The sequence below is a fragment of the Nuphar pumila genome, chromosome 13 (genome assembly GCF_984573655.1).
Source record: "Nuphar pumila chromosome 13, dmNupPumi1.hap1.1, whole genome shotgun sequence".
In the NCBI taxonomy this organism is placed as follows: Eukaryota; Viridiplantae; Streptophyta; class Magnoliopsida; order Nymphaeales; family Nymphaeaceae; genus Nuphar; species Nuphar pumila.
This window is the reverse complement of record NC_143261.1, coordinates 100,405,750-100,458,946: the sequence shown is the minus strand read 5'-3', so window position 1 is coordinate 100,458,946 and position 53,197 is coordinate 100,405,750. Positions and strand designations below refer to the sequence as shown.

At 40.0% G+C, this 53,197-nt stretch overlaps 1 protein-coding gene and 2 pseudogenes across 1 annotated transcript; all 3 read left to right on the top strand.

The window, feature by feature from the left end:
- Positions 1-5,421: 5,421 nt before the first annotated feature.
- LOC149819456 (acidic endochitinase-like) lies at positions 5,422-6,452 on the top strand (annotated as a pseudogene).
- Positions 6,453-12,941: 6,489 nt separating this feature from the next.
- Positions 12,942-23,024, top strand: LOC149819455 (acidic endochitinase-like). The gene is made up of 4 exons (XM_089986409.1): positions 12,942-13,113; positions 17,282-17,316; positions 18,587-18,603; positions 22,553-23,024. The coding sequence occupies exons 1-4, from the start codon at positions 12,942-12,944 to the stop codon at positions 23,022-23,024; spliced, it is 696 nt and encodes a 231-aa protein (XP_089842535.1).
- A 22,523-nt stretch (positions 23,025-45,547) lies between these two features.
- LOC149819454 (uncharacterized) lies at positions 45,548-45,939 on the top strand (annotated as a pseudogene).
- The last annotated feature ends 7,258 nt before the right edge of the window (positions 45,940-53,197 follow it).

Genomic DNA, 53,197 nt, shown 5'->3' with positions numbered 1-53,197 from the left:
CCCTAAAAGAAAGGGGATTTAGGAGCTTCAAAAAGAGATTTTCAAATCAAGGACTCACACATTTTTATGTATGGAGAGGTCAAGGAATAAAAAAAAATGGTCAACAACAATGAGAAAGACAAATAAAATAAAGAAAGACATAACAAAGAAAGTAATCAAGGAGATTACTTGGGGGTGAGAAATCTTACTGGAATGAAAAGGGGGTGACTCCCCACTATTTTGATTTATTTCTTGAGTGGTCCTCAAAGGAAAGACCCACTCAACTTAATTACCTTAAATATGAGTGTAGGACTTTAGAAAGTCCAATTAGGAAAAAAATCAAAAGAAAACATGTATCTCTCTCTCACTTTTTAGAGAAGAGAGAGGAAAGTCTTCATTTAGTGATTTTTTTTTCACCTTAAGGTTTTGAAAATTTTCAACCTTCTTCTTTTCTCTCCAAAAAAGACGCCCTTACCTTCGACTCCTTTAGGATTCACGTGAAGAAGAAAAAAAAACATATCTCTCATCTCTTACTATCTCTCTCTCTCCTTCCTATCTCCATCATTTTTCGCACACATTGGAGATGCCCCATTGATAGTCGTGCAGAAGGAGGAAGATCTTACAACACTGAAAATCACCAACCAAAGTCAAAGAAAACACCGAGCAGGACGATATCACGAAACCAGCTTTATTGATCTCATTCAGAGTTTTGGTTCGTTAACAGAAGCAATAGGTGTAGTGTCTCTATGCATGTGCAGGGTGCTATGGTGTATGTGTACACCATCTAAATATATGTATGAAAATACATATATTCAGCCATGGTCTCAACCATGACTGATGTAAGGTCATCAATCTCCGTAAGTGAATAATGGCCAACATACATGACTATGTTGGGATGCATCTCATTATGAACATCGATCCATCTTAAATGGCGAGATCGATAGTAGGTTCACACTAATATGTCACTACAAGAAACCTGTGGATTAGCGATGACCTAAATCCGTCGCTAAACAGTTTAGCGACGGCTTAGCGACGGATTAGCGATGGATAGAGGCCATCGCGAATTTTTGCTCGCTAATTGGAGAAAAAACTTATTTGTCGTTAATTCCGTCACAAATTTGCGACAGATTAGCGACAGACATTATCCGTCGCTAATCTGTCGCTAAATTTTTAAAAAAAAAATAAAAAAAAATTGATCCCTGTCGGGCGGTATTCCGGCAGCAATAAGCCGGACTTATACCGCACCCGACAAGGATTTCACAGACTTGTATCGTCCTCCGTGAACCGGTGCTCTCCGGCATCGCCGTCCTCCGTGAACCGACGTCGCCTTCCTCCAACAATCGCTCAGCCTCGTCGCCATCCACCGTGAAACAGCGTCCTCCGAACTTGTCGCCGTCCTCCGTCGTCACCGTTGCCGTCCTCCGACATCGTCACTATCGCCGTCCTCCGACGTCGTCACCGTCGCCGTCCTCCGACGTCGTCACCGTCCTCTGGTGTCTCCGTCCTCCGTGAAACGGCGTCCTTCGAAGTCATCGCCGTCCTCCGGCGTCGCCGTCCTCCATGAAACTGTGTCCTTCGAAGTCGGCGCCGTCCTCCATCGTCGCTGTCCTTCGTCGTCGTCGTCGTCGACCGGCGTTGCCGTCCTCCGTCGTCGCTGTCCTCCGTCGTCGTCGTCCGCCGGCGTCGCCGTCCGCCGGCATCGCCGTCCTCCAACAATCTGCCTCATCGCCGTCATGCTCTCTAGCGCGCTCTTCGATGGGGAGAGAGCGGTTTAAATCGCGCGGTCGATTTAAATTTCGAACGAGGAGAGAGGGAAAATTTCGCGCTCGGTTTAAATCGAAAATTAGCGAGGGAATTTTTCCGTCTCTAATCCGTCGCTAATTAGCGACGGATTAGCGACGGAAAAATTCTCTCTCTAAATCCCTCGCTAAAATGGTTTTCTTGTATTGAGAATTAGCGACGAAAAATTGTTGTCGTTAATCTATCGCTAATTAGCGATGGATTAGCGATGAAACAACCTTCATCGCTAATCCGTCGCTAATTAGCGACGGATTCATGAAAAAAGTTTTCTCTAGCTAATTTGTCGCTAATTTGCGATAGAAAAAATCCGTCGCTAATTAACAATTTTGTTGTAGTGTGTGTGTCATACTAAATAAATGAAAAGAAAGAAATAAGATATATATGGATCTCAGTTTACCATATACACCTTGATGCTTTCAAACATGTCCATTCATGAAATCATTGTGTGCTTAGTTAAAGTAGATTTCAAAAAAAAATGTATATTCAACATATATTAGATATTTCAGTAATGATTCGTAATATATCTTTGTTACCATATACACCCTATGCATCTGATCATTGTGTGCATAGTTAAATTAGATTAAAAAAAATGAGTCTATCATATAGCGGGCATGTCTATATTTTGTTCCATGGACTAATCGTGTATCAGCATGCATTAGTTTGTTTAGTTTTTTTCCTTGCAATTAGATTCTGAAAATTTAATATTGAATGACGTTAGATCTGAGTGATTTTCTGCCATGAATTAGAATCTGATTAAGCGCAGTTTGTACATTCATTGAATCATGCGTGATATTACTAGTGTTCTTTGGTATTTAGAATTTGGGAAACTTTATCTATACAATTTGTTACATGAAGTGCATTTCCTTGGTTTATGTTAGATTATCAAAAAAAATATAAAGTGACTGCCATGTGATCAGCATTTAGTTTGATATTCTGTTATGAGTCCAAGAAAAAAGAGAGGTTATGCCTATGATATGCATGGGTGAGTATGGAAATGGGCAGGGGATTGTTTGACCCCAGCCCACCTTTAATTACGGTTGAAGTGTGGTATGTCAGGCCAAACCTGTTTGGTCGGCTTGACTTGATCCAACAAGGGTCTGTCGACCCCTATATGGGTTGGGTGCGACAATCCGCTAATGCACAATCACTAATATGATTATGCTTTAATTATATAATTCATAGTTCTAATCGATGTTTTCATTTAGTATATGATAATTTGTTTGCATTGGGTGAATTTCATTTGACTCAAGTGAGTTTTGTTATTTTGTACATCAATATACAAATATTTTGCACATATACTTGTACAATTGACACTCTGAACACTCAGGTTAATATTATGTTTCTTACTCAAGTTGGTTGTAGTCTTACCTTTTTAATTTTTTTTTTCAGGTAGTGAATAAAAAACTATGGAGCGTGAAGCCATGAGATTATAATTCTTAGAATGTCCTATGAAACTCTCTCTGATGAGATTTTGTTTCTATTTTTATTTATGACTCTCATGTAATTAATAATGATAAGACAATGAATCTTTATTTTATTTAATGGAATGAAATTTATTATCATCGCCTGTAACTCACTCAATCGATTTAACCAAAGTTTTAAATAGTAATACCATTGTGATTAAAAAAAATCACAAATTTTTTAGTTAAATATTTTGGGGCATTACAGTATTAATTATACCCTCTTTTAATACCATCGCCACTCCCATTTCCTAAAGACCAGATCAGGTGATCTCAAAGTGATTTGGCATTCTCACCGTCAACAAATTGCATAAAGACCGTGAATGCTATGGACGGAGAAGATGTCAAATCACTTTCGAATCACCTGATGTGCCCTCCATTTTCCTCCCATCTTTGGTTCCCGATTTTGATCCAGAAACCGACCCACGTAATAATAAATTCCATTTAGAATTATATATCAAAAAATCTAGATAGGAGCATAGAGCTAAGGGGATTTCTCTCGTTCATTCGTGCTTAAAGGATCAATGTTGTCATTATCGGTATCGATCTTGAATAGTTGGGTCACCGATTCAGCCTTATCAGCCCCGATATAGATACTCAAGTGAATCGTTTTGTATTGGCAAAAAAATAGTAAAAAATATTACGTATCAATCATAATGTGACGTGTTAAAACCATTAAAATAGTAAACAAATTAATTTTTTACACATTTTGTATTAATTAAAGGCAACATGGGGTTAGGTGGACCCCTACCAGAACAACAGCAGTTCCATGTGGCAGAGGGATTTGAACAAAATGTGATTGAGTTCTGGAATCTGAAATTAAGCGTGAAAGGACACTTTAGTTATGCAGGCTTGATTCAAGCAAAGTACGAGCGGATTTTCATTACATTCTCCTCGACCTCGCACAGATCCGCTGCATCGACCGTCCCATTTTCAGTTTGTTGGATAAGATCCAAGAAAGATGTGCAGTTTTTTATTCTTTTACCAAAAGAAGTAAATCTTTTTAACAGAGTACGAAATTGAGTTTTCCTTCTGCAAGCAAGTTGTGGAAAAGTTGAGAGGTCAGAATCTTCAATCGACACATGGGTTGGAAATGTATATCGGGTGACAGCCAAGTGGATACGAGAAGCGTTGCATGAAGTGGAAGCAGGGTATGAAGCTAGAAGCAGGATACGGTTGTGAAGTGATTAAGCAGGCGAATGAAAAAAAAAAAAGATGGACTAAAATCAATATGAAGTGTGGGAGGAAGCAAATAAGAAATGACATGAACACAAGTATAAACCGATATAAAATTCAAATGCAAGCCTGATAAAAAAATTTATTAACTTTTAATATAAAAAAAAAAACATAGGAAGTGAAAGTGAGAAGAAGCAAGAGGGAAACAAGGAGGAAGCCAATTTGGAATCAAGTTTTCCATATTCTGGAAGTGGGTTTCCCAAGGCTTCTCATCTTTTACCAGGATTGAAGAGGTTCTCGTTTCCAAAGCTAGATTCTGGTAACTATGGTGTCAACCAGGCGAATGTATTCTGCTGCTCCTAATATATTTACTTAAGAGTTAGGCGTCACATTATCAATGGAGTAAGATCCCATCATTTTGATATAGGATGGGTTCTATTGTACATTCAATCCTAACCATTCAATGTGGACTGATCCTAACCGTGAAGATGCATCAGATGGACAGTTAGGACCAACTTAGGATACAAAAGCATCCTAGCTTTTATAACGAAATCACGCAGAAACCTTTTTTTTTTTTTTTGGTTACACGTGATAATCATGACAAAGGATCGTATTGGATGCTGTAGGATCCTCTTTTCATCTCAGCCATCCAACTAATGCACCTCCTAACCATTGGTTGGATGGATATCGGAAATCAATAAAGAGGACAAGACAAAACACATGTCCTGCCAAAAATCGCGAACATGGGCGTGCTTGTGTGGCAGTCAAGAGTACACGCGCCCACAAATGAAAGCGTGCGCATGTTGCACACTAATAACGTGATGCTGCACATGGCCACCGTAACCAAATTGTGGGCGTGCAGCCTTCGTGAAGCTCGTGCTTAGTAACAAACTTTGCAAAGGACAAAGATTACTTCGCCTATTTTAGGAGTTTGGATAAACCTTTATAATCACTCATCCCAAACCCTCTCTCTCTCTCTGTCTCTCACTATAATTTATTTACAAAGATGGTGTCTTCTTCATCTCCATTCATGGGTTTGCTTCTTCTCATTTGCATGATCTTGAGCACCTCCATTGGTTTCTCTAATGGATCAGGAGACATTGCCATCTACTGGGGTCAGAATGGTGTGGGTGGCCCATACCCAAACCTACAGGAAGATTCCCTGAAAGAAACCTGTGCAACCGGGAACTTCAAGTATGTCATTATAGCTTTCCTTGTTGTCTTCGGCAATGGCCAAACCCCACAGCTCAACTTGGCTAACCATTGCAACCCCTATGTCGTAGGCGATTGCACCAAGTTTGGGCCAGAGATCAAGTACTGTCAGGAGCGAGGGGTGAGCGTGCTGTTCTCCCTTGGAGGTGGGGCAGGGAGCTACCGGCTGACCTCGGCCGAGGACGCCAAGTAGGTAGCAGACTATCTGTGGAACAACTACCTCGGTGGGACATCTTCCTCTCGTCCCTTTGGGGATGCCGTGCTCGACGGTATCGACCTCGACATAGAGGGAGGATCTCCCTCTCACTACGATGACCTACTCAAGTATTTAGTCGAGTACCGCTCAACCGGGCAGAAGATCCTCCTCACGGGAGCACCTCAGTGCCCCTACCCTGATGCATATATGGGACCAGCAATCGCCACCGGCTTGTTTGACATCTTGTGGCCTCAGTTCTACAACAATTATTGCCAGTATACCCAAGGTAACACTGAGTGGTTGCGGAGCTCATGGAACGCTTGGACTACACAGGTTCCTAATACCCCAAAGTTCCTTCTGGGGCTCCCCACAGCACCAGGGGCAGCAGGAAGCGGCTACGTCGCTCCTGATGATCTTGTCGCATACGTGCTCCCCATAGTGAAGCAATCGCCAAAGTATGAAGGTGTCATGCTGTGGTCCAGGTACTGGGACCTGCAAAATGGCAACTACAGCACAAAGATCAAGCCTTACATTGTTGCAGTAAATGTTCACGTATTTTCCTCTTAAGATGTGCTCTCTCTCTCTCTCTCTCTCTCTCTCTCTCTCTCTCTCTCTCTCTCTGTAGCTTCGAAACGGTTTATGCCTAGTAGCATTACCTATACTATAGGTAAATAAACGAAGCTTTTCCAGTTTTTGCTTGCTAGAGCTGATTCTATACATACACGGAGTGCATAGTTTGGCCTACATACTGTAAGCGTTGATTTTCCAATTTTTCTCATTGATTGGGACTCTAGAAACCAGTTCACTAAGCACCACAACAAAGAACGTCATATATATATATATATATATATATATATATATATATATATATATATATATATATATATATATATATATATATATATATATAGAGAGAGAGAGAGAGAGAGAGAGAGAGAGAGAGAGAGAGAGAGAGATGAATGTTCTAGCCTGGCCTTATTTTCGTTAGGTCCCATCAAAAAACGTGATTGCAGGTAATTTTTGTTTGATCTAAACCAATAGATGTGGTTATCATAGTTTATTTTAATTAGGTATTTTTCATTCACATATATGTTTTTTATAGGGATGAAAAGGCAACTGCTCATATTGTACTAAAATTTAATGATAAAAGATTCTAACTTTTTTGGTAAATTAATTCGATTCAAAACATGAAACATGTTTTTTGGTAAATAAACAATTATAAACATCAACTGGCTCAAATTCAACAAAAAAAACGCTTACAACCACGTCTTGTGCTTGGACCTAACTTGTGACCTAATAAAAACTGAGATGTATATAATGTGTTAGTTGTATTAACAACTTTCACTCCAATGACTGACACAAGTTTAATTAATGAACTTAGTTTGACCTGAAATATGCCAGTACTAAAAGAGTAGAGCCCCGTTTGGATTACGCAAGGCAAAACTAAGTTTCTTTAAAACCCGGTTTGCTTTCAAACCTGGTTATTGACAAAGTTGGTTTTATCAAAAATCAGGTTTTGTTGGTGTTTGATGCAAGGTTGTTAAATGTGTTGAGGCGAAGCGAGGCGTTGAGCTTGTTATGAAGCGAGGTGTAAGCCTCGAGGCGTTGATGCATAAGCTTCATGATCAAAATAAAAAAATGTAATATTAATAAAATAATAAAAATTTTAAATAAAAAACTAATAATAAAAGATAGTATAAAATAAATAGTATTTTCCTATAATTAACCTGTCATTGTCGTCGGGTTGCTGCTCTTCCTCACCGCCATGTGGCTCACCATTGTCTCCAAGAGCTCCCTCTGCTCGTCCTCTATTGCGATGGAAACAAAGTGAGAGGACGGTGCCCGGTTTCTCCGCGAGAGGCCCAGGATTAACTTCTTGGCATAGCACACCAACGACCCCTCGATGCTCTCGGGGCACAACCATTCTTATGTAATACAAACCAGAATGGTGAGCTCATCGTACCACCAAGCGGACCTCACCAGTCCTCAGTGTCGGAGGTTGGATTCGATCCCATTCCATGGGACATCGATACCTACACTCGCACCATGGATAGATGTGCCTTCGCCAGAAATTTCGTGGCGGTTCCACTGAACTTTTTTGTTAAGCCACAGATTGAGATAGCTATTCTCAATGGACGCTTCTTTCGACAAGAAATAGTGTACAAACAGAAGATACAATTTTGTTCTCAATGTGGGTCGATGAACCACTCGGCGATGACCTGTCCTGCTTAGAAATCTGATTCATATGAGACTCCTCAATCAGCCTCCCAGGATGAGTGGACCCAGGTGAAGATGCATCAAAAACCGAAAAATGTTCAAGCAAAGGATCCCAGAGAGAATCAAACCAACTGTTTTTCGGTCCTAAATGATTTTGAGAAGAACGATAAAACTCCTCAAGATTCCAAATCTACAGAGGGAGATGGCTCTACTGTAGTTGCTTCGGTTGCTGCGATGGATATTTAAACACAGGTCACACCACAGTCTAACGCCCCCAGTGCTAGTGGAGTCCGTGAACCGCAGGCCAACAGAGGGGAATCGATAACAGTTCAAGAGCCTTCATCTCCTAAGAAAATCGAGAAGCAGAAGGATACCTTATCAAGTAATACCTTCTCTGGAACTTCTTAGATCGTCGTTTCCAAAACCCCTGCCTCATTGGAAAATTTTCCGGTGCCGGCGACCGGTTTCAACAGAGCAGGTTTATATTACATAAGAATGAGGTAACCACCAAGCGGACCTCACCGGTCCTCGTTGCCGGAGGTCAGATCCCATTCCAGGGGACATTGTCGTTGGGGCTCGCCATATCGTCGGATGCCCCCTCCGCCACCGGCCATCCGAAGAGGGACAGGTTGGTGGCGACCTTAATCGCTATGGCTTCGATGCACCGTCTGGTGATGCCGAGCTCCTCGGCCTCTGGCAGGAGCCGCTCGAGCGAGCTCAGGGTCTTCACAGCGCCTAGCTCAGGAACGCCTCCATCTTGGCGACGAGATTGCCGTGGTTGTGCTCCTCCATCATCTTGCCACCGCGCATCGAAGAGGGAAGAGTAACATGATGCATACGCCTTAGATGCAATACGTGCTTCGATGCGAGGTGTACACTTCACCCATGTAAAGCGTATGCTTCAAAACTCAAACGCCTCGATACTTTTTGCTTACGCTTCGCCTCTGAGGCGTACGCCTCTCACAACACTGGTTTGATGCATAATAACCAGGAAGAGATCGCCCACAAATGTCCAAATTTTGTTTTGTGCCCACAAATGTCCAAATTTTCTAAAATAAAAAAAATAAAAAAAATTAGTTGGGCCATTTTTTGGCCAGCCCCCTGCTAGAGAAGGGTGGGGCCTATTTCTCCTGACTTGGGTGATACCAACCTGGCCATTCTTCGACAGTGTTGGCCAGAAAATGGTGGGAAATTAAAAAAAAAAATCAAAGAAAAATACTTAGGCAATTTTCTGGCCAAACCTGGTTGAAGCCCCTAGTTGGAGAATGGCTGGGGTCTGGTTGAAGTCACTGGCGCTTATTAAATGGATAGATATGATGCATAAACTATGAATGCAGAAAAATCTAAGAAAACAAGGTCTTCCTAGTGTAGAAGCATTCCAAATTAAGAGAGGGCAGATCAGGTGTAAATGTACTGCAAACTTTTAGTTTGCCGCAGTGCTGAAGGGCTATAATATCTCACAAGTGGCTGAAAATATCCGATGGCAAACCTGTAATGGGACAAGAATATAATAGGACAACGAACGTGACAAATTAAGAAAAGGATCCATTATTGGATGTTGTAGAATCCTATTTTGACCTCAGCCATCGAAATAATGCACCTGGATGGTTAGGATGAGACAACTTCGGGTAAAGAATGTGTACTAATCCTGACCGTTGGTTTGATGAAGAAAGAGAAGACAATACAAAGCACGTCTCGCCAACAAAAACGTGAAACATGAACGTATTTGTCTGCCAGTCGAGGGTACAGTACACTCTTCACGTTGGCGCCTGCACACAAATGAAAGAATAATAACGTGCTGCTGTACATGAAAAATGGTCCCTGCCTTTTCATGGTTTTGCAAATTAATCCTGCCTTATGCGATTTTGGCAATCTCCCCTTCACCATTAATGTGAAATGGTCCTTCCATTACGATGGTGTCAAAATCTACGAGGGCTCATCTCATCTGGTAGGGCTCACATGTGAATGCCACCAAGTTGATCGGACATCACAAGTTCAAAACCCATGGGTGGCGTCCCTTGCCACAAGGTCAAAGCTGAATGTAGTCTTCGGTGGTTAGGAGCGATCTTAAGGGTTTTATCAATCGCCAAAACGTGAGAAATGAGCAGTTGTTATGTGAAAGAATAAAACCCCCTCTTGAGTGATCGTGTGAGCAAGAAGAAGACGCCCCCACTCATCTTCCTTGGTGGCCATTGAAACACGAGTGTTGCTAGGATATCTAGCGTCGGACAGCGACCCTCATTTGGTCGATTTTTGTGTTGTGAAGCAAGGATTGAAGGAGACATTTCCTTGGCCACTGAACCCATCGCCGAAGATAAAATAACTACTTTTCCCCTTCTCCCTTGATTGATACTCTCATGATGTGAATTTGTTGATTAATGATTGCTTAACTAAGTTGCTGTCAACATAAACTATGTATCGGGTTTGAACCATGACCCGACTCGACCTAGACCCAGTACCAGGGTTTCGGGTGGATTGGGTCTATGCCCGACCTCGTTGAGACCCAGAGCCAGTATCGGGTGGACCGGGTGCCAGATCTCGGTCAGACTTGGACATGTCTCAAGGGTTTTGGGTGGACCTAGTCTGAGCCCGACTTGGTAGGATCTAATCAAGGACCCAAAACCTGTATAGGGTTTTCGAGTGGATCGAATCTGTGTTCGAGCTGGTCAGACCAGGTCCTGTTTTGAGGTTTCGGTTGGATCAGACCCATTAGCATTTTTTCGAGTGGATCGGGTCTGAACCACAACCCAGCTGGACTTAGACACGGTACCAGGGTTTTTGGTGAATTGGGTTTGCGGCCGACCTTATTGAGACCCGAACCCAGTACCGGGTTCTTCGAGTGGACTGGGTACCTGATTGTGGTTGGACTCAGATCCGTTTCAAGCGTTCCAGGTGGACCAAGTCTGAGCCCGACCTGTTAGGATCTAGTTCAAGAACCGAAACCTATACAGGGTTTTCGAGTGGACCGAATTTATGTTCAAGTTGGTCAAATCCAGACCTGTTTTGAGGTTTCGGTTGGACTGAGTGTAACCCTGACAGGGTAGGACCCGGACCCATTTTGCTGGTTTCAGGTGGACCAGGTTTGTCCTTGACTCAGTCGAACTTGGTCTTAGACCTGGGCCCGCTTTTAAGGGTTTTGGGTGGACCGAGTATTTCCCATGATGCGACGGACCCGATCCAGGACCTAGATGGTTTTCGGGTAGACCGGGTCTATTTCTTACCTGATCCTTGACCCAGGACCCGATTTCTAATTGAATCGGGTCTTGCTAGAACCTAGTCTTGCCTAAACCGGTCCAAGAATTTTTAGGACTAGTTCAGAGCCTTCTGGATCGGTTCAGGGTCTTTCTGAATCGGTTCAAGTTCTTTCAGAACAAGTTCAAGGGTTTATATGACCGATTCAAGGTTTTTAGAACCCATTAGGGGTTTTTGAGATGGGTTCTTGGTTTTCATGATGGTTCAAGGGTTTTTAGTGATTGGTTCAGGGTCTTTAAGGATTTGTTCAGGCCATTTTCAGACCTAATCTTAGGTATTGCTTGGAATAGTATGCTTTTATCATTTCTCTCATACTTTTATATAGTATTTTTATCATGGATGTGTGTCTTTAGCAAGATATTATGTGTATTTCATATTGTTTTTAGTTTCATGTAATATTAAGTATGGGATTATTATTGAATTCATAATATATATATTTTTCTTTCAGTATGTGCCTCTTTTAAAAAAACCTTTCTTACATAAGTGTGTATTGTGACATGCTTTGAAATATGAATATACTTATGGTGAAAGATTTTGATCAACTCACACTTGCAATCGTCAAAGTCAATTGAGTTATGTTGATTGAGGATTCTTTAGACCGTGTTAAGATTTGGTATTGCAATTGTGTATGACTTTATGAAGCAATCATTTTACTCAAAGGCATGTCATTGTGTTCGAAATTCATACAGGGTGTAATGATAGGTAAGTATACTAGTCGATGAACCGTGTTCGTACTCAACAATATAATGTAGGTTTTTTTCTGGTTACATGTTCTACTAGTATCACTAATGAAGTGTCAATTCATTGAGAATTGAGGAGGAAGAGCAAATCTGAGTATTATTATTTTCAGCAAAATATAATAATAATGACCCTATTATGCTTTCTTTAGAAAATATGAATAATAAAGGGTCTCACATTTATCTTTTCGATATGAATCTTGTATGAGCATTTATTTGATCTTTTATTTTATTCTTGTAATATCAGGTTTTATGATCAATGATGATTGTAGCAATATTTTTATTTTAAACGAATCAATTTTATTTTATTAGAAAAAAAGAAATTGTGTTGTTCACTTTAAGTTACATGAACTTAAGTTTAAGAACTAACAAATCGCTTGCTCTTAAAAAGTAAATTTAAAAAGTAAAGCACAATCAATAAAAAGGTTGTTTTACAATAAGTGAGAGTGTTCAAATAAACTTAGCTAATTGCTATTTCAATCACAATTGATTAAAAACATCCGACCATGTGTAATGGGACAAGAATATAACAGCGTGAGAAATTAAGAAAAGGGTTGTGGAATCCTATTTCCATCTCAACCATCGAAATAATGCACCTGGATGGTTAGGATGAGACAACATTCGGGTAAAGAATGTGTACTAATCCTAACCATTGGTTTGATGGATATAGGAAATGAAGAAAGAGAAGACACGACAAAGCACGTCTCGCCAACAAAAACGTGAAACGTGGATGTGTTTGTCTGCTAGTCGAGGGTACAGTACACTATTCACATGGGCGCCTGCACACACAAATGAAAGAATAATAACGTGCTGTTGTACATGAAAAATGGTCCCTGCCATTTCATCGTTTTGCAAATCAGTCCTGCCTTATGCCATTTTTAGCAAATCCGGCCCTCTCTTTCACCATTAGGAATGGTGTCAAATGTCGAGGTCGATACCGTCGAGCACGGCATCCCCAAAGGGACGAGAGGAAGAGGTCCCACCGAGGTAGTTGTTCCACAGATAGTCTGTTACCTGCTTGGCGTCCTCGGCCGGGGTCAGCAGGTAGCCCCTTCATATAGCTGGGCTTTTATAAGATCAAATGGTAAAAAATGGCTATATCAACTACATTTATTAAGATTGAAAAGAAAAATAATTGAAATAATAAACATATTGAACTCAGACGCAAATCAAGATGAATTGGGTTTGGGTTTATGTGTTTCATACTCGATTAAAAAATATGTATATTGAAGACCCTACTCGATACATACCAGAACCTGTTAATGTATATACCTGAATTGGGTTTGGGTTCACAATTTCTAGCTGCACCCAGACCTGAAGCTGAATTAAACTGAGTCAGGTTTTGGTTTAACTTTTAGAGTTAATTTAGAATTGGGTATGATAAAGCAAGACCCGAACCCGACCATATTACACCCCTAAATTGCTAACACCAAAAGGCTGTATGCATGGAAATGACCCGCATGAATAAATATTTTTGTTTTTAAGGCCAGTACTGAGAGAGAGAGAGAATCTTTATTTTATTCCCATCAAGCATGAGAAAGAGAGTCGTTCTAGAGAGAGAAAAAAAAGAAACTTTATGTTACAGTAATTAAAGAGACAGATAATTATAAATGGTAATTATCTTTTTTTAAAATAACAATGTGGCATGTAAGTTAAGACTTCTTTTTTTATGAAAACTTTATGCAAATGCTCCTGCAAATTTTTAATTACAATCTCAATTCAGATGACAAGAATGTTAATTAAAACAAAGTTGTAAAGCGTTCAGTTTTCTGTAAGCGATAAACTTGCTTATGCTTTTATAATATTTAAGATTAAAAAGTAAAATTAGTTTTCAACAAGATGTATATCTGCTGGCGTCTGGTAAGCCTAAGAAGAAAGTGCTGACCCCTTTTTCTAAGGTTCGATTCTCACAGTCTTTCGCTCCATGATGGTTCCAGTTTTGGTGAACCCACCAGAGAATTACCTGTTTTTGGCGAAAAAAACTTTGTCATAAAAAAAAAAAATCAACAAGACGTAAGCCTACAATAATCTATATTGTGCAAGCATGTTCTTACCTTTGACATTATTTTTTTCTCAAGGTTTGGAAGCCAGCCAACAGATTGTGGTCCTAATGGGATCAATACCAAACTAGTTCTGTGATGTATGTACTCTCTGATTGGGCAGACCACCCCGAAACCAAACCAAACCAAACCCTATAAGGTTCGGGTATGGTGAAAAATAAGAAGACCCGATTAAGACACTGGTCCAGACTCGAAGGCCCCATTAATACATGAACCCGGGTATAGTTTGTGAATTTTTATACCAGATCTAGGCCTGATACGAGTTCTGATTAAGACTTGCAAATTTTCATGTAATTCTTATCGGGTCTGGGTGTGATTTACCCTATTAAACCCATGTCCGGACCCAATACCGTACCCGAAAATCTGATCCAAGTTTGGTTCCACCTGGGTCGGAACCAAACCCGATCCGTTGACACACCCTGGACATGATACAGGGTTTGCATTTGTTGGATTTCTCACGTACGTTGATATCCTTGTCCCATTACGTGTCATGATTATCGTGTGTATTTTTTACCCTATAAAAAAAAAATATTTTGATTTCGTAAGAAAAGCTAGGATGCTTTGTATTCTAGGTTGATCCTAGCTGTCCATCTGATGCATCTTCACGGTTAGGATCAGTCCACATTGAATGGTTAGGATTGAATGTACGATATTACCCATCCTATTTCAAATGAATGATGGGATCTTACTCCATTGATAATGTGATGTCTAACTCTTAAGTAAATATATTGGGAGCAGCAGAATACATTCGCTGGTTGACACCATAGTTACCATGCGAGAACCTCTTCTTCACTCCTGTTAAAAGAGGGGAAGCTTGGGGAAACCCACTTCCAGAATGTGGAAAACTTGATTCCAAGTTGGCTTCCTCCTTGTTTCCCTCTTGCTTCTTCTCACTTTCAACCGGTATCCCCTCACTTCCAATGTTTTTCATATTAAAAGTTAATAATGTTTTTTTTTATCAGGTTGGCTTGCATTTTAATTTTATATTGGTTTATACTTGTGTTCATGTCATTTCTTATTTGCTTCCTCTCACACTTCATATCGATTTTAATGCATCTTTTTTTTTTTTTTCATTCGCCTGCATAATAACTTCACAACCGTATCCTGCTTCTAGCTTCATACTACTTTTTAACACTCTCTGCTCTGCTTTCACTTGATGCAACCCACTTCGCTTCCTGGTAACTATGGTTGAGACATCAGATTCCACCTTGTCATCATATGAACACTTGTTTTAAGTTCTAACCAACACGATCAATGTTGGAAGCAAACCAGTAGTAACTAGCATGATCTTATCAATTAAGTAACTGTGTCAATTCAGATCCAGTAGATTAACAGTTTAATTAGGTAGGGTGCTATTTGGACCATTACACATCTACAGTAAGCATTGCTTCCCCTTTACTACATTACAAAACTAAGATGGTAGGTGACAATTAGTTGGCACTAAAAGGCCCCGTGTCTTTATGTTTCTTGCCTACTTCTAGGCCAGGCACTTTTCACTGTCCCTTGGATATAACATATGGCTGTCTGTAGTTGGTAGAATCCCACGTTTTGAAGGATGTGGCCAATAGTGTAAGTAGTTGGGAAAACTCAAACTTATATATATATATATATATATATATATATATATAGAGAGAGAGAGAGAGAGAGAGAGAGAGAGAGAGAGGAACTATAAACATCAATATTACGAAAAGGATCAACAAACATTGAACCCGGCGGCAAAGCAAAACAGGCCCCAAATAGGCCGAGAGCACAGAAACAAAACTAAGAACAAAAAGAACAAAAACCAGACGGGATCAACCTGGTTCAGGGGGGGTCTAGGGCAACAGAAAGTGCTGAAGATCGGGGATGGTAATGCGCAAAATGGCGTACACATCTAGCAAAATACAGTTCACTAATTTATTGAAAATTATGAAAACTTGCTAGAAAATAGCATTGTTGTGAGTCATCCAAACAACCCACCAGGACAAGAGAAGCCACATTCTCCAAATAATCCGTGAGTGCTTGCAACTGCGAACTGGTTGAGGGCCCTACAAAAGGTCTACAGCGAACGACAGGCTTATTCCAGGTAACCTTAAAGAGGTTCTGAAAAACAAGGCACTCCCAGAAAAGGTGAAACGTAGATTCTTCGACCACCTCGCACATAATACATTTACTTAGAAGATGAAAACTGATAAATTTGAGGAAGTTGTCCATCTGCACCCATTCGTGAAGGATTAGCCATGCCAGAAACGCGATCGAGGAGTAGGTCCCTTGACCAAGATAAGGCGCACAGGGAACCAATCCACCCCCGAAGAAAGGAAAGAAAGGTAGCAAGCTCTTGTGCAGAAAGAGCCATTAAGGGCGAGAGTGCGGCGAAAGAACTGGGCCTGAGAGACATTATCGCCCTCATTAGAAAAAGTGACAGATCAAGCTTGGATCCATGAGCGACGCTACTGTGAAATAGTTGGCTGTATCGCACGGTGGTCAACAAACAATGATTCAACCAATCCGTATTTAGCAAAAAGAAAGCTTGCACATGGGAACCCGGTTGGTACGCAGGCCAGCTTTGCTTCACGACGAGAACAATACTTCTTGATGATGCATGAATTACGCATCAATCTAACACATTATTCATGCATTGAGGCATCATTTATAAGCTTAGAACCCATACTTAGATGCATTTGAGCACGAATGAGATACGATTTAAATTTCACTCGAATCGAAGTTAAATCGAGTAAGTTATTGCATTTTTAGTGCACGGGTTCAGACTTCGAGGTCGATCGGATCAAGATCCGATCCAAATAGCCATTTTGGGTCTTGGAACAGTGCAAATACATCAAAATCCAACCCACATCTGATCCAAACCTATTTTGAAAAACATTTACAAAAATCCCCCTATGAAAAAGCCGCCTAGCAAAATTTATCATTTTAATCCTCTTTTTAGAATTTCAAAAAGATGGAATTTACTATAAGTAGTTGCACAAAACCCTAGGCAGACATTTTTGCATTGGGTTTTGTGCAGCCTAGCTCTGCCCTCTCTCCTCTTCATCGTCTTCTTCATCTTCTTCTCCATTTCTTCTAAGTTTTTCTTGTTTTTTCACTTCCATTCTCTCTTTATCGCCCTTTCTTCCCCATTTCTTCTCCTTCTTCTTCTTCTATCTTCTTCTTCCTCTTTGTGTGAGCTTCCTAACGTTGTTGTGCTATGTTTTGCAGGTGTAGCAGACCAAGGAGGGCGCTTCTTCCAGCTGGTGTGTCGTCTACACTGCTAGGAAGGCCGATCCATTCTTGTCGGCTTCTTCCCCACCCGAGCGTGAATCGGATCCACCCCATCACTCGACGCACCCCTTGGATGCAACCATTGCAGCATATAACACATTGGCGTGACAGTAGCAGCACTTAAACAAGCTAGTTGGCGCAGTTTTCACCGCTCAAACCGCTCCCCACTACCTCTCCATTCGTCGGACGGCCCATTTGAGGTGCGTTCTCTCTTTCCTTTTCTTCTACTTAAATCCTATTGTGTTAGCATTTTGTTTATTCGTAGTTGTTGATTTTTTTTAGCCTTAGTGTAGTAGTTTGTGCTCAGACCAACACACTAGATTGAGTCTAAATCTTATCATTGTTTGGCGTTTTGATGTTTTAGCATTCATCATAGTCGATTCCCTTCTTGCGCCAAGATCGGCTAGAGTTCTTCTAGCCGATTTTGGTCATTTTGGAAGCAGAATCCGTTTTGAGTATTTCGCGTATTACAACATGTTTTGATGTTTTGTAGTTAGCTAATATTCTGATCTATAGTGTAGTTAAGTTAGAATAGTTTTATTTTACGCTTTTTGGCTTTGTCGCATTAGTTTTAGCCCCTCACACGCCAAAACCAGCTAGAGCCTCTTCTAGTCGGTATTGTCGATTTTTAAGAGGGAAATCAATCTTTTATTTTGTTGTTTTTTAGTTTGTTAGTAGTGTAGACAGTTGCATAAACAATAAATGCATGTTTTAGTTAGCGTAATTAGCAATTTTGTTTTTAGTTTGAGTGTCATTTTATTCCTTGCAGAATCATTTTTGGCAATAGACTCATGGCACGATTGGGTCTGAACTTGTGACACCTATATTCAGAGTTCCCGAAGTGATCTCCACATTCTGAAAGTTCTAGTGGATTCATGGACGAGTCAGGAATCCAACAAAATAAGAATCACTCTGTTTAGATCTCGTTTGGGCATTCAACTGTTCACTTTACGAAAGTCTGTAAGAAATTAGGGTTTAGGGTTGCGCAAGGGTAGAATTGTCATTTTCTTTTTAGATTTAAGTGTTGTAAGTGTTTATATAATTTCAGCAGATTCGTAGCATAATTACATTAGTCTTGTTTGCAGCTTAGTGTAATCAGTTTAGTAGAATTAGTTTTGTCATTTTGTATTCCGTTAATTATAAGTGTAGTATTAGTTTAGTAGTTAATTTTCGTATTAGTATAGGTTTAATTTTCTTAATTGTCATTATTATCTTTACTAACTTTGATTTTGTATTTTGTAGGTGAAGAGAAGCAGAAGGTTAGTGCAATTCGTCAAGTTGATAGCATGTTTCATCATTGAAATGATAAAAATGCCCCTACAATCTAGGGCTTGAGTCACTTCATAATTTTTGTTTTCGTACTTGTTCAATTTGCTTTTATTGTATCATTGATTGTAATTGAACAAGTTTACATTGTTAATATCAATAAAGTCCAAATTTTAGATTTAAGTTGAGTATTTCATGTTCCCTGTGGATCGATCCATACTCGCCACGAAAGTGAAAAGTCGGTTTTATTATTTGGTTGTCGATTTTCCAAAACAGTTTATTGAAAATTATGTGTTAAAAATACCGATTACAAAAGAGCAACCACTTCTCAACCTGGAATCCAGAATCCCCAACCCCGCCGTATTTTGAGGAAGCATTAAAGATTCCCAACCCACTAGGTGGCACTTGTTATTGGTACTTCGCCCAGACCAAAGGAAATTCTCCAACAACCGAGAGAGCTTCTTGCTGACCCCCATAGGCATTAGGAACATAGACATAAAGAATTTTGACATAACATTTAAAACGTGCTTGATGAGAGTAAGTCTACCCGTGACGAAAAGGTTGGATGCTTGCTAGGCTGATATTTTAGTTTAAACCCATGTTGCCCATGGGATACGTGAGATCTGTAGTGGCAGACCCACGTAGAAAAAAGAATTTTCTGAAATAGCACATCCGAAAATCCGTTGGCCAATATCCAGCATAGAAGGAGGGGCATTTATCATAGACATACAACACTTATCATTGTTCATTGATAAACCTGACATCGATAGGAAAAAAAGAAGGATAAGCTTGATTCTTAACATTTGTTGGATGGAGGCACTGCAAAAAATTATCATGTCATCGACATAAATAAGGATATGACTAGAGAACTCCTGGATTTTGAGAGAAACAATGAGACCACACTCCACGACCCTCTTAAAAAAAATACAAGCCTTCAAAAATGACGTTAAAGAGCAAAGAAGACAGAGGGCATTATTGTCGAAGACTGCGACCAAGTTTGAACTGCTGGCCACGAACCCTATTGATCTGAATTTGTGACTGAGCATTTGTAACCAGCTCACGCACCCAACTAGAGAAACACCGACCAAAACCAAAGTTCGCCAGCATGTGGAAAAGGAAAGGCCAATGAATCGAGTCGTAGGCTTTGTAAAAGTCAAGCTTCAGAGTGAAGAAAGGTCGCCTACTGATTTTGAGAGAGTGTAACACTTCTGTGGCCAGAATGAAAGAATGTTGCAGCCGTCTATGAGGGATGAAGGCAAACTATGCATCCAAAAAAATCTAAGGAGCGACTGAACATATCCTATTCGCCATGACCTTGGCGATAATTCAGTATATCCCCCATAAAATAGATATGGGGCAGAACCACGAGATGTCCGATGAAGCTGCTTTCTTAGGAATAAGAGAAATAATGGCTTGGTGATAGTGAATCGGCAAACGACAGTTGCGATGAAACTCAACGAAGACACTAAGAATATCACTCTTAACACAGGGCAAAAAAATGCTAAAGAAATACATAGGATAACCATCAGAGCCTGGAGCTTTCCAACCTGACGAATCCCGCACGACAGAATAGATTTCCTCTTCAGTGAAAGAAACCTGCATAGATGAGGAAAGAGCACGATCCATGGACCGAACGAAGGCAGGACCCATTGAACCACCGACCGAGTGGCTGCAAAAATACAAGTTAATGAAATAATTAGTAACCGTTGGTAGGACTTGTTCACCCGAGTAGGAGACACCCTCAATTGAAAGAGAGTGAATGGCTTGCCTCCTATGCCTATGAGATGCGAAGGAATGAAAAAACTTGGTGTTTTCGTCACCCGCTTTAAGCCATATCACACGAGACCGCTGCTTCCAGCGAATCTCATCCTTCAGTCGTCAAGAATGCAATAGTAGAATGAGCTTAACAGATCTTGCATTGAGACTTTCAATATCAGAGGTAGACAGAGAGGCCGTAGCCGAGAGAGACTGATGGATAGAAGACAGTTCACTCTCCCATTCCCCTAGATTCTGAAATTTGCTGATGTTACTGGAAATAAGCCAAGATTTGATGTCTCGAGATAAGCGGAGGAGCTTGACCAGGCAACGGGTTGCCGCCCTAGCCCCAAAGCAAGGTTTACTCCAAAAATGGAGGACGATCGACTCGAAACCAGGCTCCCTAAGCCACCATTGCTCAAATCTGAAAGTTCTATAGCCAGACAAGTCATGCCCCCATCGGATAACAACCTGACTATGATCCGAGACGGATTGGGGTAGGAGACAACACAAGATGTCATTAAGAGAGCCCAGCAGAACCAAGGAGACGAGCACACGATCGAGCAGGCGATAGCGCAGGCGAGATCACCGATTGGACCAAGAGAAAGCTTCACAGATATGGGGGACGAGATACAGCTGGTGCATCTGAATAAAGTTTTGGAAGCCAATCATAGAAGTCGAGTAGGAAACATGAATGCTTGAGACATTTGACGACAGCAGATAGTTGAAATCGCCCATGATAAGATGTTACTCTTCGAAGGACTGAAAGACCCTATTCAGGTCCGATCAAATTTGAAGGACTAAGAGAGAGAGAGAGAGAGAGAGAGAGAGAGAGAGAGAGAGAGAGAGAGAGATTTTAGGCCTCCTTTTTCGTTAAGTCTCGTTAGGCCTCTTCAAGAAAAATTGTTTTAGATATCTTTCTCATGTCTAACACTGTAGATGTGTTCTATAGGTTTTGTTTAGTAGGAACTGGCTTTTGGATTGCCGAAATCTAACTTGTATACAAGTTTTTCCGTTGATCCAAAATCAATAGCTATAAAGGTACCAGTTTTTCTCAACTCATAAAAATATGTTTTCATGTCGAAAAAACATGATCTAAGAGTCTATTCTCACTAAATCATGATAATAACTGGACCCTGTACGTTTCCACACAGGATGTGAAAGCGAAACCTTTGGAAGCAGACGCACCACGCAGGAAAACCCTGGGTGAGGCCCAACAACCATCTTACCTCACGTGGTCCACCTTTTAAAGCTACGGACACACCCGTGTGCCAGTAGAGTTTGATCGGTGCCTTCATCTCAGCACCTTCACAACCACTCTACTGGCTATGTCGTATTAAAAACTTCAATCCTTTCTTTTGAAAAACATCACAGGCTCACCCAAGAACATCCTCTTCCTTGTGGTGCATTTTAATCTAGGGTTTTCAAGAGATGATAATACTGAGTTTGGACCTGAATCTAATTGGACCCACCATAAGAGAAACCATACACGGATCCTATAAGGATTACATGAATCAGATCCAGACCATACCAGATAAAATAATTTTTTTTTTTATCATTTTTACATTACAATTTTGCAGATTTTTAATTGAAACTCAGATAGAGCCTGAGTTCGGCATAAAATTTCACAAACCATACCCGGCTCCGGACCCCTCAGGTCCAACCCAGATTCCAATACAGTCTTCTTATTTATCACCAAGCCCTGACCCTACAGGTTTTGGTAAGGGCTGTATTCGTGTCAAACCCGACTCATTGATACCCCTAGTTTAATCTCAGCGTAGCTATGTATTACAAGAAAATTTTCTCGTGTTAAAATTGCGGACATAACGGACAAACATTTATTAAAGAATGTGCACAACGATAATCGCCTAATTGGACGTATGTTTTTGGCTTGCACCCTTCATGATTCTCGTTGCTTATTGCTTTGCAAGGCTTCGTTGTTTGCCTATTTAAGGCGAAGCAGGTTATATGTTAATGCACCCCATACAATCACTCATCTCCCAACCCTCTCTCTCTCTCTCTCTCTCTCTCTCACACACACACACACACAGTGACTAAGATGGCATCTTCATCTTCTTTGCTGCCTTGGGTTCTCCTCCTTTGCATGCTGAGTGCCTTAGCTAAGCATGCAAACGGTGGTGGAGACCTTGCCATTTACTAGGGTTGGCCTCAAACTAATGGCACCAGTTCCCTCGCAGAAACATGCAGTAGTGGAAACTTCAAATATGCAATGATAGCGTTCCTTAGCAACTTCGGCAAAGACGAAGAAATCATGCCCGACTTGGGCGACTACTGCGACGCCCAGTCGGGCGGGTGCAAGAACCTGCAATACGAGATCATGCTCTGCAAGTGCCTTGGCGTGAAGGTGCTGCTCTCCGTAGGAGGGCCATCCACTAACTACACGCTCAACACTAAGGAAGATGCCCACCGATTCGCCTCCCATTTGTATGAAGTATACCTTGGTGGAGATCCGGGCGCATCGGGACCCTTCGGAAAGGTAAAGTTGGACGGCGTCGACTTCTATATCAGAGACACCGCAGAGACGCAATTCTGGGAGATCGCGGTGCAGGACCTCAAGAACTACGACCACAACATCATCTTGACGGCCGCCCCCACAGTGCGACTACCACCCGGCGATCCCGCTCAACACGGCGCTTGAAACCGGCCTGTTCAGCAGCGTGTTGTTGGAATAAAGTAAAGATATATGCAGCAACACTATAAAATATTAACTTAACAATGAAGTAAAATATTGAAAATCTTTAACACAAAATAAAAACAAAAGGTGAGAGATTACACCTCTGGTACAACCTCCAAGACCTCTATTTATAGCTAAAAAGGTAAACCTATAACTGTCACTTCCTCATTAATAGCCACTACTCATGACCCATTTATAACTTATGAATTACATAACTTACTCCTTAAGTTTAAGAACCACAACACAATCGTGGATTCTAAAACGTCTCTAACGCATACCCACTAACCCATGACTTATGGTTACCCATTCACGTAACCCCCTTTTGCATCATATTCTATCACTCTCCCTTGATGCAAAACTCGATACACCTAAAGTGGATCTGAATTTCACAAACTTTGAATAGCTAAGTGCTTTTGTAAATCCATCTGCAATTTGGTCATTTGTAGAGCAATATTTCATTGCTACAGCTCCATCTGCAACAGCTTGTCTGATAAAATGATGACGTAACTCAATATGCTTGGTTCGTCCATGGAACACAGGATTCTTTGTCATGGCAATGGTTGCTTGATTGTCACAATAGAGTTCTGTTGCATTCGCTTGTTCTTGATGCAAGTCCGCCAAAATTCTTCTTATCCAAATAGCTTGACATACAGTTGCATTTGCAGCAACATACTCTGCTTCTGAAGATGAAAGTGCCACTGTTGCTTGCTTCTTTGACATCCATGACACGGCTCCTGATCCAAGATTAAAGATGAATCCACTTGTGCTTTTCCTGTCATCTACAAAACCAGCCCAATCACTGTCAGTAAAGCCAGCTAATTTAAACTCAGGATTTGATTTGTACCAAATCCCATAATTAGTGGTAGCTCGAATATAACGAAGGATCCGTTTTGCTGCTCCAAGTTGATGTATCGTTGGACACTGCATAAACCTTGAAATTAGGCCAACAGGAAATACGATATCTGGACGAGTCTGTGTAAGATACATTAGCCTTCCAACCAAACTTCTATACAATCGTTCATCAGCCTTCATAGTACCATCATGTATTGATAATTTCTCATTAGTATTCATGGGAGTGGAACACGGCTTGCATGACACCATGTTAAACTTCTCAAGTAAGTCTAAAGCATATTTTTCTTGAGAAATAAAAATACCATCAACACTTTGTTGAACTTGAAGTCTAAGAAAATAGTGTAACAACCCTAAATCTGACATTTCAAATTCATGCATCATGTCCTCTTTAAATTCTTCAAAAAGTGTACTTGACGAGCCTATATAAATTATGTCATCTACATAAACGCAGACAATAAGAAAGTCAGTACCTGATCCTTTTACATATAAAGTGTGCTCACTCTCACTTCTGTGAAATCCTCTTTGCATTAGATATGAGTCCAATCTCCCATACCAGGCTCGTGGTGCCTGTTTAAGGCCATAAAACGCCTTTTTCAACCTGTACACCTTCTCTTCCTTCTCTTTAACAATAAATCCTTGAGGCTGACAAACATATACCTCTTCTTCCAAGAACCCATTCAAAAATGCTGATTTTACATCAAATTGAAAAACTGACCATTTCATATGAGCTGCTAATGCCAAAATAATTCTAACAGTTTCAAAACGTGCAACAGGAGAAAAAGTTTCTGAAAAATCTACTCCAAATTCTTGAGCATACCCCTTAACGACTAACCTTGCTTTATATTTTTGCACGCTCCTATCTGCATTATATTTAACCTTGTAAACCCATTTCACACCAATAGCATTTTGACCTATGGGTAAATCTACAAGTTCCCAGGTATCATTTTTCTGAATGGCTACCATTTCTTCTTCCATGGATTTTACCCATTCTTGTTTCTCACTAGCATCCTCGTAGCACATAGGTTCTTCAACCAACACGGCAAAAGTACACGATTCATAAATCTCTTTTATGGATCTTACCTTTTTAGGTGGTGAGTCTATGTCCTCATTATCACCATTGTTTTGAGACATACTTGTTGAAGCTTCCAATGTCTTATCAGATGCAAGGGGAATGACCTCCATTTTTTACTTATCTGCATCTTGATTCCAAGTCCAAGAGCTTAATTCATCAAAAATAACATCACGACGAATGATTAAACTCTTAGATGTTGGATTATATAATCGATACCCCTTTGTTGTGTCACTATAACCAACAAAAATGCATTTTTCACTTTTCTTATCCATCTTGCTACGATCACTATAATCGATCAAGGAATAAGCAACACAACCAAAAAATCTTAAATTACTTACATTTGGCTTCCGCTGCCACCACGCCTCATATGGAGTCATGTTACGCACAACTTTTGTTGGAGATATATTAAGTAAGTATACTGCTGTGTTCACGGCTTCAGCCCAAAATTCATTCGGGAGTTGTTTTTCAGTCAACATGCTCCTTGCCATTTCTACAACTGTACGGTTTTTCCGCTCAGCTACACCGTTTTGTTCTGGTGTTTTTCTTACTGTTAGCTGCCTGCGAATTCCATTCCTTTTGCAAAACTCTTCAAAATCATTAGACAAAAATTCTCCCCCTCTATCTGTGCGTAGACACTTTATGACATGCTCACTATCCTTTTCTGCAAAAGCCTTGAACTCTTGAAATTTTTTAAATGCTTCTGATTTTTTAGAGAGAAAAAACACCCAACTCATGCGAGTAAAGTCATAAGTAAGCAATAAAAAATATCTACTATTATTTAAGGATGGAGTATTCATGGGACCACAAAGATCTGCATGAACTAACTCAAGAGGCTTTCTAGCTCTCCACGCCTTTCCGATGGGAAATGATAAACGATGTTGCTTCCCATATATGCACCCTTCACAAATTCCATCATTACACGTTATACTAGGCAATTCCAAAACCATGTTTTTGGTTCTTAGTATTTTTAGCCCATTATAATGTAAATGGCCATATCGTAAATGCCAAAGATGTGATGGCTCATCCTCTTTACCAATTAAGGCAACATCATTCACGTGTGTAAATTCAAGAGGGAACATTCTATTAGGTGCCATCTTGACTCTTATAAGAGGTTCAGTGTCCATTCTCCTTTTTCTAATTTCACATATTCCATCATAAAAGTTAAGTGCATACCCATTCTCAATTAATTGTCCAACACTCAATAAATTGTATGATAAACCAGGTATATAATAAACATCATGAATCATTCTTTTATTACCTGATTTAACATCAACTTCAATAGTTCCCTTGCCTTCACTTTGTACCTCTTTGTTGTTTCCAAGACGAACATTCATTCTCATGGACTCATCAATATTGTGAAAAAGTCTTTTTTCACCTGTCATGTGGTTACTACACCCACTATCTAGAAACCACATATTATTAACCTTGGTTTCAAATTGTGCAAGGAAAAGATTACCTTGTTCTTGTTCTTCAGCAACATTTACCTGCTTTTTTGATTTCTCCCAACACCTTGCTTCCACGTGCCCATACTTCTTGCAATAATGACATTGTTTGTCTTTATAATTTGGCCTTTGATTGCTTCTATTGTGCCGACCCATTTCAAATCTTCCACGACCACGGCCACAATATCCTCCTCTACCTCTTCCTCTTCCTGGATATTTATTCTCTAAGGTACCTTCACCACTTGTTTGCTTGTTGGAAATTTCTACCTTGGCCTGAAATGCATGTACAATGCTTTTTTTGGTTGACCTGTTCAATCTAGCCTCATGTGCCAAAAGAGAACCCATTAATTCGTTAATCGAATAATTATTCATGTCCTTAGATTCCTCTATAGCTGTGACGACATGATCAAACTTTGGTGGCATGCTTCGTAGGATTTTTTCTACTACCTTTTTATCATCAATTATTTCTCCGAATGTTCTCATTTGATTTACAGTAGTGGACATTCTAGAAAAGAAATCTTGCACAGGCTCATTTTCTTTCATTAGCAGGGTCTCAAAATCTCTACGAAGTGTTTGGAGTTTTACAATAGTTACCTTACTATCTCCATGATAGGCTTCCTTCAAAATAGTCCATGCTTCATTCGACTTGGTGGCTGCCGCAATTCGAGGAAAAATACTTTCAGTCACGGCTTGCTGCAAAACGAGAAGAGCCTTGGCATCTCTCTTACGCAACTCCTTTACTTCACTTGCTGCCTTTTCTGTTGCTTTTGAGCTTTGTGTCTCTACAAAACTATTTTCAACTAGATCCCAAAGATCTTGAGAAATGAAAAACGTCTTCATCTTAATACTCCAAAATTCATAATTTTCTCCATTAAAAATGGGTACCAAGGCATGTGAGAGATTTATAGAGTTCAGATTTGTACCGTTAGACATCGTGAATTACACCACGTAATTACCAACCAACTTGAAGATCCGGCTTCGGCAATGATCTTCGCAATGCTCAAACACACCCAGCTTAATCGAACCTGGGGCTCTGATACCAAACTTGTTGGAATAAAGTAAAGATATATGCAGCAACACTATAAAATATTAACTTAACAATGGAGTAAAATATTGAAAATCTTTAACACAAAGTAAAAACAAAAGGTGAGAGATTACACCTCTGGTACAACCTCCAAGACCTCTATTTATAGCTAAAAAGGTAAACCTATAACTGTCACTTCCTCATTAATAGCCACTACTCATGACCCATTTATAACTTATGAATTACATAACTTACTCCTTAAGTTTAAGAACCACAACACAATCGTGGATTCTAAAACGTCTCTAACGCATACCCACTAACCCATGACTTATGGTTACCCATTCACGTAACCCCCTTTTGCATCATATTCTATCACTCTCCCTTGATGCAAAACTCGATACACCTAAAGTGGATCTGAATTTCACAAACTTTGAATAGCTAAGTGCTTTTGTAAATCCATCTGCAATTTGGTCATTTGTAGAGCAATATTTCATTGCTACAGCTCCATCTGCAACAGCTTGTCTGATAAAATGATGACGTAACTCAATATGCTTGGTTCGTCCATGGAACACAGGATTCTTTGTCATGGCAATGGTTGCTTGATTGTCACAATAGAGTTCTGTTGCATTCGCTTGTTCTTGATGCAAGTCCGCCAAAATTCTTCTTATCCAAATAGCTTGACATACAGTTGCATTTGCAGCAACATACTCTGCTTCTGAAGATGAAAGTGCCACTGTTGCTTGCTTCTTTGACATCCATGACACGGCTCCTGATCCAAGATTAAAGATGAATCCACTTGTGCTTTTCCTGTCATCTACAAAACCAGCCCAATCACTGTCAGTAAAGCCAGCTAATTTAAACTCAGGATTTGATTTGTACCAAATCCCATAATTAGTGGTAGCTCGAATATAACGAAGGATCCGTTTTGCTGCTCCAAGTTGATGTATCGTTGGACACTGCATAAACCTTGAAATTAGGCCAACAGGAAATACGATATCTGGACGAGTCTGTGTAAGATACATTAGCCTTCCAACCAAACTTCTATACAATCGTTCATCAGCCTTCATAGTACCATCATGTATTGATAATTTCTCATTAGTATTCATGGGAGTGGAACACGGCTTGCATGACACCATGTTAAACTTCTCAAGTAAGTCTAAAGCATATTTTTCTTGAGAAATAAAAATACCATCAACACTTTGTTGAACTTGAAGTCTAAGAAAATAGTGTAACAACCCTAAATCTGACATTTCAAATTCATGCATCATGTCCTCTTTAAATTCTTCAAAAAGTGTACTTGACGAGCCTATATAAATTATGTCATCTACATAAACGCATACAATAAGAAAGTCAGTACCTGATCCTTTTACATATAAAGTGTGCTCACTCTCACTTCTGTGAAATCCTCTTTGCATTAGATATGAGTCCAATCTCCCATACCAGGCTCGTGGTGCCTGTTTAAGGCCATAAAACGCCTTTTTCAACCTGTACACCTTCTCTTCCTTCTCTTTAACAATAAATCCTTGAGGCTGACAAACATATACCTCTTCTTCCAAGAACCCATTCAAAAATGCTGATCTTACATCAAATTGAAAAACTGACCATTTCATATGAGCTGCTAATGCCAAAATAATTCTAACAGTTTCAAAACGTGCAACAGGAGAAAAAGTTTCTGAAAAATCTACTCCAAATTCTTGAGCATACCCCTTAACGACTAACCTTGCTTTATATTTTTGCACGCTCCTATCTGCATTATATTTAACCTTGTAAACCCATTTCACACCAATAGCATTTTGACCTATGGGTAAATCTACAAGTTCCCAGGTATCATTTTTCTGAATGGCTACCATTTCTTCTTCCATGGATTTTACCCATTCTTGTTTCTCACTAGCATCCTCGTAGCACATAGGTTCTTCAACCAACACGGCAAAAGTACACGATTCATAAATCTCTTTTATGGATCTTACCTTTTTAGGTGGTGAGTCTATGTCCTCATTATCACCATTGTTTTGAGACATACTTGTTGAAGCTTCCAATGTCTTATCAGATGCAAGGGGAATGACCTCCATTTTTGACTTATCTGCATCTTGATTCCAAGTCCAAGAGCTTAATTCATCAAAAATAACATCACGACGAATGATTAAACTCTTAGATGTTGGATTATATAATCGATACCCCTTTGTTGTGTCACTATAACCAACAAAAATGCATTTTTCACTTTTCTTATCCATCTTGCTACGATCACTATAATCGATCAAGGAATAAGCAACACAACCAAAAAATCTTAAATTACTTACATTTGGCTTCCGCTGCCACCACGCCTCATATGGAGTCATGTTACGCACAACTTTTGTTGGAGATATATTAAGTAAGTATACTGCTGTGTTCACGGCTTCAGCCCAAAATTCATTCGGGAGTTGTTTTTCAGTCAACATGCTCCTTGCCATTTCTACAACTGTACGGTTTTTCCGCTCAGCTACACCGTTTTGTTCTGGTGTTTTTCTTACTGTTAGCTGCCTGCGAATTCCATTCCTTTTGCAAAACTCTTCAAAATCATTAGACAAAAATTCTCCCCCTCTATCTGTGCGTAGACACTTTATGACATGCTCACTATCCTTTTCTGCAAAAGCCTTGAACTCTTGAAATTTTTTAAATGCTTCTGATTTTTTAGAGAGAAAAAACACCCAACTCATGCGAGTAAAGTCATAAGTAAGCAATAAAAAATATCTACTATTATTTAAGGATGGAGTATTCATGGGACCACAAAGATCTGCATGAACTAACTCAAGAGGCTTTCTAGCTCTCCACGCCTTTCCGATGGGAAATGATAAACGATGTTGCTTCCCATATATGCACCCTTCACAAATTCCATCATTACACGTTATACTAGGCAATTCCAAAACCATGTTTTTGGTTCTTAGTATTTTTAGCCCATTATAATGTAAATGGCCATATCGTAAATGCCAAAGATGTGATGGCTCATCCTCTTTACCAATTAAGGCAACATCATTCACGTGTGTAAATTCAAGAGGGAACATTCTATTAGGTGCCATCTTGACTCTTATAAGAGGTTCAGTGTCCATTCTCCTTTTTCTAATTTCACATATTCCATCATAAAAGTTAAGTGCATACCCATTCTCAATTAATTGTCCAACACTCAATAAATTGTATGATAAACCAGGTATATAATAAACATCATGAATCATTCTTTTATTACCTGATTTAACATCAACTTCAATAGTTCCCTTGCCTTCACTTTGTACCTCTTTGTTGTTTCCAAGACGAACATTCATTCTCATGGACTCATCAATATTGTGAAAAAGTCTTTTTTCACCTGTCATGTGGTTACTACACCCACTATCTAGAAACCACATATTATTAACCTTGGTTTCAAATTGTGCAAGGAAAAGATTACCTTGTTCTTGTTCTTCAGCAACATTTACCTGCTTTTTTGATTTCTCCCAACACCTTGCTTCCACGTGCCCATACTTCTTGCAATAATGACATTGTTTGTCTTTATAATTTGGCCTTTGATTGCTTCTATTGTGCCGACCCATTTCAAATCTTCCACGACCACGGCCACAATATCCTCCTCTACCTCTTCCTCTTCCTGGATATTTATTCTCTAAGGTACCTTCACCACTTGTTTGCTTGTTGGAAATTTCTACCTTGGCCTGAAATGCATGTACAATGCTTTTTTTGGTTGACCTGTTCAATCTAGCCTCATGTGCCAAAAGAGAACCCATTAATTCGTTAATCGAATAATTATTCATGTCCTTAGATTCCTCTATAGCTGTGACGACATGATCAAACTTTGGTGGCATGCTTCGTAGGATTTTTTCTACTACCTTTTTATCATCAATTATTTCTCCGAATGTTCTCATTTGATTTACAGTAGTGGACATTCTAGAAAAGAAATCTTGTACAGGCTCATTTTCTTTCATTAGCAGGGTCTCAAAATCTCTACGAAGTGTTTGGAGTTTTACAATAGTTACCTTACTATCTCCATGATAGGCTTCCTTCAAAATAGTCCATGCTTCATTCGACTTGGTGGCTGCCGCAATTCGAGGAAAAATACTTTCAGTCACGGCTTGCTGCAAAACGAGAAGAGCCTTGGCATCTCTCTTACGCAACTCCTTTACTTCACTTGCTGCCTTTTCTGTTGCTTTTGAGCTTTGTGTCTCTACAAAACTATTTTCAACTAGATCCCAAAGATCTTGAGAAATGAAAAACGTCTTCATCTTAATACTCCAAAATTCATAATTTTCTCCATTAAAAATGGGTACCAAGGCATGTGAGAGATTTATAGAGTTCAGATTTGTACCGTTAGACATCGTGAATTACACCACGTAATTACCAACCAACTTGAAGATCCGGCTTCGGCAATGATCTTCGCAATGCTCAAACACACCCAGCTTAATCGAACCTGGGGCTCTGATACCAAACTTGTTGGAATAAAGTAAAGATATATGCAGCAACACTATAAAATATTAACTTAACAATGGAGTAAAATATTGAAAATCTTTAACACAAAGTAAAAACAAAAGGTGAGAGATTACACCTCTGGTACAACCTCCAAGACCTCTATTTATAGCTAAAAAGGTAAACCTATAACTGTCACTTCCTCATTAATAGCCACTACTCATGACCCATTTATAACTTATGAATTACATAACTTACTCCTTAAGTTTAAGAACCACAACACAATCGTGGATTCTAAAACGTCTCTAACGCATACCCACTAACCCATGACTTATGGTTACCCATTCACGTAACCCCCTTTTGCATCATATTCTATCACGTGTGGCCGCGGTTTTACGACCATCTCTGCGACCCCTTCTCGGTTCAATGGGACACCTGGACTTCGAAGTTCAACACATCTTTTTACGTCGGCCTCCCTGCCAGCCCCGACGCTGCAGGAAAGGGTTACCTAAGTCCGAGCCAACTCGAAGAAGTGCTTAAAATCGCCAAAAAGTCACCCAACTACGCGGGCGTCATGCTGTGGAATAGGTACTGGGACGTGAAGAACAACTACAGCACCACCATCAAGCCCATCGTGGATTCGTCGGATGAGTTAGCCTGTGGTGCTTTACGCGATTGCATCACCATGTATACTAGAATTGACAAGCTTTGCCTATCTCCCATTAATATATAGCTAAATAAAGGCAAAGGTTCCTGGTTCTTTAAGTAAGTTGTTCATCAAAAAAAACAAAATAATGGTGCTTCAATATATAAATAATGGCTCATCTTTCCTGTCAAGAAATTAAGAAAACAAGCATGAAGCAGTTTCAATGACCTATGGCAGTGCAACTTTGTATGAAAGCCAACACTATACCAAAATGCAACACGTCCCACTATATTGGTGATAGCATTTTTTACGAGATGCTAAACATACCAGTAATTTTGAAAATCGCTCAACATAACAATGATTAATTTTCTTATGAAAATCTTTAAATAGTAAAATTAATGCCTTAATTAAGGTAATGTCACAAACAAGACAGACAGACTGATCTAATTCTCCTTTTTTTTTTATAAGACGAGATTGAAACCATGGTTAACCCACTAGCCATTAGATAACTCAACCATGGTTAACAAGCTGACTATAAGCCAAGGATGACGCAACCTAAAGAGCAAACGGGTCCACGGGAACATTCCCAAATGCTAAATGAATGCAACTAGCGTTCACGACCTAAAATATCACGGATCTACTTCAATAGGCCAGTGTAGCGTGACAGTCCTTCCTTATCGTTGCAAGCCTTCTCATCATCAGCATTTTGGACAGATAAACTGAAAAATGCATATAGAAAACTGAAAAATGCAACTAATTAAGCAAAGTAGGAGCATTTTATAGAACACATGTAATTTCAATGATTTAGCTAGACCGGAATTTTACTCAATTGTAGGCATTCTCTTACACGCATTTTGCAAGAAGGGACATTTTGGTAAAGCTTAGAGTGCTGAAGTTTTACAAAATTTTAAAAAGACCATAAAAGTTTAACAAGGTGATCTCCATATGTATGCATTAGGAATCAATATATGTCCAGGCTATTTGATCAAGGTGCAAAAAACATCATCAGCATTTTGGACAGATAAACTGCTTCCATGAAAGGAAACATGATAGATAATAGATCTCAATCACAAGAAAAAAATGCAAAAAGAGGTGAGCACTTACAAAAAGAATGACCCCATAAGCATGAATATTTTGATTAGCAGTGTTTGGATCACAAGAAGTTAACTTGAAGCATCCTGCAAAACATTCATGAAATTAGTTCATGTGACATACAACTAATACCAAATTTTATAAGACAATATCCTAAGTCCCTAACATGTCCATCATAGGCTCAATTTAATTAAGGTTCAGAATGAATTTGTCTGCAACTTTTAACAACACGAGAAACCGCAACAACATACTTTTTCTTTTAGAGTAAGATAAGTTAGACCTTTTACTATGACCAAAATCATAATCAACATTAAAGTCCAAATAAATTATGTTCATTGTTTTCAGAAAATTAGCACCACAGGCATTAGATATGACAATCATGTTAGAGAGAGAGAGCATTGTAATCTTATGCTTATACTCTTTCTGTTATGTTCAGGGTAATTTTGTCCTCTACCCATTTTTTACAGTTTAGTAGTTTCCTTTGTCGATAAGGATGTTTTTCTCCATGGGAAAACTGCATTATATCTAAATAGTTCGGGTTTATTAAATGAAGGCAATCATTATCTGCGCCCTAATCTGTCTCACTCAGACCTCTTTCTCTTCTTCATTCTTCTCACCTCTCATGAAGGCCACTCTTACTACCAGATGAAGTCAGCAAGGAAAGTTACGACTGGTAGCTGGAAAACATAAATATGTTCAGGTCATTTTGCATTCTTTAGAAGATTTTTTATGATTTTAGAAGCTGAAGGCAAGTTATTTATTTCAGATATGTAGTTTTGACTTTTTGTAGTTATTTCCTAGCACAAGATGAATACGGGCTGTCTGAAAAAACTAAGGTAGTAGACAATTTCCCAGGTTTGTTTTTAAGGGTGAAGTTGTGTTGGATGATGATATGAGAGTATTCACACCCACAAAAGTGTCCTTCCCAAGCATTGGGAAATATTGTTGGTGACCATGAAGGTTTTTCGTGTGATTAGTAGCTGGTGGCAACCTCGTTAGAGGCTTTTTTCTTGGGGGGGGGGGGATAGTCAGTAGAGGCTTATTTTGAATATTGAGCACAAGTAAATAGTGTGGAACCGCCAATCTGTCCGCCTTAATGCTTATCTTCAAGAGGGGTGAGCAATACCCAAGAGATTTAGGGCTTTGTAAACAGTAAGATCCATCTCCTTCTGAGGACCATGTCCACTCGATAAACCCCAGCAAAATCTTGTGAGTTGTTGTTGTAAGACCCGTAATTTTTCAATATCTTTTTGAAGAAATTCACGAGGCATTTTCAAGTAAAAATAACATCTGAATCCGAAATATAAATCAAATCGATTTGTACAAGTCATATATATTTAGGATATTCGTCGCTTTGCGAATATATGCTCCAAAACTCTGGAAGTCATAACTTCCTACCTGAACGAAATCAAAAAATTTCCATGAGCCAACTTTATTAGTTACTTCAATATGAAAAGAATGACGTACTCAAAAAATTTTAAAAAAAAAATCGTCGAAAACCCGAAATTTTTGTGGGACCCACAGAAATATTCCTCAGAAAATATCCGGTGAGGCCCACAAAATATCCCATGAAAATATCTGGTGGAACCCATAGGATAAGATCAATGACTCATCTGGATAAGATCAACGAGTCATCTGGATAAGATCAACATGAATTTTTTGGAAAAGCCAAGGGCAAAAAGGAAATTCTGAAACTTGGGGCTCAAGTTTCAAAATCTATAAATAGAAAAGCCCTCCCCTTTGAAAAAATCGTCTAGCCCTCTCTCTTTCCTCCTTTTCCAAACCTCCCCTACTTAGCCTAGCCTACCTGAGCCTGCCTGACCTGGTCTGAGTCTGCCTGATCTGGTTCTAGCCTGCCTGACCTAGTCGTAGCTCACTTGAACTGGTCCAAACTCAGTTGACTTGACTTGAACCTAGTTGGGGTTGAAGTCAAAGCCAAAGTCTTTTTTGGTCCCAGATTCTGGTTTGATTTTTCTGAACCCAAACCTAGTCTGACCTCTCGAAGGAAGGATCGAACGCCGTTTGAAGCAGTTGGAGCCGTTTCTTCCACAATTTGTAGTAAGTTCGCTTCGTTGATCCATCTCTCTCAAGTATTTTCTGAAGTAATATCTGATCCTAGTTCTTGGTTGAGCCCTCTAGGACACTTCAGTGTTCACTCACTCACCTCATAACTATTGTTAAATATAGATCTTGGTGTATATCGTCTGGAAATGAGCCGTCACGTCTTATATAGCCAAGGATGTATAATTTACCATTCGTCGCCATGTCGTATGATGTCAAGGCTCCCTACTTTCTGTAATTTTCGATTATGCAATTTCTGATTAATGCACTTTCTATTATGTATTTACTTACGTCGTCGCGTTGAATGACGCTAAGGCTCCTGCAATCTGTAAATATATATGTAGAATATTTTATTCGGTTAAACACCTGAAACAATACGTATATGCATTTTATTTATGCCGCTACTATATAAAGTACAAGTTTCTGCTTATACTACATATATGTCGCGTAAATGAGCATTCAAATGGAGATCAACTTCAAATCTCCAATGTGATTCGCTTACCGCTCCTTGTTCAAGATTCTGCTTGATGAATGAAGCCTCTATTAGAAAGACTTCGCTTTTTGGCAAAACTGCTCTTTACGTAAAGACTAAGTCATTTACGTATGGTCTGACTATGGCCCAGGGTTCCAAACAACCTTGATGAATGCAAGGTATGCACAACGATGCGCATCCATTTCTCGAGTTAAGCGTAGCAATTTTCTACCGAAGAGGGAAGATATCGTTGAAATGGATAAAATAAATGCACGCTTTCTCCGTCAAAGAGAGGAAGTGCTGCAGAAATTTTTGAAGAAGCTAAAAATAGCTCAGAAAGAACATAGCAGGATACTTCGTCATATAGCAGAGTGCTATCCAGTGCATGGAATGCTTTCTATAATATAGAAAGGATAGTCGCATCATTGTCGATAGAGCAAGGGAGGTGCTGACGAAATGATTGGCAGAAGAGTTGTCGAAACCGGTTAAACAACATAATGATGTTCGTTGCTGGAACGGTGTCAGACTGACTCGTATCCCTGTTGCCTGTAAGTGCACCCTACTCGTAAGGGTCGTTGTGCCAAAGTAGAGGCTACACCTTGACAAGGCTATGTGCTTGTTACATAAAAATACATCAAGCGGCCGATCCGTTGAGATCGAGTCATATGCATGCTCATTGAGAACTGTTATACAACCAGACTCGTAAGGGCCACAGAGCCAGAGTGTGTTGTTTCCACCCGGAATATGTGAGATGCTCGTGATGGTCGCAGTGCCGAGAGCAGAGTTAAGCATGCATTTGAATAAAACTTAAGGTCGCATATACCCCGCGGTTGATGATCGTGTTAGGAGTATCCCCCTCGGTTGATGACCGTGCTTGGGGCATATTGAATGGGGTTGGGTACATATTCCCGTAGTGCTGAGACACGGGTTGCTTAAATGACATGCAATATCTGACCAAGTAATTGTAAGACTAGCAGACCCCTTCAGGAATTATGCTCACTGTAGAATGACAGTGATGATACAACCTTGAGTGACATGTATTAAACTTTGGACATGATAGAGTCCACAGTGACCTCAGTCACTCATGGGTTTTGGGGTTGTGGTTATCCTTAAGATCTAAGGATTGAACCCAACTACTGCAAGTAGAGGATGCATCCGACTATGGGCTCAGTAGGGTTCTCTCTGTTGAAACACACTGCCCTACTATGAATAATGTCAACATGCCTCTGGGGTATCTAAAATACATAGAATAATCAACCCCCAGAACGTCGAGTTGATGTTCGGACAATGTTTCGCCTGCATACCAAGGGTGGAAGAGGTTAAATATCGAAACAATGCATTAGCTCTAGGTTCAGCGATGCTTGAATGTATGAGTGGATGAACGTTGTCTTATGCTATAAAAACAAGCAAAAAACTTTCTTTTGGAAGACTTCTCATATAAAAAATTCATATGCAAAACTTTTTTTTTTCTTATGAGAGTTTTTCTCTCTTCCAAAGCTTGCCCTTAGTGTCGGCATATTGTAGACTTCACAATTAAGTCATGCTCAACTACTCAAGAAATTAAGGTCAACTTTCCCTCAACAGTGCATCAGGTCAGAGGGTGCCCCTCGGCGAATTCTAGATGGGGTTTGATGCTCTAATTGAACTGCATCTTAAGGGGTGCTTGTTTCATTTACATTCCTATGAAAGAGGCTCTCTTACATAGGAAATAAAGCATCTTTGGGAGAAACAAACATATCTATGTCAAATATGCGATGGAAGCTACATAAAATAACAACTTTCCTGTCAAAAATGGGTTCATACTTCATACCTCTTTACGAGGAATCACTTTTCTTCCAAATTAGTCATTTCAAAGATGCGATAGTGTAACAAATCCCCACAACCCATCCATGGTGGCTGGATTCCATTCATCGGATGGATCATGGATGAACGACTAAAATAACTAGAGAGAATCTGAAGTCAGAGCTTGTCATTGTTGATGAGTAGCGTCCAAGTCAGAACCCAGTTACCTACCACCACCATCATCATCACTGTTACATCGCTCTCTCTCCAGGCCTTGAATGTCGTTCATCCATGTGATGAACAGCATGCATGCAGAACGCCATCAGTTTGCTTTGTTTTTAACCGTTCATTATGTGCGCGCTCGTCTAAAACATAAACGGCTCCAACAAAAATTTAGAAGTAGGGGCTGTCAATGGGTCTGGTTTACCTGACCTGACCAGACTCGGACCGAACCCTACAAAGTCTGGGTACAATGACAAATAAGAAGACCCGATTAAGACTTGAGTCTAGACCTGGAGATCCGATTAATATGGATCGAGGTTTAGTTTGTGAAATTTTATACCAGACCCGAATTCTGATCAAGACCCACAAATTTTCAATGTAAAAATAATAAAAAATATTATTTTACCGGGTATGATCCTGGTCTGGTTCATGTAGTTTTTATCGAATCCTATATGGTTTGTCTTATTGTAGACTCGATTAAACCCCTGTATGGACCCGATACCATACTCAAAAATTTGATTCAATTCTACCTGGGTTCGAACCAAACCAGACCCATTGACACCCCTACATTCATAGTGACAAACGTTTTTATCAGCAAAATCTCATTTTTCAAAAACTCATGAGAAATTGATTTTTTTTTATAAATTTGCATTTTTTCAGCAAAATCTTGGCAATAAAAAAATAAATTAAAAAAATATAAAAATTATTTTTTATAAGAAAATATTGATAAAAATATTTAAAAATAAAATACATGTTTTTTCACAATAAATAGCCATTTAAAACATAAAAATCGTGTTTAAATCGCGGTATTTATGTTTTTTCATAAATCTCGTGATATTTTGAATTTTTTGCCAGAAATTACCGTTTTAAACTTTGGGTCCATTTCTCGTGATATTTGTCACTATGCCTACATCTAAGCATGTTTATTCGTGGTGTTCTGGTTGCCGTTTATTGGGTCAAAGGTGTACTGCCAGAGCGGTCTCTGACCCGATCCGTTCTTAGGATGCTTCATGCTCGTATGCAAATTGAGTCGGCCAGTCAAGAAAGTACAAATATTTATTTATAAATTTTTTTTTTCACAATGGTCTGGGGTGTGTGCCAACGACAAAAAGGGAAAGTTGGCTTTTTTTTTTTGTGGCCTCACTTATTCAGCAAATAACCAAACTCGGCCAGCTCAAACCGAGCATTGAGCTTAGTAAAGCCCTAGTCCGGACTCTGGCATTCCCATGACCAAGTATTACAACTCATTCATGAGAGGCCCGAACTAAACCCAAGACGAGTCCATAACTGAGTGCCTCAGATATGGTAAACCATACCTTTTCACAAGTCCAAAAATCTCAGGCCTATTTTTACCAAACAACCTTGCTGTTTCATCAATTTGGCTCATTCAAAATAATGAATAGGCTTGGTTATGGTTCTTTTGAAATTTAGCAACTTAATCCCAAAAGAGCTGAATCAGATTCTCCTCTCTCTATCCCACGGTTCCCAAAAGAGCTAAATTATGTCTTTCATTTTCATCCGACGGATCTTCGTTATAGTCGTTTTTTTAAGGCAGGATAGAGAGAAATGAGAAAAACATACCTGTATTTAAGGTTAAGAACTAAGAACTTAAGGTTAAAAATATATATAAGATTTAAATATTATTTTATAATATAATAAAAGTATATCAGTAATTTCATTAACAGATATCAGAATGGATCTGGAGGAAGCGAAAGCAAGAGTAAATCCATCCTCACCTTCTCGCCCCAAACGAGTTGGGTTCGAACGGATCTCTGTTTCTCCCGATCTACTGCCATCCCTAATCTCCTTGATCGACTCTTTCCTGCCTCAGCGAAATTTCTCTTTGCAGAACTCTCTCTCTCTCCAAGAACGATGATGGCGACCGCCCCCAAACCCAACCCCTATCTCCCCACCTCCCAACACCCACCCCTCCTCCTCAAGAAATCCCTCCTCGTCTCTCCTCCAACCCTCCGCCTTCCCACCACTCGCCGAACCAGACCCCAATACACCACCACCCCTAAATGTACCCACCAAAATCCTAATCCCGTCACTACCGCCACCACCACCAATGGAGGAGACGCCGGCCTCTCTTCCGCTCAGCTCAGGGTCGACATCCTCTCGGAGTCGCTCCCCTTCATCCAGAAGTTCCACGGCAAGATCGTGGTGGTCAAGTACGGTGGCGCCGCGATGAAGTCCCACGAGCTTCAGCAGGGCGTCGTCCACGACCTGGTGCTGCTGAGCTGCGTCGGCCTCCGCCCCGTCCTCGTCCACGGCGGTGGGCCCGAGATCAACCAGTGGCTGCAGCGCCTCGCCATCGAGCCCCAGTTCCTCAACGGCCTCCGTGTCACCGACTCCGCCACCGTGGAGATCGTCGAGATGGTCCTCGTCGGCAAGGTCAATAAGTCCCTCGTCTCCCTCATCAACAAGTCCGGCGGATCCGCCGTCGGCCTCTCCGGCAAGGACGGCCGCCTCCTCACCGCCCAGCCGAGCCCCGCAGCGGCGGGGCTCGGCTTCGTCGGCGACGTCGCCGGCGTCAACCCGGCGATCCTCCACGACCTCCTCGGCGGCGGCCACATCCCGGTGGTGGCGTCCGTCGCCACCGACGAGTCCGGGCAGGCGTACAACATCAACGCCGACACGGTAGCCGGAGAGGTGGCGGCGGCGATGGGTGCGGAGAAGCTTATCCTGCTGACGGACGTACCGGGGATCCTGACGGACCGGACGGACCCGGGGAGCCTTGTGAAGGAGGTGGACATCAAGGGGGTGAAGAGGCTGGTGGAGGAAGGGAAGGTCTCCGGCGGGATGATCCCCAAGGTGAACTGCTGTGTACGCTCTTTGTCTCAGGGGGTGAAGACGGCCAGCATCATCGACGGCCGGTTGCCGCACTCGCTGCTGCTCGAGATCCTCACCGACGAGGGCGCCGGCACCATGATCACAGGCTGACATCTTTCCTCTCTTTTCTCCTCCTCCTTCTCTTCCTTTTGAATCACCACCAGCCCAGAACAGAAAGAGAGGAGGTGAGTTGTAATTTTCTTTCATAATTGGCTGCCATTACTAAGATTTAGTGGTATTGTTTTGTAAACCTTAGCTTTTTTTTTTCTTTCTTCAATTGAGGGTGAGAACGAGCAATTTTAGAGAGATTTTGGGGAACGTTGCTTTGCAGTGATTTCTTTATGGTTTTTAAGTTCGTTCGGAAATTTGCTCGTGTTGTGTCATATGTAGACGTGTTGATTTCTTTCTTTTGAGAGTTGGTTTCAAAGTATTAGAAGCTCTCACAGGGATCCTTCAACTTGCTCCCTTTGTATACTATTTTTCAGTAGAACTTTGAACAAAAATGGCGTATCTCGTGTTTTTTTACCCGTGTCCTTGTGACATGGATTAGAAGGTGCTGACCCTTTGCTCCCATGTTTGATTCCCACCGGGTGTGCGGGTGCCGTTCACTGATGGACTCCGGTGACCCCGCCTGAAGATTAGCAGCCTCAGCGCAGAACCGTTTGAGATAAAATGGTGGAGGAAAAGGAGGGCTTACTGAACCAGATTTTTTCACTTTTAGGCCCTGTTTGGTGTTTGGAATCTAGGAGTGGGAGGTAGCTGGAGTGGGAAGTGAGAAATACTTTGTTCAAAAGGTCTTTGGGATGGATGCAGTTGTAGGAAATGATGAACTGGGGTGATATTTGACACCTCCAGTTTCACATTTCACTTCTCACCTAGGTGAGGTGGTAGAGTTGCCAAATACTACACCGGTTCCTACTAGGACGACGTGTTAATTTCAGCTTCAACTGTATTTCAAACAACTGCATAAGTGAAAGTGGTAATTCCTGCTGAACCTTTTCAGCTTACCCAAACAGCCATGTGGATTTGCTAAAAGCATAAATTTTGGGAATTTCTTAACTGCATCCTTAGCTACCACCGACTGAAAGATTCCAAACAAGGCCTTAAGTGGTGTTGTATTAAATAATGAAGAGTTTGCAGCTGCTCTGTTGGCAGGAGGGAATTGGTCAAAGGTGATACGCATGGGGAATGAGGTGAAGGTGTAAGTGGAGAAACTGGTCGTGATTCAAGTTCGGGATTTCAGTTCATTTCCAAACGAACCAGTTCCTGATTGTTATAGGTGACTGTCACCAATTTGAGCGAGGGGGAGGGTTTAAGAGTGTATTTTTTCTTATTTGGCTTAAAGGAAAAAAAAAAAAGCCATCACCAACTGCACATGGCCGGGCTTCTTTTGGCAAAATTCTTTGAGGTTCTTTTTTCCCACCAGGGAGTACACTCAGCTTCGATCTTGCAACAAGGGCTGCCTCTGTAAGGATTTGAACCGTGATCATTCCATAAGTGAAAAACCATGGTTGCTGATAAAACACAAAAATAGCAGGAAAACTATAATGCTGGAAAAACACATAACAAGAAAAAACACTAAATCTGGAATATAATAATTTGTCTTTGCTAACTTGATGGATCATACGGTATACACTGGTACATTATTTATAGAAAAACAAAGAAACAGCATATAACGATGGACTATAGAGTCCTACCTTGTTAAAGAGATTAAGCTTCAGTGGTTCAAACAGGGATGAATACCGTGTAAAAGGAAACTCACGATATCCGATAACGTCGGATAAGTTCGATAATGTCGGTAACCACCGAATAGTACCCCAGCTAATACGCACCCTCAAGTTGGAGCATGCAGATTGAGCATGCCCAACTTAGTCTTCAAAAGTGATAGATGTGCACTACCCAAGGCTTTGGTAAAAATATCAGCATACTGAGAATGGATCAGAACAAATTGAGTAGTAATAAGCCCATTTTGAATTTTTTCGCGGATAAGATGAGAGTCAACTTCAATATGTTTGGTGCATTCATGGTAGACTGGGTTGGCTGCAATGTGTATCGTGGCTTGATTATCGCAAAAGAGGGTCATGGGTTGAGGATGGGAGATGCCGTCAGGAGGGATTTTATCTAGATAAGTTGACAGGTGGCAAGGGCCATGAAGCGATACTCTGCCTCTGCAGAAGAACGGGAGACCGTGGACTATTTCTTAGACTTCCATGAAATCGGACTCGAGCCGAGCAGGATGCAATAGCCAGAGGTAGACCCGTGAGTAGGAGGGCAAGAGGCCCAATCAAAGTTGGAATAGCCGATAACGGTGAACGGTCCGGAGGTGCTCATTAAGATGTCGTGATCTAGGGTGCCTTTGAGATATCGCAAGATTCAGAGAGCAGCATCCAAGTGAGGAGTGCGAGGTTGACTGAAAAACTGGCTCAAGAGATGCACAACATAAGTGATGTCAGGGCAAGTGATGATGAGATAAATTAATCTACCAATCAATCGACGAAACATGCTCGGGTCTTCCAAAGGTGAACCATCAGTGTTGTTGAATTTTGAGTGTTCCATGGGAAAGGAGCATGGCTTAGAGTCAAGATAGCCCATGTCATCGAGGATATCAAGAGCATACTTGTGTTGGGAGACAAAAATGACAGATTTAGAACGAGCGACTTCAATACCCAAGAAATATTTGAGAATGTTGAGGTCTTTGAGATGAAACTGTTGATGGATGTTCTCCTTGAGAGCATAAATCTGTGGGAGAGTGTCGCCCGCAATGATGATGTCATCAACATAGGCTAAAAGAAATATGTGATAACCGGTCCCGGTTTTAGAAAATAAAGAATAGTCGATCTTCGATTGAACGAAACCAATGCCTTGTAAATAAGAGGAGAGTTTGGCAAACCAGTTCTCCGAGGGTTGTTTGAGACCATAAAGCGACTTGTAAAGTCGACAAACCGAAGGTGCCCCCGATGAGAAAAAATAGGAGGAAGCTACATGTAAACTTCCTTGTGGAGATCGCCATGGATGAAAGCATTGTTGACGTCGACTTGAAAAAGATGCCAACAACGAATAAAAGCGATGGCAAGAAGGCAGCGAACGATGACCATCTTGACAACCTGGATGATCAGCGAGTATGCTTTGGATATACTCGTTAAGGAAGTCATAACGAGTAATTGACTCTGGATGACATTGAAGTTGTCGTTGAGGCCCATCAGGAATTGGATGAGTCGTTCACACTGTTGGAGATCTTAAATAACTCGCATGGAGCCACAAGAGCAATGAGGAATCTTGATGTAAGTGGACATCTCGTCCCATAAACCCTTTAGCTTAGTGAAGTAAACGGTCATGGGCAGGGGCGTAGCTAGGATTCATGTGAGGGGAGGGCAAATAGGGGTGTAGCAAAAAAAAAATTGGTGTGATAGTTTGGGGTTCGGGGGCAGCGCTCCCCAAATTTTGTTTTTTGAGATAAAATAAAAAATGGCTACAATTATTAATAAAAATCTATTTCATATGGACAAATCAAACTAGTTGCTGCAGTCAGGGCTAGGCTATGACTGGGCTTTTAAATTTTTATTTTTAACTGGGCCGAGAGGCAGGACTGGGCTACAACCTAGTTCTGCCCCACCCTCATGGGAGATTGATTTTTCTTGAAATTAATTATCTCTTGTTGGACTTGATATATCTTGGGGGGATTAGATTAAGAAAACCTTTTGCGGAGCTCTGCCCAAACCTCGACAGCAGTTTGAGCGTAGCTGACGCTGGCTGTGAGATTCTTATGGATAGAATTAAGCAGCCATGATAGCACCATATTGTTGCATCGCTCCCATATGGCAACATTCGGTGACGAGAGATCGGGTTTCGCAGTGGATCCGTCAATGAAACCTATTTTGTTTTTAGCACTTAGTGCCATAACTGTAGCCTTGATCCACATTGAATAGTTGTCTCCAATGAGTTGTGAAACAAGGGATATTCTTGGATTATCGGAATGATGAAGAAAAAATGGATTGAGCATCGATTCTTGGGTGCTCTCGGAGGAGATAGTCTTGCTATTGGTGTTGTTTGACGCCATTGGAATGGACGTTCAAAAAAAATATGATGATCTGACCGAATAGCAGCGGATGAGATACGAGAAGAAGCACGAGCTCAACGTCCCTGCTCTAATACCATGATAAAACACAAAAATAGCAAGAAAACGATAATGCTGGAAAAACACGATAACAAGGAAAAACACTAAATCTGGAATATAATAATTCATCTTTACTAACTTGATTACAATATTTATAGAAAAACAAAGAAACAGCAGATAACGATGGACTATAGTGTCTTACGTTGTTAAAGAGATTAAGCTTCAGTGGTTCAAACACGAAGGAATATCGTGTGAAAGGAAACTCACGAAGAGTTATCGGATAACATCAGATAGGTCCGATAATATCGGTAACCACCGAATAGTACCCCAGCTAATAGTTGCCTTTAGCTATCAGATAGGTCCGATAATATCGGTAACCACCGAATAGGAACCATGTGCACTGCAGGTATACCCTGTGAAATATGATCATCCTGTACAACCTCCATATTTTGTCAGCTCATTGTCTGATCCAACAATAATGAGATGTTATTTACGTTTAACTCCGTAGAACTGTCAAACTAAAAACTGGCTGCCATAGAAAGGTTAATCAAGACAGGATCTGGTTCAATCTATTGAACCATATAGAATGCAAGATCATGTAGAAGATATCATATTTGACAGGCTTGCTATGCCACAGAAAATGCTTTTGCACTTGCTTAACATTATTATGCATAGCAATGTACTTTCTCAAAGGAATTGCCATAAGAATATCCTTCAACTTGGGTATGTCCTTCTCTGCCACAACCACGGAAAATGTGCTCCAATTCAAAATATCACCAAAAGGTAGAACAAAATTATCTGCAATAATCACGGGCACACACTCGTAGAAGATTGCTTCGACTATCCGAGGGCTGTTCACCTCATAACCCATCGGGCAGATGCAATACCTGCTTGATTTCATGTGCTGAATATAGGACATTTTTCTAGAGACTCGGTTTGGTAGAGGTCCATAGATCTTCATGTCTTCATCTTTATCTCCCCAATAATTAAGAAGCACTGGCCGGACTCGACCATGCATGTTTCCAGCAAAGAAGGCAAGGATCGAGCGCTGGGATACAGGTTTTCCACCAAGCTCTCTGAGAGGTTTCTTTGGATTACGGATAGTGGTTTCTGGGAGGGAGACATCTTTTCCAAGGACGAAGAACCCCTCGGATAGATCGGCATTGCAGAGGGCTTTTATGGTATTATGGCAGAGTTCTTCATGTTTCTTTGTAGTGTATGGACCCTGGAGAGAGAGAGAGAGAGTAAAATTTTAAATCCTTAAAAAGATAATAATCTGAAAGAAATACAGAATTCTTGAACTTCTGGAACATTATCGATGCACACAATCACCTATGCAGCTCTAACAATAACACAATAGCAGACAGACTTGGACACTAGCATCCATTTGATCCCTATGTTTTGAGATTAGAGTGGCTAAGACTCCGGCAGTTCAGCATAATCAGTCTGACTGCCCCATGTTGGTGTCAAGTTACACAGGTTCAGCATCAGGAATTGCAAAATTGCACCAACTTGTCCTAATTGAAACAAGCGTTTGGTGCTGGCTCCACAATTCAATACATGCCCCAGTCAGGAATCAGACTTAAACTCAACCTATCACAATAATCACAAAAGTAGAAAGCTTTCAAACCAAGAAGCTGGCCAGATGGTTCCGCATCCCCAACAAACTGGTAACCTTCTATTATGTTGCATAAAGTAGTAAGCGCAAAGTTCAACAAATTTTATCAAAGCAGGGAGGAGGGAGGGGAGGAGTGGGGATAAGAAAGAAGAACAAAATTTGGCGCAATCACTGCATAGGAAGATGGACATATAACCAGAGCATTGGTTTTCACAAATTCAGAATCATCAAAGAAATGCCACAGTTGTTAATTACCCTATTATCAGGGAGACATCCAGCAAGTTCATGGTTCCATACTCATTTTTATACAGGATAAGGTCTCCTAGGTTAATGATAGTTTACCAATCATGGCAGGTAACAACAAAATAATCTTATACACCCTACTATTAGGGAGATTTCTAGCATTTTCCATGGATCCATATGCACTATTACAGATAAGGCCTGCTCGGATAGTGATAGCTTACCCAATCATGGCAAGCAACAAGAAAGTGATCTGCTCCTCGTGTTCGATTCCAGAATCTGTACTTAGATGCAATTGTGTTCACATAGTCCCTGAGATAGATAGAAAGTGGACACATATTGTGTGAACCAGGAACATACAACGCAATCTCCAACTGGCGCGAACTGTATGGCAAGTAAAATAAATGTGCTTTTTCTGGGTCCTTCACCACAAACTGTCTATTTTCCTCCATCAATTTCATAAACCATCCTTCAGATGCATAAATTCCTTTGAGATCTGGTTGATGGAAAATTGGCCTGCTTCCGTCTGGATATATGTAAACCTTGAGTATTTGTTCCATCAGTTCATAGCTCCTGGAGGTTTGAAAATGCTGCCATGAGTTCTCAGACAAGAATAACAGCAATAAAATATGAGGATATTCTTTGGCACTTTAAGGAAACAAAAAAACAGTGCATTCCTATCTCCATCAGCTAAAAAATAAAATATGATGAGTCCTAAAAAAACTTAGTTCAATATCCATTATTGACTCAAAATGGACAGTGCACACAAGTTTAAGTATGCTGCGCTAGTGAAGAACTGAACATGGCTTCCAGATAAATACACCTTTCTTCATGTTGACAAATATAAACTCTACAACCCAAAATAGAATTATGTCAATCCATGTTGTGCCATCAAATATAGCAATTGTTTTGCATGTCCCCTGTGCAGATCTTTAATTTAGAGAGAAAACAGAAGTTTATATATTATTCTCAAAGAAATAAAGGAGAAAAAAAAAGCTACATAGAAATGAAGGTAATAAGAACATGTCTAAACAGTTGTCACCCATTTTTCTTTTCCTTCTCTTTACGTGACAGGAAAAGATTGGGAAAACATTTTCCACTTGATTTTGCAGAGAAGCAGAGTGAAGTAAAATAGTCCTGAATAAGATTGCCAAATAAAGAGAAACCAATGCTTGGGTTCATGCAGGATTTTCATAATTCATCCAACCATAAAGATTTAAAGAAACACACCCACGTTCATTGCAGAACACTGTCATTGTCACAACTGCATTGTTATGTAACCAACCAAAATTTGAGAGAGAGAGAGATCCATGAAACTAACTTCCAATATTGCAAGTAATCCTCTTAAAAGACTAGCAATATTCAAAATCTTCAGTCACTATTAAAAGTCAGAAATTTAAACTGCATGCTATATACAGCATCACCACCTGCACATGTATCAATCCATTTTATGCTTTCACTGTATGACATGTATTTCCCCATAAAAAAACCCAAGGATATTTCCAGTTCCATTATCGATCCATTTTTAGGTCAGTTTGTCATGTCAGGGATATTTCCAGTTCCACCATCAATCCATTTCTAGGTCAGTTTGTCATGTCAGGGATATTTCCAGTTCTACTATATCATTCTTGAAATTTCATTTTAAGAATGGAACAACAGTATTGGTTTTTCTGGTATTCTGCTATTTCCTTATGATCAATGTCCATTGATGCTTTCATTATTACAAAGCTACAATATGCACTTCATGAACATCCATCATCCAAATTGCTCTATTTTCCCAGAATTCAAGGCTTCAATAGGTTAAAGACAGACAAAGAATAAGCCATAAGGTGGTAAGTTATATAAGATTTGATTAAAAAAACTGACACAAGTTCTATGGCAATCATAAATAAATTTGTTTCCTGCCAGTAGAAAGATGAACTTATACATGGTTGACTACTCAAGTTGTTTCAGTTTCAGTAGAACAATACAAACTGAACTTTTTACAGCTAACTGAAGCAATCAACTGCTGAATATAACAAGTGCAATATAACATAGCATCATATTATTTATCTCTTGCCCTGATTCTTTTGAATGTCCTCGTATTACCACTTGCAACAGCTATCATAGGGTTCTATCCTTTTCGATCTTTATCCTATCAGAAACATGTCCACTCACCTGCCAGCTATGTCACATGGGTGCGGGTGTGACACAATTTTAAAATTTTGGACACGGGGACTCGGCAAAAATATATATATATATATATATATATATAATTTTATATATATATATAATTTTATTTTATTTTTAAAATGCCACAGCACAGTCTGTGTGACTGTGCACAGTCACAGTCACAGTCACATGACTGTGACTGTGCACAGTCACAAAGTCACAGACTGTGCACACTGCACAGACTGTGCACTGTGCACACTGCACAGACTGTGCACAGTCTGTGCTGCAGCACTGTCACTCTTTTTATATATATATTTTTTTAAATAAAAAATATAAAAAAATGGATTTTTAGGGACATTTTTGGACTCGGTCAAAGTTGACTGAGTCCAAAATGTGGACGGACTCGGCCTGGACTCGTTGACCGAGTCCGACTCGGCGTTGACCGAGTCTGGGCCGAGTCCGAAGCCGCACCCGAGTCCGCACCCGTGTCGGGGCGTGTCTGACTCGGGTGCGGCACCTCCTTAGCCGAGTCCGTGTGACATAGCCTGCCAGTTATAATATCTGAGTAGCAGCACTTTCATACAGCAAAGAGGCACAGTGATTACACACGAATAGTAGGCTCAAGTATGTTCATAGGTATCCAAGATGACATTTTTTTTACAAAGAACAATAATAAAATAAAGTTGAAATGTTTATGTTTGATTAACATGAGAATATGGACCACTATTCCTCGCCCAACAATTCCACCTCATTCCATTCCGAAAACCTATTAAAACAGCCTATTATTGTTCACTAATTTCTGTACGCCACAAAAAATATTTTTAAGTCCATACAAATTAAATGAGATAGAAGATGCAATTTTCACATTCTAGTGCATCTTTAAGAAATTCCATCCATCCTAATACAAAACATCCTCAACTATTTACTTGTGAACATTATCAATAGATGTTACGACTTGCATAGTCCATGTATGTCTTGATCAGACTGAACAATTACAGATCTCTGATGGGTGGTCTTATTACTCAGCATGTCTTCGCCTTATTTCGATGTACACTGTGCTCAGCATGCACAGCATATACTTTCTTATGTTTGCAATAGCATATATGCGTGTCTGATGCCTAAAAGCAATCCCTGTAGGTGTTTAGTTATGCACCTAGACACAATAAAGCTTCCTCAAATATCCCTATATAAGTTAGAAAATTTTACATGAGCGGTCTACATTGCACCCTCAGAGCAAAATGGGTGGTCCTAACACATGGCACCCTAGTGCTAGCAATTTTGCAAGCTCCTCAAAGCTGATGAGAACTTGTTTGAGAAATATGATTTAGAAGGTCTGGCTTGCCAAGGTAAAGTGATGTGGTATGGATGGGAATATCCCCGTCCATCAACCTCAAACAAGATATTTAAGCTATTGAGCAGAAATCAGAAGGCATTGCCACCATAAGCATGGTTCTCCAAACGACACATTTTCACGTTTCCATCCCACAGGTTAAGCAACCTTAATCCCAAAGATGCATATTCAGTAAAAGCATCTTATGGTTAAGATTGCATAACAGAAATTAAAACCTCGAAACTCATACTGCCTTGTTTCAAAAATGAATTCCAGAAGATAGCCATTTTAGAAACCTGGCAACCTCACCACTACTCGATTTTGTGATCACTCCACTGGATCTGGTGAAATCATCATCCAGGAGGCTAGGTCATTATCAATACTCATCTATTAGACATTGGGAAATCAAAACTAGCAGCTAGAGTTACTTCCATCCTGCTTTCAATCATTCAGTGCTATATATAACAATAAAACACATAATTACATGATAAATGCCAGAAAGTCCAAACCTATAATCACACAAATTTACAGATGCTTTTATCCTTTCATTTAAATATCAAATTTAAAATAATAATAACGTCAACAATCTGTCTGATCCACAGTTTTGTAGAACATTCACATTATCCGACAGCCACCTGCCTTTATATCTATTGGAAATGTTCTTAACATTCTCTCACAACTATCATAAAAGAGGGCATCCTTATCGAAGAATATCATTCAAAGCATTTATTAGAATACTTCATTGTTGTGGAGTTATGAAACTATGCAAAAAACCAAGTTACAACAGGTGAAAACTAAAACCTCAAAACATGGAAGAATCAAAGACCTTACAACATGATAAATCTAGATCTTGCCAAGAAACAAGAGTGTTTGGCTAACACTCCAAAAACCAGAAAAAATGATGAACTTTTAAAATGAAAAAGAACAACAATTTAAAGTACTTCAGAATTAAAACAGACCTTTTAAAAATTGAAACATTTTGAAATACTGGTGGGTGTAGATCAGGATCATCTGTCACTATAGGGACATTCTTGATCTCACGCTTGGCATATAGAAGAGCTTGATCTGGTGGCATGGGGGGCACTTCTTTCTAAAGATCACAAAAAACAGGTTAACCTTTATTAGAACTCAAAAATTATGGCCATGCAATGGTATTAAAAAGTTTATTTATCGTGATTACCTTTGTATGAGAAGTAGCAGGAACATCTTCTGAAAAAGAAATCTCTTTAGGTGCCTTAGGTTTTGGTTTTGGTATGCGGCGCTTCCTCCTGATTTTTTTGTTCCTATTTTCATCATTTGGAACAGAATTGGCAAGCGAATTGGCCAATCTGGAATGTTGCAGAATATTTTCTGCCAAAGAAGGGCTGGATGTTTCTGGTATAATGTACTTCACAACCGTACTATTGTTTGCATTAGTAGTTTCTGGAACAGAATCAGCAAACTCTGACAGCCTGGAACCATCATCTGTCAATGGTATATCAGGCCTAGTAACACTTGTTGAGTTAGAGGTGATGGAATTGACAAATGTGATCGGCTGAGGTGCTATGGGCGTGGACTGATCTGCAGAACCATTCACTGGAAAAGATGATACTGTAGGCATCTGTTCATAGCTAACCTTAGAAGGTAAGGATTCTGTGGTTTGCATTGTGTCATTCAAGTTCTTGTAAGTAGGAGCTGTGACTGCAGAAAACAGGAACCAGAAAGCAGTTGGACGGGGAAGTGTACAAGTCTGAAGCACAGCCCCAGCTGTAGTCATAACCGCTATCACTAAGATCAATTTCTTTGATTCACATCTCCAATGCTTGGACCGAAACTCCATTTCCAAGTTTTACAAACGTCAGATGAATTTCTCCTATCTCATGGTTGAGAACTTGCACATTCTGTAGGAGTAAGATGCAGTTCTTACTGGCTCGTATTATTACTTATCAATGCCTGATTGCAGAAAGGAAATCCAGCAAAGCGTCAGGAAGCAGGGCAAAAAGGATCCTATGTTTACATTGATCCAAGCCGTACAACTCATGCATTTGAACGGCTAGGATTAGACCACATCCAGGTGAGAATGTGGATTCGAATATGCCCATGAACAAATAATGCCCCGGTTGTGCCAAAGAAAATATGCAAATGTTTTGTATTAAGAAAGAAACACAAGCAAGAAGCACATATATGAACACATGCACAGATGAAGGTAAATATGGTAACGCGCAGGGATCAACTAAGAAATTGAGAATTGATCGTTTGAAAATTCATAAACTGAACAATTACTTGCAGAATATACACCATGCAGGGAATCCTGGAAATTCTGAGAGAATAGGAAGACATACGAATATTACATATAAAAAGGAGAATTATAGCGAATGAAGGAGCTATGAAACAAAATATGGTAAATTTTGCAATTATCACTCAAAAAACAAACATACTTATTTCTATATACGCCATAGAATTGCAGAAAATGGAAACAACTTGATGAAAATTAGAATCCCTGAGAATTCAAAAATTCCACAAGAAGATTTTCTAAAAAATGTACTTATTTCTATAGAAATAAAATTGAGAAGAACAAAAAATATACGATAAATTATAAGAAGAACAAATAAATTCTAGTTTGTACCTAAAACTTGCAACAAAGAAAACATAAATTTCTCGAACTCGAAGGAAATACTCTGAATCTACGCCGTGCACGCATGAAAAATGAATGCCTTTCTCAATGAAAACTTAAAAATCCCGGAAATTCCAGGAAAAAAGAAGAAGAGATGGAGAGCAAAAAACAG

Coding starts and splice junctions, on each gene's coding strand:
- LOC149819455 (XM_089986409.1), top strand. CDS start 12,942: ATGGTGTCAAATGTCGAGGTCGATACCGTCGAGCACGGCATCCCCAAA. Junction 13,114..17,281: donor GGCTTTTATAAGATCAAATG/GTAAAAAATGGC, acceptor TATGTTTTGCAG/GTGTAGCAGACCAAGGAGGG.